Source organism: Pelecanus crispus, chromosome 1 (assembly GCF_030463565.1).
Source record: "Pelecanus crispus isolate bPelCri1 chromosome 1, bPelCri1.pri, whole genome shotgun sequence".
Classification (NCBI taxonomy): domain Eukaryota; kingdom Metazoa; phylum Chordata; class Aves; order Pelecaniformes; family Pelecanidae; genus Pelecanus; species Pelecanus crispus.
This window is the reverse complement of record NC_134643.1, coordinates 85,599,940-85,672,028: the sequence shown is the minus strand read 5'-3', so window position 1 is coordinate 85,672,028 and position 72,089 is coordinate 85,599,940. Positions and strand designations below refer to the sequence as shown.

The 72,089-nt window shown below is 44.3% G+C and overlaps 2 protein-coding genes across 2 annotated transcripts; one reads left to right on the top strand and one right to left on the bottom strand.

Annotated features, from left to right (window-relative positions):
* Positions 1-14,551: 14,551 nt before the first annotated feature.
* Positions 14,552-15,932, top strand: SYCE3 (synaptonemal complex central element protein 3). Its single transcript, XM_009481604.1, has 2 exons — positions 14,552-14,660; positions 15,763-15,932. Exons 1-2 carry the CDS (start codon positions 14,552-14,554, stop codon positions 15,930-15,932), a joined length of 279 nt encoding a protein of 92 aa, XP_009479879.1.
* A 9,080-nt stretch (positions 15,933-25,012) lies between these two features.
* On the bottom strand, positions 25,013-50,139 carry YBX3 (Y-box binding protein 3). The gene is made up of 9 exons (XM_075725340.1): positions 49,884-50,139; positions 45,940-46,003; positions 44,186-44,219; positions 39,116-39,205; positions 38,338-38,460; positions 31,776-31,867; positions 26,311-26,482; positions 25,577-25,677; positions 25,013-25,130 (listed from the first exon to the last, which is right to left on the bottom strand). Exons 1-8 carry the CDS (start codon positions 50,137-50,139, stop codon positions 25,612-25,614), a joined length of 897 nt encoding a protein of 298 aa, XP_075581455.1. The 3' UTR covers positions 25,013-25,130; positions 25,577-25,611.
* Positions 50,140-72,089: the final 21,950 nt, after the last annotated feature.

Below are 72,089 nucleotides of genomic sequence, written 5' to 3'. Positions count from 1 at the left end.
TCTGCAAAACGTTCGACACAGTCCCCCACAACATCCTTCTCTCTAAATTGGAGAGATATGGGTTTGATGGGTGGACTGTTCGATGGATAAGGAATTGGCTGGATGGTCGCATCCAAAGGGTCGTGGTCAATGGCTCGATGTCCACATGGAGACTGGTGACAAGTGGGGTCCCTCAGGGGTCCGTACTGGGACCGGTGCTATTTAACATCTTCATCAATGACACAGACAGTGGGATCGAATGCACCCTCAGCAAGTTTGCAGATGACACCAAGCTGAGTGGTGCGGTTGACATGCCAGGAGGATGAGATGTCATCCAAAGGGACCTGGACAAGCTGGAGAGGTGGGCCTGTGTGAACCTCATGAGGTTCAACAAGGCCAAGTGCAAGGTCCTGCGCCTGGGACAGGGCAACCCCCGGTATCAATACAGGTTGGGGGATGAAGAGATTGAGAGCAGCCCTGCGGAGAAGGATTTGGGGGTAGTGGTAGATGAAAAGCTGGACATGAGCCGGCAATGTGCGCTTGCAGCACAGAAAGCCAACCAAATACTGGGCTGCATCAAAAGAAGTGTGGCCAGCAGGTCGAGGGAGGTGATTCTGTCCCTCTACTCTGCTCCGGTAAGACCTCATCTGGAGTACTGCGTCCAGCTCTGGGGCCCTCAGCACAAGAAGGACATGGACCTGCTGGAGTGGGTCCAGAAGAGGGCCACCAAAATGATCTGAGGGCTGGAACACCTCTCCTATGAGGCCAGGCTGAGAGAGTTGGGATTGTTCAGCCTGGAGAAGAGAAGGCTGCAGGGAGACCTTATTGTGGCCTTTCAGTACTTAAAGGGGGCCTACAGGAAAGATGGAGAGAATCTTTTTAACAAGGCCTGTTGTGACAGGACAAGGAATAACGGATTTAAACTAAAAAAGAATAGATTTAGACTGGATATAAGGAAGAAATTTTTTACAATGAGGCTGGTGAAGCACTGGAACAGGTTGCCCAGAGAGGTGGTAGGTGCCCCATCCCTGGAAACATTCAAGGTCAGGTTGGATGGGGCTCTGAACAACCTGATCTAGTTAAAGCTGTCCCTGCTCACTGCAGGGGGGTTGGGTTAGATGACCTCTAAAGGTCCCTTCCAACCCAAAGCATTCTATGATTCTATGATTCTATGTTGTACCAAGACCAGTGCTGTCTACATCATGAGCACAGGAGAACATATCCTGTATTACTTCAATTTAGAATTTCCATTGGACAATTTGTGCAGTCACAAGTAAATGTCAGCTTAGTTATTCCACTGGTTTTTTTACTACTCTTTTACGTGCACTGAAATGCACTTGCTATAATTAATTTCTCTTTATTGTTTACTTTCAGAAACATATTTGCTTCCTGAAATCCACTCACTGGATCATTTCTCTTTATTGTTTACTTTCAAAACCATATTTGCTTCAACAGCCTTCTCTCCTTGCCTGGGCCTACCTAATCTTTCAGGTTATTCTGATTTCCTCCTCCTTCAGTTGAAACTCATTATTTTTGTTGTTTACACAAAACATGGAACTTTCCTTTTTCTCTTGGACATGCATCTTTTTTCATGAGGTTCTCTATTGTGCAGCATATCAATGTGATTTAACACCTTATTTAAGAAAACTAGTTGGCAGTGCAATACAAAAATCAAACACAACAGGTACCGACCACAGTACTAGGCCACTCTTCCTTCAGAACACGAAGGCTGTAAGGGTGGTATGTTACCACTCAGTTTCAGACTCCAAAGAAAGTCTGAAAGACACCCTCCCTTTTATAAGAGTGACCAGAAAGCAAATGAGCTTTCCTAGAACAAAGCATCTCAACACAAGCGACTGAACAGGAGCAACAAGGGGCTGTGAAGGTCTCTGTAAATGAGTTTTGAAAAGGTACTTGTTCCCCTGACCAGAGCTCAGAGGGAGAGAACAGGGTTTCCACTAAACAGATTTGGAGAGATGTGGGAGCTTTTGCTGTGGCAGAGTGAAATGAATATGAATCAACGGAGATACAGTGGCCTAGAGGACAATGCTCAATGTATTATTAACAATGTTCACATACTACACAGTTCCAAGCAGACTGCAACAACAATGGCAGTCAAGCCTTTCTTTGACTAATACCTGAATCCAAAGCCCCATGTCCAAGCTATATATGCAATGAAGATCGTGGTATCTAGAAATAGCAGAAGGGGCTGTCCTTAGACAATGAGAGATACATAGCAAAACCTTAGCAGAAGCTAACCTACAGTCAACAGCATTTGCAGACTGCTACTAGCAGATTATTTGGCGAACTGCGCAAGGTGCAGCAGTTTCACAACCTGGTGACAGTGCCACGTTAATTAGTCCCCATATCTGCCCTACATGGACACTTACTGCTCCTCTGTGCGTGTCTGCCAACAGGATGAACACTGAGCAAAAAGGTGGTGTTTTGTTTTCAGCCATGGTTGTCTGCCAAGTTGATCTGCTGCCCTGGCAATTTAGACAAAGCACAGAGGGCAACAAAGGGACAGGAGTAAGTAGGTAAAAGATGGCAGACATGGGGGCTGCTTAAACAAGTTCAGGAAGCCCCAATACTGAATGTGAATATAGTTTTGTGAATGCAGCCAAGATTAATTAAGTGCTGAACAATGAGCTGATTAAATTAATTAAATATGATAAAAATAAAGGCTAAGATTCATTTTGATCTTCATTAGACCTTTTAAACTGTGCTATGAGCTGATACGGAAGTTAATGTAGTTATTTCTCCAGATTTCCTGGCCTGCATTAACTGCACACCACTTTATTATAAAAATATTCTCACAGGTGTTTTTCATGAAGTAATTGTGAGGACCAACTGTAATATGACTACAGGCACGTAAAGAACAGCTGAGTAACTCACTTCAGCATACTGCCTGACTGATAAAAGCAAAACAAATCCTTTAACCATGACACCTTCTATTTAATTTCTTACAGTGACAGAACCATACTCTCAAGCTTTTCCAGTCACCGTTTCTGTACTGCTTTTATTATTTTCCTCCTCTTTTATATGACCTTTGAACATGGCCACCAGTCAAGGCATAGGCAGCCATTACGCACAAGCACGCTGCCCTGGCCGTGCAGCTGAAAGGGAAGGGGGCTTTGGGGATCCACCTGGGTGCATACCGCCCTGGCTAGCAGGAGATCCATTTTCCCTGTTCCTACTTCTGGATGTGTGCTCCTGCCACTTCCTCGAGACTGCACTGGCACTTGTTGAATTGCTTGGTGGACTAATACCACTCACTAAAATGGCAGGAAATTACCACAGCAAAAGAAAAGTGAATTTTTCCTGCTGGCTTAGTGGTTTGAATCAGGGAATTGCAGGAACCAAAATGGCAGTGAAACTACAATGTGTGGGCTCAGGACAGCCAAACAGTTGTGGACATTGAATGTGAGAGAAGAGGGAGAAGAAAAGCACCACGGAAAAGCAAACAGCGAAAGAGAGAGTTCTTCCCCTGTAATGTCCACCATTTTACTAAAAGCAGCATCCAAAACAAATAAAAAACAGGTCCCACAGGTTTCAAGCCTAACAAATTGATGCCATAAGAACATATTTCTGCAAAAAGCTCTGTATTTGTTAGACTACATATCCTGTCTCTTCTGCCTTCAGAAGACCTTAGTGACTATTTCCAACACCCTGGCAGATCATGACATCTTTGCAAGGTTTCCCTGGCCCCATCGAGTCATCTCACCTCTCACCATAAGGCACCCATGGGCTACCAAGCAGCATCTCCAACTGTGCAGAATGGGAAATTCTGACCGGTCAACCAAGGTTATAACATACCAGAGTTACCTCACTTCTGTCCTGAACAAGGATTACTGATAATATCCTGCAGCTTGCTATACTGGCTGTAATAATGTCTCAGCTATAAAGATTTGGTACTCTCACTTTTGCAACAGCTGGTAACTGTAACACCCTACTAAGAAAACAGTGTTTCAAAAAATCACGTACAGTGACTCAAGTTTTTCTCTTGGTCCACAATTAGAAGCAGTACCTGAACATCAAACCTAGGCTAGCTGCTACTGAAGCATATTAAAGGAGTGAAAGAAAGTTAGGCTGAACACTTCTAAAGAGCTAGACCATGGAGAAAACAGCAAATAATGAGGTCCATGCTGCTATTTGAGCAGGTGAATTACTTAGGGCAAACTTGGGTCCTTTTCAAGGGAGCAGAAAAAATAGGCAAAATCAGCAGTCACTACTGCATTGAGAAATGAGAGTCAGAAGGACTCTGCACTGCTGTGCTTTTATGCTAACAAGGTTAGTCCAAACTGGCACCATATCAGTGGAGATACGCAAGTTCGCATGGTGCTAAGTTTCACTTAAACTTAGACCATCTCACAAAACCTAATTTATTTGTGCAGTGTGATGAAATCTGAGTACAGAAGTGTGACACAGTACAGAAACTGAATGGTGATTAAGACAAAAGCATTTTTTTCTAATGCAGACTATATTTCAGAAACTATAGTTTCTGAAAAATCAACACATATCTTGATCACACTCCCCCTGAATTAAGGCCACAAAAAATTATTCCTCACGGGTAATCTGCAAAATAGAAGTTAAAATATTAAGAAAAAAGTGAGGAATACATTGACCTGAAGCACTTGGTGAGCAGGCTGTTTAGAATACGAAAAGTCTAGAGTCCAAACTTTCAACAGCACACTCTTACCTATGACTTCCTTTTGTGTAGTCAAAATCACACAGTTTTTAAAAATGCCCACCATTCTGTCTCTGTCTTACTGACTGAACTCTGATTTTGGTGGTAGCTGCCAGTACTAAGCCTGTATCAAACCCTAGCACAAACTCAATACAGATATTCTGAAAAAACGTGACAGCAAAAGTTGTGACAGGACATAAGAAGAATGAAGGAGTTTTTCAAAGGACCATGCATACATGTAGTTCTTGTTGGAAAAAACACTGTGTGATAAGAATACTGCATGATATTACTTTTCTGCGTAATGGCTTAAGAAATGGAACACTAATCTGCTTTCATAAACGCACAGCCACAAGGAAACTGAGCTGAAGCTGTGTACACAACTTTAGCTTCACAATTTCCCAACTTTTGGACGTTTCTTGGTGCATTTAACATACATTTTGTTTATAATTTAATCAGTAGGTCATGCACATACACACACAGAGATACATGCAAACACGTAAAGACATAGAAAAATCTAGGTATCTGCACGACGTTGCATTAGAGTTAGCTTCCTGCATTGTTTCAGTAAACTGAGACTAATTTTATACAAAACTTATTTCCTTTGTTATTTTCTCCCTGTTTAAAATGTACCTAGAAGTTATTTTGTTTAAATCAACCTGTGTGTACATGACATCTTTTTTTTTCCTCAAATCCCAATACCATTATGATCACAGGAATTTGTTACTATAACTAACTTCAATACAAGCATGCACAGATGCACATACATACATACACAGACGTATAGACTTTATGGTACAGCTGTATCCTACTTCAGGTCACATTTACGTTAATAAAAGTCTTTTTAAAAAATTAAACATTCATTAGCTAATCTTCCAGCAGTGTTTTCTCTCGCTTACCTGAATTACACCACTTCTCTTGCCCTGTGGTAGTCTTTTCCTGAAGCTCGCCTGCTGCTGGTTCCCAGTTTCTCTGAGGTCACTACTGATAACGCTAACAACCTTGTGTGGTTGTAATTCTTATGACTAAGTTCCTCCTCACTGATTTTCCTACCCCAGACCTGCCCAGCTTCAATTTTTTACTCTCCAAGGTCTTCTCAGCTGTCTCCCCAGGGAGATCGCGTGAGTGTACGTCCAACACGCGAGCTGACAGGTAGGCACACACTTGTAAAACGGGTCTGCCTGGCTTCCACGCACCAGCTGCTCGCCCGCGGATGACAGAGACAGGCAAAGCAGAGTCCTCGGGCGGGGACCTGGAGCGTAATTTGAAAGGCAGGCAAACACAGATCAAGAGGGATAGGCTAATGTAGCAAACAGAAATCATATACTTCAGATTACAGGTTCACGTTTAGAAAAAATGGGTTCTTGGAACAGAAAATCTGTACAAAACCCCTAAAACTCCAGACACTGAAAGCACTTTCTCTCAGGAACACAATGTGCAAATGCAGAAAGAGAGAGAAGATTAGTAACACCAAAACATGCTACAACAGACAGCAGCAATGCAGGCTTTTTTCATGTTCTGCATTGCTCATTCCTATCCCTCCTGCTCGGCCTGTCCATGCATTCTGTCAGCATTTTCCAGCCCTACTGTCAGCTCTCTCCTGCCCTTTCCTCCCAGCAGTCCAGTCCAGAGCTCCCACACAGCCCTGGCAATGACCCTCACTTACAAACCCCCTTGAAAATCCATCCTGAGCTCCCCAACCAGACCGGATAATACTCTTGAACTTCCCTGTGATCTTTTCCTGTTATGATGCCCTTGGGGTCACTGTTGCACCCTGCTGGTGCCCTCAGTCCTCATCAGCTGTGCTGTGTGATCTTCATTGCACCTCATTTCCTCAGCATTTTAGCTCTGGGGACTTTCCTTCCACCCAACCCGTGCCTGTGAGTCCCAGCTGCTGGCCTGCAGGCTCCCTCCATTAGCTCAAAGATTGCCCTCTCCTATCACTGAAAAATCTTGTATTAAGAGTTTCAGATTCCTGACTCCTGGTTATATAAGTCTGTACAAGATTATTTGCTTACCTACTTCATATGTGTAAGAGGCAGTTGTATTACAAGAGGAAACAACATGAGACCTATCGCTGAGAGACAAAGTTCATTTCACAGTCAACAACATGACGCAGGTGGTTTTGGGAAGATGTAGAAGATGATATGATCTCTGCCAACTGTTTGAGTAAAACTTACCTACTCCTGTTAACACTTTGGTGCTGCATATATTATTTTTTTGTGGGAAAATTTTAGTTGTGGTACAGGCAATAGCTTTAGATACCGACACACAATAGTTAATTTATCCATAAGAGAGACTGCATATCAATATATTTGTACACCCGTACATCCTAAACTTCCCTCTGGGATTATTCTTCAGCTGGCATTTACTGTCAATGTGTGCAAAATGGTGAAAACCAGGAGTGGTTTTCTTCATTGCTTGATCTCTCTACAGAGACTGGCAGAAGTGGGCAAAATAGTTATTAGTGAAATAGCTCTGTGATGTGGACTTTCATCCCCTGAGAAACCAGGAGATGCACCTTCTAGACTGAAAATCTTCTTGAGTTAGAAAGTTCACTACAGCTGCAGAGTGTAGGCTCAGACTCTGGTTTCAGCTTTCCTCTTACTCTGGTACTAAGTTGTATTGACTCTGCAGTATTTTCTCCATGAAGGAGCAGGGGATCTGTCCTATACCCCATTCCCCATTAAAAAGTGGCTAAAATCCAAAGGACAGTTCCTCATTTAAATGAGTTCTTTACTGAAATGTGTTACTTTCCACAGGCACCTTCCCTAATGGCAGCTGGGGAAACCTATTCAGACTCCTGTTTAAAAATATGATAATTGACAATCTTCTTCATTTTGCACCTTCTTTCACAGTTTCTACAGCCCCCAACTGTAGAAGAAAAAGTGGGAAAGGCAAAGGGTTAATATTCAATTTATGCATATGCAAAACAGCAACCTCTGCTGCTTTTAGTTTCCCCAGTCAATCTTTCTGCTGTGCTCCCAGTCGGACTGGAGAAGGTATTTCAATGTTTCAGGCCTCAGAGTGTATAATCTTCCTCACTGACCCACAAGCCCCTCTCCCTGTTCAGTTAAGGGACAGCAGTCATTTAGTGTCACGTTTTGTCCTGTGAAAAACAAACTTCTGCTATAAGTCTTGTATTGTGTGCACATCCACAAAGAAAACACTGCCTGTTTAAATGCTGCTGACCTTCTTTCTGTTTTTTCCTTAAGCAAGTATGATTACGCACACTGAAAGGCAGCAGACCAGCAGCCTTATTAACAAAAACGTCCCCTTTATCTCCAAGACAGCTACAGCACACCTAGTAACCATCCAAACCACACAGCAGCTGCTCAGTGGCCTCAAGGTGTGTTTCTGGAACTAAGCAGCAGTTCAACCACAAACCATTCAGTCTTTGTCCTATGTGCTGAGACTGTTAATAAGCATGCTAATTTTGCAATTCAACTTCCAGAAGGTAAGCATACTCCAAGTTACTGCTGCTGGACCAGAAAAAGCAAGCTTCAGTTGAAAGGATCCCCTTAATGTCGCTGTGATATTCACTTCTTCTGCAGTAATTTAGAGGCTGTAAGGTCTCTGACTTACTTTCATATCTCCATGTAAGATTTAAAACTGTGGCTTGTGACTGATCTTTTGGTCAGCCTAAGGCCACAGAGGTTGAAAGGGTCAGTACCTGTTCTTTAGTTTCTGTAAGCCAGCCATTCATCCCTGAATGGAGTAAGAATCAGTACAGATGATCTAGAAGTGAAAGAAAAATTCCCATCATTATCCCAAGTCTCTGTTCTGCCTCATGAGCTTTGCCTCTCAAGATCGCAGGTCTTCTGACTTGAGAACAATTCATTTGCCTATTTAATATTTAGATTTTTCTTGAAAAAGGTAGTTCTAGTGCGATTCTCAGTTCATCCCTGCAGTTTTTGTTATTAAAAATTTCCAAAGGAACAATGACTAGGAGGAGGTAGCATTATATGAAAAGAAATAAAGAAAAAAAAGAACTTCTCCTTACAGAAATGAAATGACTGAAGGATTATGCATCAATCTTCTTCAGCCAGTTGAAGGTCCAGTATTTGCTAACACTTCCTCTATTCAGGGTTAGGCACATCTAATTTTCCCCCCACTTTTTCCCCCACTTTCCTGCCAAATTCCCAACTCTCTTCTTAAATCTAAATGGAAATTTCATTTGCACAGTTTCATGCAGTCATTGGCCTGGTCAGCCCTCCCTTCTCAAACCAGATGCTCAGGAAAGATCCTGAAGGCTGGTTAGATGTTGTCAGTAGGCTACAGTACAGTTTTCCCCTTTGGTTTCTTTGGCAGATTTTCCAGGCCCAGAAGCTGGGATTCATTCAACACAGCTGAAAAACTAAGTTAAGGGCATATTTGCACTAGGTTCTCTGTATGGTTAATACAAGGTCATAAGAACTTCCGTAAAGCAATTCAAGTAGATGTCACAGGTACAAAGGGTAACTGAGCTCCTGATTTACACGTCTTGGTCAAATGTCAGAAGTCAGATGCCATACATTTGGGCTAAATACCCTTGTCGTCCTCTCCTTCAAAGAAATAACTTCCCTGAGCAGGAGCTCTTTGGGCTCCCAAAATCAGTACTCATCCACAGTACAACTCGGTAGCTTGGCCATAGCCTCTCCCAGAACTCCAGGTCTGACAGATGAACTGTTAGACTGTAAGTTAGGTGCAGCATGTATCACATGCATTCAGTTCTGCTCTGTCTAGTTCCTAAGTGCTTTTGTCCTGAGCAACCAACATTCTGAGCACAGTATGTATGCATATTCTTCTGTTACTGTTACCTTTTCTCTTTCAGTTTCTTATGTTCTTTTTGTTAAATATATAAATTTTCCTTTTAAGTTCCTGCTCTTTGCCACCACATTTTTACACTGTTCACATTTTCCAGTGAGAACCCAACAGCTCCTCTTGGCAAAACCTGGAAGTTGGTGAACAGACCTGTAGTAACCTAAACACCCAGTCTCAGGATGGAATAACTTGCAGTGCTTCACACATAAAGAAGCAGAGGAGCCAGCTATCCCCTGGAAAGGATGCCCACAGAGACCTCAGAAGAACTAGAAAGTATCACCAAGAGCTGTAACATTGTTACATAAAAATGCATTTAAGAACTATTCCATTTAATAATATAATTTTTACATCTGTAATTCACCCTCTAACACATTGCTGTGTCCTAATTATAGTAGAGAAGAATCACAAATAAACCAAGATATGTTGAAACAAGATATGCTCCTGTCTGCCAGTGTCACTGGAAGTGGATTCTAGCACATTTATTATTATGCAGTGGCTGCTAAGCTATTGGAATTACATGCATAAACACACAGTATTTGCTGCCCAGGTTTTCATAGAGCAATGAAGCAGTATTAAAAAGAGACACAAGCAGACCAAAAATCAGCCTCCTAACCACATACACACACATGTACAGCAGGAGGCAGCATCTGGGAGACAGCTTAAAGGAACAGAATTTAGGAGCTGGGGTTACCTAAGAAATGACTGTGCCACCTCAAACGAAGGGTCCATCAGCCCAGTACTATGGCTCAGACAGCTGGCAGTGAGAGTGCCTAGGGAAACGAAAGACTGTAACAACAGAAAATTATACTTCCTTTAATAATTTCCGCAGCCTCCAGCAGCCTGTGGTTCAAGGATTTATTTAGCCATATATAACTTTTTCTTTCATATGCCTTGAAGGATTTTGCTCAACTGCTTTCGAACCCCTGCAAAACTTAGGCAACACAATGTTCTGTAATAAATTCTGCAGCATTAATGTAACTTGGGTGAATAAATACTTAATTTTGTTTGGTTTGAAGACAGATTTGCCATCGTCAAACCAGCTACTCAGCTGGCAGTGAAATGAGTGGTGATAGCACGAGATAAGTAAGTCTCATGCATGTTGAGAACACTAATATACTCATTCATTTAAAAACAGGACTACGTTTGTGTTTGTGTGGATGAAAAAGGAGAAAAAGAGACAGGCCAAACCATTTGAGGTTTGGATATTGGTCTGGAATGGGACACAGAATCATAGTATCATAGAATCATTTAGGTTGGAAAAGACCTTTAAGATCACCCAGTCCAACCATTAACCTAACACTGCCAAGTTCACCACTAAACCAATTAAGGGTAGAGTAATAACTGATTTTGTGTTTCCTAGCTTGGCTGGATTATTTTTTAATTAAAGTAAAACTAGGAATCATTTAGGTTGGAAAGGACCTCTAAGATCATCAGTCCAACCATCAACCCAACACCACCATGCCTACTAAACCATGTCCCAAAGTGCCATGTCTACATGTTTTTTTGAACCCCTCCAGAGATGGTGACTCCACCACCTCTCTGGGCAGCCTGTTCCAATGCTTGACCACTCTTTCCATGAAGAAATTTTTCCTAATATCCAATCTAAACCTCCCCTGATGCAACTTGAGCCCATTTCCTCTTGTCCTGTTGCTGGTTACTTGGGAGAAGAGACCAACACCCACCTCACTACAACCTCCTTTCAGGTAGTTGTAGAGAGCAATAAGGTCTCCCCTCAGCCTCCTCTTCTCCAGGCTAAACAACCCCAGTTGCCTCAGCTGCTCCTCATAAGACCTATGCTCTAGACCCTTCACCAGCTTCGCTGCCCTTCTCTGAACACACTCCAGCACCTCAATGTCTTTCTTGTACTGAGGGCCCCAAAACTGAACACAATATTTGAGGTGCAGCCTTACCAGTGCCAAGTACAGGGGGACGATCAATTCTCCATACTCCTGCTGGCCACACTATTCCTGATCCAAGCCTGGATGCTGTTGGCCTTCTTGGCCACCTGGGCACACTGCTGGCTCATGTTCAGACAGCTGTCAACCAACACCTCCAGGTCCTTTTCTGCCAGGCAGCTTTCCAGACACTCTTCCCCAAGCCTTTAGCATGGAATGAGGTGGTTGTGACCGAACTGCAGGACCTGGCACTTGGCCTTGTTGAACCTCATACAGTTGGCCACAGCCCATTGATCCAGCCTGTCCAGATGCCTCTGTAGAGCCTTCCTACCCTTGAGCAGATCGACACTCCCACCCAACTTGGATTCATCTGCAAACTTACTGAGGGCGCACTCAATCCCCTCATCCAGATCATTGATAAAGATATTAAACAAGACTGGCCCCAAAACTGAGCCGTGGGGAACACCGCTTGTGACCGGTTGCCAACTGGATTTAACTCCATTCACCACAACTCTCTGGGCTCAGACACCCAGCCAGTTTTTTACCCAGCGAAGAGTACACCTGCCTGAGCCATGAGCCGCTAGCTTCCCTAGGAGAATGCTGTGGGAGACAGAGTCAAAGGCTTTACCAAAGTCCAGGTAGATGACATCCACAGCCTTTCCCTCGTCCACTACGCAGATCACCAGGTCACAGAAGGCGATCATGATTTGGGGCATGAGAAATTCAGAGAAGGTACTTGATACTCACCCTGCTATATACCAGATAATTCCTAGTATCAGCAAACTCTTGACAAACTTTGAGTCTTGTTGCTCAGTCATCAGGGAATTTCTAACCTTTCTTTGCCTACTCCTGCAAACACCTCCTCTGTTTTTTGTTTTTTGTTGTTTTTTTTTTTTTTAATGAAGACAAAGATCATAGAATCACAGCACAGTTTGGACCAGAAGGGACCTTCAAAGATCACCTAGTCCACCCCTGCCATGGGCAGGGACATCTAGCACTAGATCAGGTTGCTCAAACCCCGTCCAGCCTGACCTTGAAAACTTCCAGGGTTGGGGCATCCACAACTTCTCTGGGCAACCTGCTCCAGTGTCTCACCACCCTCATTGTAAAGAATTTCTTCCTTATATCTAATCTAAACCTAGTCTCTTTTAGCTTAATACTGTTGCCCCGTGTCCTGTCGCTACAGGCCCTGGGGCTGAAGTCCCTCTCCATCATGCAGGCAGGGAGATGACCCCACGCAGAAAAGAAGCAGAAGCGCCACCACCCAACTTTCAAACTTTGGGCTCAAGATGTAACTTTCGGGTTACTTCCAGGACAATTCCCGAAACGACGGGCCACTTGGTGCCGGCAGCCGGCCGTGACTTTGGGCGGGCAGAGGAGAGTGAGGGGAGGCCCCGCACCGGGCTAACGTAAGGGGGCCGTTCAGCCCGGGGGGGTTTGGGGGCGGCCAGAGGGGCCGTAGGCAGGGGGGAGGGGGTTACCTCCTCTTGTCCAGCCTCCGGGGAAGGGCAAATACGGCACCGCGGCAGGCAGGGGACGAGGCGCTGCCCAGGAGGCCCGGCCTGCCCCAGAGCCCGGCGGGGTGGTAGTGGGGTGGCCAGGCCGGCTGAGGGGCCCGCCGTGCCCCGGCCCAGGACCCGCTGCGTGTGCGCTGGAAGGAGAGAGGTGGCGGGACACGGAGCCGTTCCACAGCCCGGGCCCGGAGCCGCGGAGCCCCTCCCTGCCGCGGCGCGGGGGGCAAACCCCTGCCTTTCCCCTTCCTGTCCCCCGGCCGCCCAACTCCCCACCCCAGCGCCTGTTTTCGTGAAACACAGAGTTAATCGAGCTCGTGAGCTCGGGGGCAGAGCGCGCGGGAGAGAACGGAGAGGACAGCGCGCCGGGTTTTTTTTGTGTCCCGTTCCCGCCCGCGCTCGGGGGCTGTGGGCGGCGGGAAGGGCCGCGGGGGAGGCGGCGGCCGGCAGACAGCCTGCCTCGGTGGCGGGGCGGCCACGGGAGAAGGCCCTTCCCCGCGGGAGGGAGCGGGCTGAGGGGTTAGCTCGTGAAATTGGGAGGGAGGGGGCTGTGAGGTGAGGGCTGGTTGCGGGTGGGAAACGGCCGCCCTCAGCGGGCGGCTCCTCAAGCGGCCCCAGGGCCCGGCCCGGCCCGGCCCGGCCCAGCCGCCCCGTCCCCCAGCGCTCTGGGCGTAGCGCAGGCCTGGTAGGAAGGTAAAGCGTGCCCGTGGTGGTGCAGCAAGGGCTGTGGGCTAGGGTGTGCCGGCACACAGTTACCTCCTGAAATTGGTTGTGTGAAGAGACCCTCGAACGCCCCGCACCTCGATGAGGCTTGGCATTGCTTGAAAATGCTGTAAAGCCGTTATAAAGTGTTGCGTTCCTTCCACGCTTATCGCCGATACAAAATGGAAAATTGATACTAATTTTTGAGAAATCGTATATAGAAAAAGCTGACAAAAACTATGCCTGCTGCGTGCTGTGTATAGTCGCTACAGTGAAGTTCTGTCTCCTTCACAGTTTCATCTCATCCATTAGTGGTTTTCAGAAGAGGAAATTAAAGGCAAGGCTGTGTTTCACATTTTAGGTTAACATCAAGGTTCTGAAACTTTTAATTGCATAAGTTGGGCCTCTAAATCTGTATTTTTGCCCCAAGCATTTTTACTTCCTGACATTTTACTACCTACAACTTAAGCAGAGGTCAGTAAATTGTAACCACTTAGCTGCTTATATGGTGACAGAACTTAAATGTACGTAGTCACCTAGCTGTAGCATGCAAGTGTGAAATACAGGATGCAAATGGGGATTTTACAACTAACTTTGAAAATTACAAATTGCCCTACATCAGAGTATTTGGGAGAGAAACTTGAAGACAACTGAAGCAGGATAATAGGTAAAATTTTCTAATGAAGTGTTTGACACAGTGATCTTTGTTATTACTGGTACCAAAATCTTTATTTGGCACAAACGCAGCATATTTGAGTATAATTCTTTCTTCTTAAATTAATTTCCAGGTGGATTGAAAATAGTATGCAGCATACAGTAACCTCAACGTCAGATTCTTAATGAATTCACGTGTAAATTCAGTATTTATATACATACTGGTTTTTGTTTTAATTTATTGTAATGTTATTTTCTCTCAACTGTGAAAATCAACTCACTTCTAAGTAAAATGAAGTATGAAATTCCTGGTTTCCTTGTAGATGGCCAAATCAGAACCTTGGGAAGAAAATTATGATACCATGGTAAAGATGGTGCAGCTCCTGAACAGGGACTTGGAAAATCTTCTGGAGGAAGTAGAAAAACTAACAGGTACAGGTCTTTATTAAGAATGATACAGATTTGTCTACTAGAGTGAAGACATTGAAGATTTATTATTTGTATTTATTGCTGTAAACTTCCCTGTGATAGAAATGTAAGTGGAAACAATCACCATCAATTAATGCCCTAATATTCTTAATAGGGAAAAAGCATGCAAATGATGTAGAAGTCTCAGATGGCTCAGAATTGAAAGTTAATAGGTGATGGATGCTCAGTTCAGAGTGGTGGTTGAAAACAGAAATAATATTAAGGTATTTAATGTACAATTATTAAAACATAGTATGTAAAATGAGATTTAATTCTGAAAAATGGTGGGACATAGTACCTCTCAGGTCAGTGCATGATGTGTTTAATTCCTCAGCTAGAATAAAGACTCCTCTGCAAATTTAATCTTAGTCCTGTATGTATGGAGAGGACTGCATATTCCTCTCCATATTCTGCAACAATGCTATCAGAAACTGTATGCAACTAACAAGAACAGATGGAAATTGTTAATTAAACTATTTGTAATTAAACACAATTTATGAGTGCTATTGAGAAAACTACAGTCAATTTATGGTAACACAAAAGGCAAAGCATGAAATAAGTGCTAAAACTATTTGCTCTGCTTTATCAGATACTCGTTATTTCAAAATCAATTTCATTATTTAGGTTGTGCTTAAAATCTTTAATCTCTATGCTGCAGCCTCCTTGATCTTAGTCTTCCTCACCTAACACAAGCCTCCTGACTGTAACTGGTCTGGAGAGAAGATTTTTTTGGCTCATTTATTTTAAAACAGTCTGTTGAACCTTTCTTTTTGGTTACCTGTTTTGTTGTAATTTTTAGGTAAAGTGTCTATCTCCCCTTTGTAATTTACATCAGTATACTTCCATTCTGAAGTATTTTGAGACATTTATAAACAAGTAATACTGAACAGTCTTTTATTTAATCTTGAGTATTACTGTGGGCAATTTCCACTTTATTTTACAGCAAGCCTTCTCTGACATAAGAGCTGAACTGACAGTCATTCATGTCCTTTATTCATTTATTGAGTCAGTCGTTGCTTTTATTTAGCCAAGATTCCTGGCTTAGTAGTATCTGTTGGGTCTGCAGTGCAGGCAACCTGGATGGCATATGACATGGTAGTCATGCGTACCAACCCAGACCTGGCCAACTCCATGAGGCGTTTGGAAGATGCCTTCCTGAGTTGCAAAGAAGAGGTGGAGAAGAAATGGCAAGAGGTGCTAACGGAATCTAAAGGTGAAGAGCAAAAAAAGGAATAAATTGAATTCAGGAATGCTGGCAGAACTACATCCCTTGGAAAATCACTCCAGTCTTTTTGTTTTCCAGCCATGGAGGTTTCACAGACACTGTGGAAAATGGATTGGCTTTCATCTTGCTAAGAACTACTTATGTGTATACATCTATGGAAGTATTTTAATGAGACTACACATATATATATATTTATATTGTTGAAGGTAAAAGGTAACGATGTGTCTATTTTTATTATTCTCATCAGTAATCCTTGTAGTGCGTGTGCATACACAGCTTACATGCCTTCTGTGTCTTTCTTCCTGGAAGATCATACTCACTTCGTCGTCAATATACATGGAATTCCTTGACACCTGAACAAATGGGGGGGTGGAGCGCAGAGGGGTGCCATGGACCATCGCAGTGGTATTGCACCAGCACATACCTTTCAAGAAAAACTGAAGAATTACTTTTTTTTCTAAATGAAAAAGAGGTGAAATTCTAGATTTGCAGATAGATTGAGTTAGTTTGATGTGGGATTGCCAGCTAGGTGTTCTACAGAATTCTATTATTCAGATAGCTCATCTGTAGTTGTTCCATTTTGGTTCCTTGGATTTTTAACCATTTCTTTGGACTGGTTTTCCCAGAAAGATTGTTCTTGTCAAATCCTCTGAAGGTAGGATGTCTCATTTAAGAAAAGATTGTTTACCATTATAGACTGCACTGTGTGTGGTGTAGTCTGTGGGATTGCTGCAGAAACCAAATTAACAATGTTATAAAACATGCTGTTCTCCGTATGTTCCTACTGTGCAATATTAAAAAAGGAAAGAAAAAAAATTACTTTTCTTTTGTAGTCAAGATGTGGATTAAGAGCACCACCTTGTGGCTTGCCGTTAATGCATAAATGAGTATTTTATCTGGGATGGAAGTCAGTGCAAGTTTTGAGAAGGACCTTCCCTTTCATTAAAATCAGTCTCTTTTAACTAGAAGGTAAACACCATGTAGCAAGTGAGAGCATCTCCATCTCCTTTGAAGAGGCATTTAATGATTTAAATCACATCTAAATCATCTGTCAAAAGTTTGCAATTTTTAGACTATGTATTCTCTTGAGACTGGTTGATCTTGATTCAGACAGAATGTTTATCCCACTGAAGTGAAAAATATGTAATTTCACTTTTTTTTTTTTCAATGCTACCAAGTGTTTCTAGAGGTACTAATGGTAAAGAACATAAACTTTGAACTCTACTTTTGACTTTCCAGTGGGTAGGTCTTCATTCCAGCCAAGGTAGGGAAAAAGGGCAGAGAAGCATGAGGAAAATAACACAGATTAACCTCTGAAGGATTTTTTAATGGCATGGTGTCTCTTTAGTACCTTTGACTACATTGTCTTCACTCTTTAATTTGGTATTAAAACCAAAATTCTTTGAAGAGGCACTGTCCTAGCTTGTGTAGGAATGTACCGAACTTTGTGATTTTGTGTGACCTTTTGGCCGTGAAGTGCTAAGTATAGATTGACTGTAGCTTTTCCAGAAAGCTCAGTTGTCATTTAGATATTTAAACCAAGTGGCCAGTATTAAAAAAAAAAAAAAAAATTTTTTTTTTTAATCCAGGAGTCCCACGGAGAATAGAGAATACTGCTCAAAACCAACACTTCTAAAAAATATGTGTTTTAATTAATTAAATGTGACATTCAGTGAAGTTGTATCTTTTATGTGAAGTTAAATCCTATTTCCTGTGATTGGAAGGCTACAATAAGAGTCTGTCAGAATACTGTTTCTCCAGAGCAAAGGGCCACGATCAGCGAGTGTAGCTGTAAGGAGAGGAGGCATCTGGTAACCTTTTTTTCAGTCCTCAAGTGTCATCACTTCAGAACTTTTCCTTTCTGGATTTTGGAAAATGGATTTTGTTTTTCTGTGTAACCACTGAGGCAGAAGGCATTACAGCACCAGCAACAGATGGCATTAAGAGCAGCTTAATTCTCTTCTCACCAAAAAGCAGACAAATGATAGGCTATTAACAATCGGGCACCAATTTACTCTCAAGGACAGGTGCTTACACTGAGGTACCAGGTCACCCGCACTGTGAAGGAACAGAATGAGTTTGCAGGAGGGGCATTTGGGGTACCTGTGAGCATTTTTTGTCTCTGCCACCCTTTTTCTTGCTCCTGAAAGTTCTCACTCATGTGACCACCAACACCTAACGGTGATGAGCAGTAGGGACAGAAGTTGGGAAGAGAGAATCAAAGGTTGCGGCTGAGAGCACAGTATGTACTCTGCCTGGGGAATATGGCTGGATCTGCTTCTTTCTCCCAGCTGTATGATGATAACCGGAGAGAGTTAGGGATATGCACCAGTGTAGGAACAGTGCATATTCCTTGAAAAACCATACAGCAAGATGATTATACTTTTCCTTTACTACTAAAATAATTTGTGTTTATTTTAGGTTGGTTTTCTTCTGTTACATGAGAATCTGCTTGTGGGGATTGTGAGTTTTGTTTCATAGATCTCACCATCTACCACATTTCAGCCCAGCTAGATGCTTTAGGTTTGCAGCAGAAACCAGATAGCCCACATTGAAACAGCTTGATTTCCTGTCACAGGGGTGTGTCATCTAAATTTTCAGTAAAAAGTATGTGCAGCAACAGCCCCATCTAGTGCTCAAACAAAACTGTAACAGTAATCCAGATTGCTGGGTTGACATCTCTTATTCACCTATCACCAAAGATTTCTGTAATGAAAAGTGTCAGCAGCCATTTAGCTTTATGTTCACTTTCAGTGAACTCCAATTCTGTGATCTGAGCCTGTGCAGCAGTTACTCACAGGTGCTTCCTGTACTGTATTTAAGGCAAAGCATGCTTCTGCAAAACAGCTACAGAAGCAAGAGAAGCTGGCACCAATGCACTGCCAGTCTGTATGCCCAAATACAACAGTAAGGAATTCTGTTTCCTTAGTTATTCACTCCTTAGCCTCTATCAAGTAACACCTAATAAGCATGTCACAAATCAGTTGAAACTTTTTTTTAGTTCCCTTGTTATGCAGACACCTGGACAGGTACTGGAATCTGTATTCACCCTGGCTCATTTTGTGTGAGTAGATAGGCCAAGTCTTATTTGCACCATTGGATGTCAACTTTAATTAAGAAGTGTGTGAAGCTTAGTGAAGAGGTTATGGACTTGACCTTAAAAACCTATTAAGGGTAGTAGATGCTCTGGTGTTTAACACTGTAATGCTTTTACTGTCCTTGTCACAACAAAATCTAGTGATCTTAGTTATGTACTTAAGCCGTCCGCTAGACGCGAGTTGGATACCTAAGAGCAAACTATCTAAGAGCCATCAAACTGAGCCATACATTGTCTGGCCCAAACAGCCTGCAATGGCATAGCTCAAACCACATGCCTCTTCTGAATGTAAACAGCTATCTTTCCTATAAAACAGAAGTGTGCAAGGTGTCCTGCTGCTCCTTTTGTCTAGCAGCTCAGGCGCTACTGCACTCACCAGAGCTGTCTGGATTCTCAACACTGTTTAGAGTTTCCATTAACAGTTTCTTACCAAAAAAAACCCAGGTAAGACTTAGCTAAAAGGCCAGTATGCAGCCTCCTGGGAAATTCTGATGTTGAAACTGTGCCCTTCTCTCCAGTGTAAAACAACTGAGAAGGGGGCTGTGGACATTTCACATGTCCACTTAAGCATCTAGATCCTTGTCAGAGTGTGGCCTAGAGCTCTGTTTAGAGTATTTATTTCATTTAGTACTACTGCTTTCCAGTTTTCGATTATTACATCTCAGAAAGGCTCAAGAAGAGAATCCATACTAGCTATTCTACTTGTTAGCATAAATTGTTTCAAAATTTCAGTCCAAATCCTTGCAGCAATTTTTCCCGAAATGTCTATGGAGAGATTATTGAATCTGTAACAGCCCTATTTATACATACTAATATTAAAATGATGTTCTTTTTGCTGGCATTCTTAGCAGAGAAGCAAATAGCTTATTGATAACAAAGGCAGTGAACAACATTCCTTCTAAGTCATTTCCTCCAGGGCAAGGACTGTATCACCTAGGCACTATGAGCACGAAAGGGGCAGTGCCTTTTCTGTGTACATTCCATTAATACTGATTTGTTTTTTATAGCGCTGCCTCCTCCCTGCTTCTACACCACTGTAAAATGCATTTACATTTTTTCAACAAAAACATGTTGTGATATTTTCTCATTTTTCTGTTGTCTACTTGCCTTATTTTCTGTAGGTGCTATGGGTTTGGATCGTTGAAGTACACACATAGGCAGTTAAGATTACAAGGTTTGAGGTGACATGTAGTTTTATACATGGATTGAGTTCTGTTGGTAATGAGAAAATTCTCTGTGACTCTTCAGGAAGTCAAATAGTGAATAAAGAAGACACATAGCATCTTCCCATTTAAAGAAGGCCAGGCTAAAGGCAGGCATTGTAGAGATACTAGTTAGAGCATGTTAATTTAGTGACCATTTAAGCTCTTGTGCCACATTTCGGATACCATCCTGAGGTTGTGAAATTGCTGGTATTTTACATGCAGCTTGTTATATATACCAGCACTACATTATGCAGAATATTTTAAAAGGAAGAAGAGCAAGATTTAGAGGCTATTAAAGATGTTAAGAGCACTATCCAAGTCATGGACAAAAGTTGAGTATTGTGTAATGAACATTAAGTGAAAACAATTGGCTAGACCAACACACTGAACAGTAACCACAAAACACAGACCTTCTACTAAGCCTCTGGAAACAAAACAGGACTATCACAGGTACACTGTACGGAGCATATTTTGACTCTCACCACCTAACTGATGTTACCCAATATGTTAAAACAGCAGAAGTTTAACTTGAGGTGCAGCTAAAGTTGAGTTCTAGGCTGACACTAACACAAGCCGCATATCTGAGCTAAGACTGTGGATCTTCACACATGTAACCCACACTCCAATTTTTTTGAGAACAGATCTCTTTCTGTACTATAGACATAGACTTTATGGTCAGTCACCCCTAGAATTCCTGACTAATTCTAAGGACCTATGTGGTCCTACGAAAGTCACATTTTACAAGTCAAAACTCCAGATTGATAGCAAGCATTGAATAATGATGCATTTTGACAATAGTCAGGAAATAAAATGAAGCTCTGAACTCAGTGACAACTTTCTGTAGGTCTTTCCTATCATATTTTAAAACCTTAAGATATTAGAAGTAATTATTCATCTCATCAGCTGGTAGTACATCAGGATCAGTTTTCTGCTCAGTACATCCTTGTCTAGCTCTAAGACTCAAAATCAAATCACAGCTGCATTGCTCTGCTATTCTCAACAGCACAAAATGAAGAGTTCAAGCTGCCACTTGTTTGACATGCCCTCCAAAACTTTTTCATCTCCTTTACACTTGACCAAGGGTCTCACTGCCGCTTGGCTCATGCGGCTGTTTTTCCCCCAGGTACGTCTGAATATCTCAGAGCAGATTCTTTCTTTCTACAGAATGATAGTGATGCTGAAGGCTAGCTGGTTCTGCAAAAAGCCAAACCAACACAAAGGCTAATAGTGTCTAAGGCTGTGGCTTTGAACTTGGGATCTACAAATAGACTTTCTAAAAAGCCACAACAAATAACTGCCAGACTTGCATAGTTTTCCATCTTCAATTGAAATTTCTATGGATCTATGAATTGAAGAGTTTGAAAACCACTGTTCTAGAGCTATTAGGGTCTTTACAACTCTTGCTATCCAGACCACATGCAAATTCATTCTAGTGTTCTATGGGGAAGTCTCAAGCATGTGCCCCTGCTATGAAATAAGTATGCACATAGCTTGCCGTAAGGGCTGTGAAATCAAGTTCTATGTAGCACAGACTTTATTTCCAAAGTTTTTCCAACTGCAGCAGGAAGTGTTTCACTTCCAAGGCATTTGTTGCACCTGTGTACAGTCCTCCCATGGAAGTAGGTGGGAAGGGCTGCATACGGATATAATATTGCTCAATGCAGAAGTTTACAGGATACATATTTCTTGGAATCAGTATCTTGTCATTGCAAGACTATTATGTTTAAATGAAACAGGGCACAGAGAAAGGCCTACGAACTTTCTTCTTCCCTTCTTTATCCTCCTCAAAAGATCACAAACTACAGGGAATATTTTTGTGGCTCAGTAACAGTAAACAACAGCCTTCACAAGCAAAAAGCCTGGTTACAGTTAGGCAGGCAGAGTATTATGAAAACACTGTGAAATGATTACACTATAAAAGTGTAATCCACTCCAAGTGCAAGCCATTATAAGTGCCCATGAAAGGGAAGAATGCTGGGATGAGAGAATGAACACAGCACAAAAACAATGGCTCCAAATAGGTATAAAAGCATGCTAACTACTCTGCAAATTCAAAATCCTTGTAGATGCAAGTCTTTAAAAAAAAAAAAAGACCCACACAACACTAAACTAAAACTAAGCACTCATCCAAAGTTCTGCTTGAGGCAAATAATCCATAGCCTTATTTACAGGTACACAAGCACCACATCTGCTAAATGACCCTCAGTATTGAGCACATTTTGTATTTCTTCAGCCAAAGTTCAGCTAACAAGAGAACAAGTGGCCTAGTAAGGGAACAACTTATGCCCAGCCTGAGGTATCTAAAAAGTGATTTTAGTAAGTGCTTTAGACTTGCTAGAGTTGAGCCTATATTTTCATGAGCAGGAATTCAGGGATTAAGGTGGTTCTTAGTCCTGAGTTTCCATTTTATGCAGATTCCTCTTACCTGAAAAAACAAACAAAAAAAATAGACACTAGGACACACCTTGCATATCTCCCTGAATTTCTCCTTTCATAAGATAAAGATAACTAGTTAGGTGCTTTTGTTAAACTGATTCAAGTCTGACCTACATTTTTGTAGAGATTAAGAACATTCTACTTGGCCTGTCAAACCTCACTAGGAAAAAACACTTGCTTTTGAACAACTGAAAGCAGTTCAAGTAGTTTTTATGAAAAATTCTACAGTAATGTTTCAATATTTATGAATATCTTACATCTGTTCATATTACAATCAAACTACCAACCTTGCCCCAATCTACCTAAAATTGATTTAGTTCTGAACAAAACTGAAGCCTGCTAAGGATTATCCTGCTTAAGAATTTTTAGAAGGTGCATTACTTATGTTTTCCTCATCTTATTAAATTTTCTTGTGTCAAAACTGTCATGTTCTTCAACTTCCACAGAAGGACATTAGAATACCACTGTGTCCATCTCAACATCTTTCTCAGTCTTCAGCTTCCCAGATTTGGTGCAGAAACTCAGTCTCACAGCAATCCTTGTATCAATGCACTTTCAAAACTGCTGGGTAAGCAATCCAGTGCTGCAAGAGCAAGTTACACTTACATGAGCTTGCAGTGAATGCAGCAGTGTATATACTCAAGGGAGCCAGAAGCATTCTCCTTCCTGAACCAAGCCTGTAGCATTCACCTCATAACTCATTAGAAGTTCCTAATTCATTGCAAAAGCAAGCAGGAAATCCCCAATGCAGTCAGCTATGGGCAGTGCAACTCGCACATCACTAAACCTTCCCCTACCCCTGCAAGGCAAAGGCAGCAGGGTGCAAGGGCCATTCCTCACCTTCCCAGAAGCTAGAAGCAAAGTGCTTTGAAGCACAATTATCCACTATGCTCCCCCTACTTCTCACCTCCTGAGTAACATGAGAAAGTATGTCTCCAGAGAACCTCATATAACTTTTAATTATTAATAGTGTGCAAGAACAGGGAAACTAGGAGACAAGGACAGAAAGTACCTGCCAAGAATCTCTCTACTCTCATTTAGTCCTACATGTGTACAGTTACAGTGTTGCCCCAGACTAAAGGGTTTTACATTCAGTAAAGCCTGGGTAAAGACTGCATAGCTAAGAACAGAAGGAGTATTATTTGTTTCCTTAGAACAGCTATCTAAGGTTTGGGTAACAGCAACTGCTAAACAGGAACGTGAGAAACATTGGACTAGAGAATGAAGGACACAACAAGATAGCTGAAGAAAGACACCATTTTCAACAGTGGGAAGTAGACTGACAACACTTGCAAGGCAAAAGTTTTAGGGAGGAACATTAGAAAAACACACACATTAGTAAGACAGTTAAGTACTCTGCTCATTAACACAAGATGGAACAGGTGCAGAGATTTTACTGGTTTACAGTACAGAGGCTAAGAAAATGTACTACCATTATGTGAAACAGAAACTTGAATCAAGTGGCAGTTACTAAGCCCAGTTTGTCTTTTTGAGCAGAAGTCTCAAAGCTTGGATTCTACTGTTTACAGAAAACAAAAGCCTAGCAAACAGATGGGGAAAATAATATCCCAGTAATCCACTCCAAATCCCCCAAACTCATGCTACAGGATGGTAACAGAACCCAACCATTAACACCATTTGAGCCAGAAGAGCAGAAAGGACAGTGTCAATTATAGCTCTGTTGTATAATTTCTTTGCAGAAGTTGTTTCGGATTGAAGTAGATCCACCTAACCTAGCCACATACACCTAACCTTGCAAATGCATCATCCAGCACAGTTTTAGACAAGATAATTGTCTAAAAGACAACACATATTGAAGAGGCAGCTCTCATTTTCACATATAAATGCTGAAGCAGCAAGATTAAAATCCTGAATTATTTTAAAGGTAAATGTGAACAAACACACTAAAACAGGGTTTTTTTTGGTAGTTGAAATCACTTTTATTTTTAAGGAACGTCACCCATGCTGCAGTTTCAAATAGATCTTACCAAGGAAAGCAGAATTTTCTCCTCCCCGTGTCCTGCAGTGAACAGGACTGGCACAGAAAAAAAAAACTCACCACACCTGGGAGGTTTAGCACCAGCATCCAATAAAAAAAAAAGCATTTGATTCAATTTCAGTTCTTTGGTTGGGTTTTTTTTCCCTTTTCAGTTTCATACCAAAAGAAAAGTTGAAAAATTCATTACTAGCAAAACAGTGAAATTCTAAAAAAAAATCCCCACAGTTGCTGTTGAAACTGGGGAGGTTGCTCTTTCTGAATCTCACTCTCTTTTTCTCTCTTCATGCATCTATCTTGCAGGCGTTCCCTGGATCTCAGCTGCTGGTAAGTTGTTTTTGTGGGGTTTTTTTTTGTTTTTTTTTTTTTTTTTTTTAAGTTCCCATGTTTCAAATCTTTGCTTTCATCATCGCTGTTGACAATTTATTGCTTGAGTGTTTCTTTGGTGTTATTCTTGAGTTGTATTTCAGGACACCTGTTGAAGAGCCAAATTTCAAAAAAGAAGGCAGTTTAAGTTTCATTTTCCTGTTGAAGAGGTGGGATGTCAGGCAGAGAGGGAGTTACCATAGTAAGAGACAGGATAAGCATGACTGGCTTATGCTATCTGTAAGCTGAGAGTTCAGTACCTTCCTAAAGCAAAACATTACTAACTCATCAACAGATGCTATTGCTATATAGACCAGACATCTTCCTGAAAAATCAGACTGATAAAGCAAAAATGACTTTGTGACAAATATAGACACAGAGACAGAAGAGAGAAAGAAGAGAAAGCAGCAAACAGTTCCTTGGTTTGCCTATACAGCACTAAGAAGTTATCACAAATATCTAGCCATACATAAGGGCATGTGGCCAGAGTCCAAGTCCTAGAAGTATACACAATGCTGCTTCAGCTGGAGAACAGGAACAATCTATATTCCTTACCTGAGGGATGGTAAAGGTGCCTGGGGAGCCGGACATTACTCAGCACCACTCTGCTCAGTCACTGGAGCAGGATTTTCAGCAGGTGTTTCAGTCACCTTTGTCTGAGACACAATAAGCCTTTATTATAAGCAAAGACTCACCTCCAGACCCTTCCTCTTGTTCAGTGGTAGGGCCAGCATAACCCAGGTTTTAAAATAATCAAGGTAGATGAATGCTCAGAAAATATTAACTATAGGAAATACACTGAAGTTTAAGTGTTACGCAGCAGATTCTGTCAGGGGACCACCTTAAGTAGATACGGAAAGTCTTTCCTCATTAAGGTAAATTCTATGTTTGCAAACAGTTCCGTGAAATTGTCTGGTTCAAGCAGTTCAGGAAATGGATCTGGAGCTTTCAAATCCATCTCTTATACTACATACAGACTGAAGGTTTGAGGAAGCTGGAAAACACAACTGCTTCTCTCCAAAAAATATTTGTTACAGTCTGACCCCAATTAAGAACTTACACAGAAGCAACCCCTATCCCACTGCTGGTTCCATTTAAGCTAAACTGCTCATTCTCAAATAAGTCCACAAGGAACAGGCAATGAAACCAGCCAGCACTTTGGACTTGGCCGTCAGACTCCTCCAGCACACCAACAATACACTTATTAAAACTCCCACAGGACAGAAGGTCTTGAGCACTCATCCCATCAAAACTCTGCCTCTGCCACATTTTGCCAGGAGCATGCTTACCTCTTTTCCATCCTGAGCTGGAGCATTGGGTGGACGAGGTCGACGCCGGTAGTTGTATGGGCGCCTATACCCACGGCGAAGTGGCTGCTGACTCATAGCATTGGCCTCATGATGGTTCTCTTTGTTTTCAGCCTCTCCAGCCACTGGGGCAGGGCGTGGACGCGGGGGCCCTCTGAAGAGGGGGAGAAATATGTGTTAAGTATGACAGAAGCCTGAGAAGGTTAAACTACCATAATTTTAGCCCATCAAAAACCTCTCTGATCAAGTACCATCTGTAACAATTTTGAATGCTAGTAAATCATCCCTTTGGAGTTCAGCTGGCATATAGTTGGAAGGGAAAGACGCATTTCATTGGGTTAGACAAGCAACCTGGGCATCTCTTCACTCCTGAAGCTACATCAGCATATTCTGCTGTCTGGCCTACAATAAAGAGGTAGTTAGCCCACTTTGAATAGCTGGCTAGGAGAAGAAACAAGGCAGTAATGACCACACAGGCTGACTCTGCCAAGTTAGCCTTGGACTAGCTATATCCCAGTCCAGCCCTATTCATAATTAATGCTGCAATCCCTGGGAACAGCAATTCCACCTAAACCATTCCTGGATCTTCCTTCTTTGCCTTACGTTGCCCCTCTTGACCATATAAGAGTGTAGCATGTATCTCAGTTAGGCAAGCTGGACCTCATTAACACTAACATGTTAATGACATAAGGAGATCTCTGGGATTGGTTATTCAAAAGACGACAGGCTTTTGGTTTGGAGCTACAATGTGTGGATACATACTACAATCTAAAACTATGGTCTACAACTTCCTCAAGGGGGACAATGGAGAGGGAGGTACTGATCCCATCCCTCTGGTGACCAGCAACAGGACGCAAGGAAATGGAACGAAGCTGCATCAGGGGAAGTTCAGTTTGGACACTAGGGAAAGGTTCTTCACTGAGAAAGTGGTTGGTCACTGAAACAGGGTGCCCAGGGAAGTGGTCACAGTACCAAGCCTGTCAGAGTTCAAGGAGCATCTAGATGATGCTCTTAGTCATATGGTTTAGTTTTAGGTAGTCCTGTGAGGAGCAGGGAGTTGGACTCAATCTTTACGAGTCCCTTCCAATTCAAAATGCTCTATGATTCTGTAAGCTGTCCGTGTTCCTGACGTATGCAAGAGTATTTCATCCTATTTCCAGTATAAACAAAGTATGTTTATAAGTTGTCAAAACACAGCTGAGAGTGATGGCAAAGTCATCACCTACTATCTAGTTCCCATTAGCTGGCTTAGCTACTCCACAGCTATCCCATCGCAAAAAACAATTTCCCTTTTCCAAAGGAATCTAACATAAAAAGCACAAGTGTCACTGATTTAGTGCATGTAAATGCAAGCAATATTTATCTGTTAACTCAGATTCTGCACTCATATTGGATACAGTAAGCCATCATACCTCTTACAGAGAAAAATGCATCAGAAATGCATACATCCCCATTAGCCATGGACAAATTATCCTCACCCATATGACATGCAAAAGCTCAGGTGCCTCATTGTACCTGGTGTGGTGCTATTCCTGACTGCCCAATGCTATTGAAGACTTTCAGGAATAAAATTTATTCTGCTCAGATCCCTACAAGCAGCAGCATCAGTATTACCCCAATTCCCACAAATCCTACATAAGAGATCCAACTTTAACACAGACATTCACAGATAGAAAAGCTCAGAGTAGAGGTGAAAGGCTTATGGTTCTAGATCCAGCATCCAGAAGGATGGATCCATTTTGCATGGAACAGGTAGTCACTGGAATTAAGGACAATCTTCAGCTTCTTGTTGCTCTTGCACTGTTACTGACCTCTTGCTGTTTTTGAACAAACATGCATACAAAAAAAAAATGGGGATTACATCCATTTCATAGTTCATCTAAATTCAATGTTGGAACTTGTCCTCTTCAGCTAGTTGATAGAAAAACAAGGACAAGATAAAGAGAAGCAAGTGAGTGAATGGCAGACTAATACAAATCAGCTCCTTGAAAGCAGAATCATAGAACAGTTTGGGTTGGAAGGGACCTTTAAAAGGTCATCTAGTCCAAACCCCCTGCAATAAGCAGGGACATCTTCAACTAGATCAGGTTGCTCAGAGCCCCATCCAACCTGACCTTGAATGTTTCTAGGGATGGGGCACCTACCACCTCTCTGGGCAACCAATTCCAACATTTCACCACCCTCATCACAAAAAATTTCTTCCTTATATCTAATCTAAATCTACCATCTTTGAGTTTAAAACCATTACTCCTTGTCCTATCCCAACAGGCTCTGCTAAAAAATTTGTCCCCATCTTTCTTATAAGCCCCCTTTAAGTACTGAAAGGCCACAATAAGGTCTCCCTGCAGCCTTCTCTTCTCCAGGCTGAACAACCCCAACTCTCTCAGCCTGGCCTCGTAGGAGAGGTGCTCCAGCCCTCAGATCATTTTTGTGGCCCTCCTCTGGACCTGCTCCAACAGGTCCATGTCCTTCTTGCGCTGAGGGCTCCAGAGCTGGACGCAGTACTCCAGGTGGGGTCTCACCAGAGCAGAGTAGAGGGGCAGAACCACCTTCCTCAACCTGCTGGCCATGCTTCTTTTGATGCAGCCCAGTATTCGGTTGGCTTTCTGGGCTGCAAGCGCACATTGTTGGCTCATGTCCAGCTTTTCATCCACCACTACCCCCAAGTCCTTCTCCACAGGGCTGCTCTCAATCCCTTCATGCCCCAGCCTGTATTGATATCAGGGGTTGCCCTGACCCTGGTGTAGGACCTTGCACTTGGCCTTGTTGAACCTCATGAGGTTCACATGGGCCCATTTCTCAAGCTTGTCCAGGTCCCTCTGGATGGCATCTCATCCCTCAGGCATGTCAACTGCACTACTCAGCTTGGTGTCATCTGCAAACTTGCTGAGGGTGCATTTGATCCCACTGTCTGTGTGTCTGATGAAGATATCAGACAGCACTGGTCCCACTATGGACTCCTGAGACACACCACTTGTCACTGGTCTCCATTTGGACATTGAGGCGTTGACCACTACCCTCTAGATGCAACCATCCGACCAATTCCTTATCCACCAAACAGTCCACCCATCAAATCCATATCTCTCCAACTTACAGAAAAGGATGTTATGGAGGACGATACCACAATACTTTATGAAGAACACCAGAGAAAGTAATCCAGTGTTTTATTTAACTTGTCATTTGTTCTCCAATATAAAACTTGTGGAAGCCAAGAATCTGAATGAGCTCTTCCATTTAAAGGAATTGAATAAAAGAAAAAGAGTGAGGCAACATCTCAAAAGGTATGACAGTCAGAGGCTGACTATTTCACACTGATATTTTTAACTACACCAAATTCCTCAGCTATGGAATTGTTCCCTCAGTGTCGAGTCTGGAAGCTGGAGTGATCACGTCAGAACTAAGGCTGGAAAAATGAAGAAAACAATCCTATACTTGCCAGTTTAAGATATGACTAACACAGATGACTCAGCAACTTAATCTGCCTATCCCACTGGAAAGCATCAGTGTTCATGTGAACTCCAAGGGATCTTTACTAAGAACCTAAGAATTGCCTATTGGGTCTTTGAGTGTCCATTTATCCCAGTTCTATGGATCCCTAGGGAAAAATAAGGACAAGGAAACCTACTTCCCAAAGAGCCTCGCAGCCTCCAATTGTTTTCCACCCTGCGGGTTTCCTGAGCCAGAGAGTTTGCCTATTTAGAGATATCACAATATCTTCTAGCTATTTGACAGTCTTCCCCAAGCTCATTCAAGCTTTTAACATCTCCGATATCCCATGGCAAAAAGCTCCAGCAATCTGCTGTATGCATAACATGAGTCAGCAGTGCATCACTGCAGCAAAAATGGCAAACGGATCCCGGGCTGCATCCACAGAGGCATTAGTAGCAGAGACATGTGAACATCCCACTCAGCACTTATCAGGCTGCACCTGGAGTACTGTATCCAGTTCTGGTGCCCACAATTAAGAAAGGAGGCAGACAGACTGGATACAGTCCAAAGGAGGGCCATTATGATCAAAGGGCTAGAGAAACTGACTTATGGAGGAGAGACTGAGGAAGTTAGGTCTTTTCCCCCTGGAGAAGGGAAGGCTTAGGAGGGAACTCAGTACTCCTATACTTAAAGGGCAGCTACAAAGAGGACAGGGGCTCTCTCTTCACAAGGAGCCACACTGAGAAGACAAGGGGCAACTGGTACAAGTTGCACTGGGAGAGGTTTCATCTTGATATAAGATAGATTTACAGTCAGGGCAATCATTTACTGGCATAGCCTCCCTAGAAATGTGGTAGAGTCCCCATCACTGAAGGTTTTCAAGATGTGATTGGACAGGGTGCTAGATAATCTCATCTAGGTTCCCTTTCCCACAAAAGGTTCAGTCAGATAATTTTTTTTTGAGGTCCCTTCCAACCTGAGCTGTTATTCTATGAACCTCCCTTTGTTTTTCAGCATGTCTCCCACTCCCTTCATTGTGTTATTTTATCAGAAGAAAAAGCAAAAACAATTTCATCCATCCTTTCCATGCCACTAATTATTCTGAGGACCTCTATAATCTATCTTTGTCTCTTCTCCCAGCCTCAGAGCCCTCAGTCACTTTCGCTCTTCACACACTGCCCAGCGCCCCCCCCCCCCCCGCCCATCATTTTGATGAGTTTTATCTTGTTATTCTGGAAGCTCTGCAGTCTCTTTAGTACCCCCTTTCTCCAGAAGTTCTACCAAGAGTAACTCTAATAATCCTATTTTGTTATCTTCTACTTTAGCAGCCCTCAAGGAACCTAAACTTTAAATCTTGACTGACTGCAATAACCTCCTCTAGCACAGGATACTACAAAGTAACTATAATGCCACCATATAGTCTAATGGCCTTTAAGAGATAGGACACACCTTCAGTTTTTACTGAACAGGAGGCTTTCTTCTGTATCTACAAGTAGCACCAGTGCATAAAACCAAGCCTGCGTGACAGGTAGGACTGAGGTGGATGTGCATAAGCTACTAGTCCAGTGATGAACTGCAAACTGCTATGTGCAGTCCACAAGAAGTTACAAAGTGCACCCTGCCCCTGCAGATGGTGGACCTACCTGTCCCAGATCAAGTGGGATTTAGAATCATTAGTTGTCCAGGAAAGTGTAAGAGTTCAGCTGGGAAGACACAGACCCTGCAACTCGCTTCAATATGTTGCTCAGTTGTGAGAAGTAACAGGTTACAAAGAATTCTTCGCCCTTTCTTGACCTGTTCCTGGCTCTGAGCAATATATTAAGTACATTAAACAAATTCTACAGTTGTTTCCTTACTCCTGTGGCTCACCTTTCTCCTAATAATTAAAATGCTTCTCACTGTCCCTACCATTTGCATGCACATTAAAGCCAGGGAATACAGCTTCCTGCTCCTAATGAAGCCTGTATAGATCACAAAAGCATCCAAATATAATGATGAGTAAAGGAAGTAGCACAAACCTGCGATAGCGGGGACGATAGGTAGGATTCCTGTGAACTTGTTGAAGTTGTCCTCCTTCTGTGACCCCATCCTTGATTTCTCCCTCACCACCCTACAAACAAAAGAAAACAGAAGACAGAGACAAAGATGAAGTGTTAGCTTATTTCATGGGCAGTGTATTAACTATGAAGCCCAATGATCTGAACACAAGTTCAAAACCAGTATATCAGTACAGAAACACCAGCATACCAGGTAAAAAGAAGCAGATACTCAAAAGGCTTTAATGCAGGCAGAGATAAGAGGACAGAACAAGAGCCAATAATGCTGCCCTTGTTCCTCATAGTAACAGGCTAAGAAAGGCAGAGAACCTGATAGTTCTCTGATGCATATGAAAGTGCATTTCAAGACATGACACTGCATTGTAAGGGGTAAACGTGTTATGGAGAGGCAGCTATTAATCAGGACACTTCCGAATTTGGAAAGCTAACTGAAAGGCATCATGCTGAAACTTGCCAGAGACCAATTCTGGCTTCATTCTACACAAAGCCCCGTTCCACGGAGAACTCCCACAAAAACATGAAGAATTTTAAAGATAGAAAAAAAACCTGTATTACATCATGTCAAATACTCTTCTACACACTCAACATTTTCAACCTTTCAGAGATGCAGTAGTTACCTTTCCCCTTTAGTTGTTAACTGATAAAGCTGTATTTCAGTTTGGGCTTTTTTTTCCTACTTTGTTGGGGTTTTTTTTGTAATTTTTTAAAATGCCAGCCATCGGTAATGTCTGTTTTATACGTTACCTGATTTACAGTTCCCATTGTACTATTCTTCCCTTTCAAAGAAGGAATTTAACAAGAGATCTGGAAACAGAAGTGCATCTTTTGCATCTGATGCAGTAGGAAACAAAAGCTATTGCTTCCTGACAGCCTTCAGTAGTCTACATTAAGTTTGACAGGTCTCCTTCCAATTTGACATAGCTATTTTAACTACTACCATCCTATTTTGCTCTATTTTAACCGGCAATCTCAGGTAACTGTTTGGGTAGTGAGCTTTTCTTTAGCCAAGACAACACAATGATAAACATTTAGAAAGGCTGCAGCATTGTAACAAGAGCTGGAGGTTGTAACAAGAAATCTTGGGGCATTAAATGAACCTCAGGGACCGACCTGAACAATCTTCTCTTCTCACCACAGTAAAATACCCTCCAAATGCATTAATAATTCAAGCACTCTTTGTAGCTTTCCAAGTTTCCAAAAAGCACAGAGACATGGCTTGAAGGCAACTGGAATATTTCACATGCTGTACCTAGAAGAGCTATACCGGCTACTCTTAACAATATGACAGGGTCAGCTGCTGGGGTGAGTAGAGAGAAATCGGAATTCAATTAAAAAACCCATCATAAACAACATCCATTATGTTCTGTCATGTATAAAACTGATCAGGATAACTAAGTATCCACAGGAACTCCCACTAAGTAGGTAGTAATAATAGGTAGCATCTGATAGCAGTAGAGAAGTAAGAGAGACTTGGAACTCAAAAGGAAAATTACACTTCTGAGTTTACGACAGTATTATACTAATATCTACTTTGCAATACCAATCTACCCAGTTTGTATCAAGATGCTTTGTACTACATAACTTTACAGTTTAATAGACCTGTGATGGTGGTCAGAAGCGTCTCAGACAGTAAGGCGAGAAATAACACTGCCAGTATTGTATGTGGCAACAGTGATTTGGAGGTCTTGGGATTTGCCTTTTGTGAAGCAAGGGCTTAATGCTGCTCCTGCTCTCACTCTTTCTCACGAGGACTGGCAAAGCACAGAAACAGGAGAGAGCAGAAGATGTGCAGGGAAGAGAGGACATAAAACTAAAACAATCCTGAACATGTTCCAGCATAATCACCATTTCTCTTCTCCAGGATTTCTGAGCAAGCACACGCTAAATCAGCGCTCGGTTCTAGCACTGCAATGCCGGAAATACAGAACCACAAAGGCCTAGTAGGTCTTGTCTGAGGAACAATGTGCCAGAAGCTAACAAAGCATCAACCAGCCTAATTGTAGGGAGGGGCACACAACAACTTTTTTTTTTTTCCTTTAATCAGCCAGAGCTCTCCTATAGCACTTGACAGTCAGGATCACATTCACAGCTCTTTAAAAGGCAGTATTGAATTTTTACATGATTTTAATGGCACAGCCCAAGTCTACTCCTCCCCACAGAGGGCTGCACTGGAATCTCAGATAAAAGACTCCATCTCCAGTAGGGACAGAAAGAACAACTAAACCTGATGAAGCATTACTTGAAAACAATGCAAACATTTTCTTATTCATCTTGAACTTAGTGTTGCTCTGTCAGTATTTTAAGTGGGTTTGGCTTAAATAATCAGTTGAAAACAGATTAGCAAATCAACTGAATTGCTTAGCCCTTGTGATACTTCTAAAATTCAGTTAAACATATTAGTATCACTGTCAATTGATCTAGGTCTATTGGCCAGAAGTGAAGTATGGCTCCAGAATAAAATAATTATGCTGTCAGAAGTCACTGAAACAGATGCAATTTTACCAGAAAACAGAACCTGAGCTTTGAGGTCTTGTTTTACTATACTAAGTAAGTCTATTAGATTAATTTATTAGGAAAGCTTCATTTGTATTCTTAAAAGCACCACACCATGTCTAGTACACACATGGTCCTGTTCACTCAGTCTCTTCCACAGGAACCTTCTAACTCAGTGTTATACGTTCTAACAAAAAATTAGCTCGTCCTAAGGGACAAATGCATGAAGCTGGCCTGCTGCACTCTACATTTTCCTCTGAAGAAGACCAAGATAGCAGGCAGGCTGTGATTCCCCATGAAGATCTCGCACAGATTTCTCTAACCCTACAAAGGTACAAAATTTTATTGCTGTCCCCCAAAGAAGTTTTGTAAGGATTAACTATAACTGCAATAAGTTTTTTTTACCCACCTGCTTCCCCTATTTTCTTCTTCATTTGTTCTTACATCTCTAGATCAGTCTCTAGCTTTTGTGTACTACTATTCATCTTTTCAGGTCTCCTCTCTACAAGAAATAGTGTCAGCCTATAAAACAGCTCTCAAACTATTCCACTTGTTTTCCAACTCACTGGTCTAGAGGCTTCTTCTATTAGTAATGCACACAGTATGTACATGAGGACATCACTGGTTCTCAAGGTTATTCCATGATTCATTGTCTGTTCTAACATTCTGACTACAGCTCCACACCATGTCTATGGTGTCACAATTTAGTGACAAGCACAGCTTCTTTTCTGTAGTAGGTACAATTAAGAAACTTCTGATATGAACAAGTACTTTCCACAGAACTCTCCATGCAATCCAGATGCAGGTCCACTGGAGCTGGTTAAATACCTCAGATTCCTCAAGGTTCTCCTCGCTGCTGACAAATTCACACAATGTGTTCAAAAACAGACCCAGTAAGTTACATGCAGAGTACAGGAACATTTGAGCTAGCATGGCAAACAGAGGATAGCATCTTTAGTTAGCTTAAAGCATCTTTAGTTAGCTTAAAGCCATGCCAGTAAGCAAGGATAAATCCATTCTTGCTGCACTGCAAGGTTGGACTGGAGTTGCTAACAGACATCAATAAAGAGTTCTAAGTTTCAAGAAGGCCACCATGTCAAAAGTCACCTCAACAAATTAAAGAATTCCGCCCCCCCACCCCCCAGTAAATACAGGATTGATGATGTTGCCAGCTAAGGTCTGGGAAAACCTTTCACCTCTGCAGCCTAGTATATCTTTAAACATAGTGGGCCTGGGTAATACTAAAACCTTTTCCTTGAGGTGTGCAGCAAGTTGCCTGCAGCTGAGTAAATATCCTTTCAGCAAACACAACCCAAGAGTTACCATCAGCAACTCAAACTTGTCTCAGAAATATCCTACAGGACAGTTAGCCAAAAACACTTGCTCAAGTAGAGAGGCACAACCTTTAATGCACCTTTTAATGGGACCATACAGAATAGTGTACACATACTGCTGTGGCTCACGGACCACCTTTCTTCCCCATTTACAGGCATGGGAATGGAAGGGGAAAGAGCAGGCCTTGTTAAAGAAAAAGGGTATTAGGAAGAAGCATCTTTCTAGATGGAGTAGACATACATCAGTTAACACATTCTTCACATTGAAACTGAAAGTGAAAAATCTCCAAAAAGGAAGAAATGATGGCTTCAGATAAGGATTCACTCTACTCTCAACTGATCTATCAAAGCAAGCACACGGGATGACAAAAATACCTGGAAAAGTTTGAGTGGTTTCACTGACCTACACTAGCATAACTTCAGGGACAGTCCCTGCACAGCCCTTTGCAGTCCCTGCAAAGACTTCCTTAAAGTGGAGCTTTGACTTGTTCAAGCAACTATTATGTGAGTGGGTAAGGAGGCCCAACAGAACTGGTTGCACCTCGGAACACAAGAAGGGTCCACTGCAACATGCAGAAAGTTGAGCAGGCATAGCAGAACATCAACTTTGGCTGCACAAGGAACTTCTGACTGAGCTCAAACATGAAAAGGAAGTTTCACTTAATCAAGTCTTACACATACAAAACTATGAGACTACACAGGATACATTCCAGAGTGCTGAAGGAGCTGGCCAGTGTCACTGCCTGGCCAATATCATCTCTGAAAGGTCACAGCAATGAAACAGAATTTACTCTTAATTTTAACACGATACCAAATCCAGAGGAGCATTCAATGCATTGATGGGAAGGCCTGACATTCAGAGGCTACTCAGCAAGCTGAAAAGAAGGACCAACAAACCTCATGAACAATGGGAAACAATGAACACCCAGGTTAATGTCCTATTGTAAATTATCATTTGCAAGTTTTGAAGGCTGCAATTCTTACAGAGTCAATGATCCCAGAGAAAGAGCAGTATGTTTTAGGTTATGAAATAAGAGATGACTTCATAAGACATCAGGCACCAATAACACAACAGCTAAGGTGTGGTACCCACACCAAATCAGTCTGGGGACTCAGATATAAGTAAGCCAAGGGAAGACAGTGTAATACCACAATTTGTTCCCCTTGCGTACATCTTCAAGCACCAGGATCCAAGTGTGATATAGTGTCACATGCAAACCGGATTTTTAGCTGCATGAGTTTGCATCAGACATCCAAGAGAACATGTCCAAACATGAGTACCCTGAGACTGAGCGTTCCCTATGTCCAAGCTGGGTCTCACATTATCACTCTTCAAGCAGAAACAGCTGCTTTCCATACTCAGCAGTACACAGGGTTGTCCAAGCCTTAATATGTCTGCTCATTTAAAATCTGAAGCAGCTCCAAGACAACACCAATACCACCAACTAAAGCATCACTTCCAATAGAGACAGTTGAGGGAGATTTTAATCTCAGGGAGCAAAAGGAAACAGAATCAATACTGGAATGTAGCTAGTTGATGAGCTAGCAGGTAAGACCAGACACAAAGAGTGCTGAACAAAACCAAGTATCCTAGTTCTTTGTCACTTGGCCTGAAAGCTGAAGCTGCCAACTGTATCGCCACAAAAACAAAGATGTACTCAGTAATAAGCCATCAGTTACCCACACCAACTTCTAGCCGTCTCCAAGGGACTCAAAGAACACCTTTCACATTTAAGGCTCAGTGGCATCCAGCAGGATTAAAGAAAAGACCTCATGATAGCTAGTATAAACAGCTAGGCTTTAAGGAAGGATTTGACAACATTTATTCTGTTTGCCCCCCATGCTGGCAACTCTGTAGAACAAAATGAGAAGAGAGTTATGTTGTTTGGGCAGAGACTTCCACCAGGGCTCTCATATTGGATCACTCACACATTTCTGCAAGCAATGATCACAGACTCAACTATTAAAGCTAATAAAGCCTGGAGTATATTCCAGTTTGTTGGATTGTTCCAGACACCAATTTAGCACAAGCACCATGTGGATAGGAGTAGCAACTGCTAGAACTACAGCCATGTACTTCATACTTACTCCTCCCTCTGCAAAAACTTGCAGGGAAGCTGCTTAGGAAGGCTTGCAGATGTTATGCACAGTGGTGCATAGCTAGTTTAAAGAAAAAATACATTATCTTTACACTGAACTGCTGTAGGCAGAAGCCTATTAAGGGATAATACATGGAGGTTTCAACTAGTTGGTCAAAGTAGTACAACACCATGCAAAAGCAACAAACTTCTAAACAAATCCTGTTTTCCAAGTAACCCTTCCAAGTTAGGGTTATGCTACTTAGAGTAATAAATCCTTCCCCTTGCTTCAGGTAAAGGGCATGGTGAACCACTTAGGTGTCTCACTCCTTTGTGTGTACTCTTCGAACAGATACCTTAAAACTCAGAGATGCTTTTAATGCATGCTAGAAAGACATGCCAAGGAAGGGCCTACAGGACACCCAGTAATAGAAGGTATGAGTATCAACATCAATGATGTGCTGGAGGAACCCAGAGTATTACTGAAGAACACTCACAACTTAGTTAAGCATTGACAGTTTACTATATGCCAGTGCTGAACCTGTCATTCCCTCTCATGAGGGGATCAGAAGACTGCTGAGGAGGTAGGATAACCACCACTAAAGAAATTAAACTTACACTTCGAGGTGGTCCACGGCGTCGGCCAAAATAGCCACGTCGATAGCGGCGCCGGTCTGCAGCGTAGCGGCTGCCTTCTACAGGGACTCCATCTGGACCAGTGACATTAGCTGCTTCTGCACCCTAAAAGGCCAAAAGAAAGTAAACCAGGGTGGTATGAGAAGAGAACAACCAGCTACAGGGAGAAGATGAAACAGGAAAGAGGCTTTTTTGCATCAGTTCCAAGCTACAGAGATTCCTTCCTCCCACATAGTGCAAAAGCAAGTTTGTTATTGTCAACCCCATAACCAAGAGTTATGATCGTGAGTTAAGACCCTATTGGCCAGACTGAGTTCAGAGGAAAAAGCAAGGAGTAACTGATTAAAGACCAAAAGAAAAGACCTCAGAAAACTCAAAAAAGTTTGTGAAAGTAGAAGCACAAAGAACTTCTTACAGTTATTAAGCTACCAGACTCCAAGACAATACATACTTCAGGGCAATACATACTCAGTTAATGATGGCAGGCTACAAGCTCCAAATTCTCTATGAAGTAAAAGTTACAGATTCTGGAAGCACTAGGAATCTAGTTAGAGTTCTGATACGTATCTAGAAACACTTCTTAATGAAGCCTTTAAAAAAACATATCTTCCACAGGAAAGCTGTATGAATGCCACCCACCCCAAGGATTAACACATTAGACAAAAAACCACCAGATACACAGCTAAGGTTCTGTGTTACTCCCCACTAGAGTGATGTTAACTCTGTTGGACCACGCCCTTAAGTCTCCATAATCTCTTACCTTCTCTCCCTCGACCACATCAAATTCTACAGTCTCTCCATCACCAACACTGCGCAGATATTTCCGTGGGTTGTTTTTCTTTATTGCCGTCTTTAAAGAAAGAAGATACAGAAAAAATACCTTAGACATTCATGCCTGTAGATGAGGGAAGGACAGTATTCTCCTGCTACAATCCCAACTCTACACACCAGATCAGCTGTCACACTGAGACATTTCAAATACATTGATGTCTCTCTTATTCCACAGGCCCTCCAATACTCAGTTCAAGGTTTACTTCTTTCTCAATACCATGAGTTTACAAATCAGCTGTTGCCCCAGGATCCCCTCTGTCAAGCCTACTAAATATTTCTGTATGAACAGAGTTCACACTGAGTGGTTGATCTCTTGCAAGCTGTACCAAGGCAGCTCCAGCAGCAAATGTCACCCATGCCTTCACAGTCATCAGGAGACCTGTAGACCACCTACAGAGAACTTAAGGCCAGGAGCACTTTTGTAGAAGATGACATTAACTATAAGGTATCACGGCAACTCCTAGTAACTAGAGAAGACTTACTATCTGGTGTAACATAAATAAGCATTTTACCTAAGCACTGTAACGGAGACCCCCAAAAATTAGGTGAGTCCCTAAAGAACACAGAAATAGTACCAGAACAATCACAGTCTTAGTCATCTCCTGGACGGAAATCCGAAAATACTATTAACAACATGGCTTTGGATCAAAACCGGCTGAAAATGTCCTCAGACTCACAGGAACAACTCAAACCTCCCAAAGCAAGTTTCAGCCTGTCAATTATGGATGCCTTTCACTCTGTGGAGTATTTCTAGGATTCCACAAAAGGCAGTTAGCAAGACAAGCCTACTATCTATTCACTAGGTACAGGTTCACAAACTGAAGAGGCTGGGGGAGAAAAAACCCAACCAAAACCAAAACACACATATTGTACAAGCCAATCTAGTAGCCAGCTTTTTACCTCAGTTCTTAGATTATTAAAGAACAATTCACTTTAAGTTTCCCCGATATGAGCATGTTTTGTTAGCGTGAAAGAGGCAGGTGCAGTTCCAGTAGACAGAAGCACACATGGAAATACAGGGCACAAATCTGGCTTAAGAAATGGGATGTAGGGCAGAAACAGTTGTCATATCTATCTGCAGTTCAAGAAAAACAGGCAAAATGAAGATAGTTGAGTTGTTGCCTGTGTGTGGCAACTACGTTCATTCAGTCAACAATAGCCCAAAAATACTTCCCACTGAAGGAAAAGCTCTAATCAGTTTAAAGTTGAGCTTGACCAGTTTAGGAAAAGTATTCTTATTGTTGCTGAACACAGTCCCCTTTGTGTTTCAGGCAATAGGCCAACAAGTCTTTTTATCCCTACATCTAGCCACACCTTTCCCTGTACCCTGCAGTGTCCCTGAACAGCTTAAGGAAGAATGCAAGAGTGTACATATTATTGCTACCAAAGCAAAAACAACCCAAGAGGTTGTTTTTCTTTTTTTTTTTTTTTTTTTTAATACAGGAAGAGAACGAGCTGCTTAAGTGAATTCTTTTGGGAATTACTTTACAAAGCAAACTCCCACCATCAGCTGAGACAACTTTGTTTGCTTTTTGCCAACCTATTAGCATAACTGCACCATTTCTAAAATCAGCTGAAGTGCTAGCTTTTCTGTAAATGCTATATATCAATACTAAAATCATTATCTTCACTGCAGATTAAGGGTTTAATTCTTTCACCACCACTTGTACCAAGACAACTGACTCGAACTCATTAAGACTTGTGCTCTGCATATGACGGAGATGTCAACAAGCTGTGTTTCAGACTCCTCCCCCTTCCTTTTAAGTGCAGAGGAAGAAAGGACTACCAGATTTCTTTTCAGCAGAAGGTGTACTTAAGATTAATCAAGCTCCTGAAACATCCTCCAAGAAGGGTAATGGAAGATAAATTCAACAGGATTACACATGTTCTGCTCCAGCTTTACGGACAGAAACTTCAAAATTCAGATTTGCAATTGAATAACCTGCCAATAGGAGACAGAGGCTGCCATACAGTAGGCTGATATTTGTTTTATAAAGGCAACAAGGAACAATTTTAACTAAGTCCTAGAATTCAGAGCAGAAGCTATAAGGCTTTACTGCTTACTAACTCAGCTGCAGGTAAACGTTACTGAAATAAGGTTCTAACAAGCCTAAGCTCTAAGCTTGATGAAAAGACTTTTACTCTGTATATCCAGAGGGGAGAGAGCACTATTGTCCCTGTTACTGTTCACCAGCATCCTGCAGGCTCCAGCTTCTTTTGAATTAAAGACAGATGTTTTGTCTTAACAAAGACAGCACTCAACAATTAAGACAGAGCCTTTCCTTTCCCAGGGGGACACTGATGAACAGACAGCTTCAAGAGTCTTCAGAGCTAGTTCCGTATTTTGTTTGGAAGAGTTCTTTCTATATCCTTGTGATGTCTCCACATCATGAGCACATCCAGCACTGTCACATCAGTAGCCAAAATTTGTTACACCAGTTACTGGTGCACATACACCAGGCTGTACACAATGAATACAATCCAACAAAGTGACGAAAAAGAAAGACCTGCACAGAAGAAGAGATTGACTCCTCCTCACTGCTTACGATTCAAACTATGCCTGATTAAATTGAACTTCTCTGGCTACTGACACTTTCAATGGTGTTAAATTGCAAGACCTTCCACACCCCAGACACACTCCACCCCACAAGGCAGATGGATCCCTATTGCTCGAACAGACACAGTGCCCTAGATAGCACCTTTCATGAACCACACGGACAAGGATGCAAGCAAGATGAAGCAGGTGAAGAATTGCCCTTCCCTAAAACACTGCTTGGGTCCCCTGCAAGACAAAGGGTTAATTCAAAGCAAGCCATGCATGCCCTAAAGAGAAAAGCATTTTAATCTGTACTGGGTTTATAAATAGCATCCAATAACCAGGCACTGAGCATTAACCCCCATTCCAATCATGAGATCGGCCTGTTCCCTCCCCACTGTGGATGCGTGCTGGGGAGGCAGGGAGGAGGCTGTATCTATTCAACTAGGTCAGCCTTATTCTGAAGGGATCAGGCATGTAATCCAGCCCCTCCCGGGACAGGCGGGGAGGAGGGGCACAAGCGGCACTCGCCATAGTGGAGAGTGAGCTCGCAGCAGGATGTTTGCTTACGCGTTGGATTTGCCTCCCTCGCCGGGCGGGCCCGTCCTCTGGCTCTGCCGAGCCAAGCACTCAGGCAGGAGCTCCAGCCAGAAAGCCCCAGGCTCTGGTAGCGAGCACGTTCATGTACAGGAACAGCTCGAGATGGAAGAGCTGGGGAACACCCGACTGCAGCCAACCCGGGCCAGAGTGGGAAGCATCTGCTTTGCCACGCACAGCCCACCAACAGGGTTAGCCAGATGCAAGCTTGCACATGATGTGGCATTTCTGAAACATCAAGCCAGTTTTGCTCAGTGCTCACTACAAGAGGATTTCAGCCACAGGAGAGAAGTTACACACACATTCCCCCCCTCCCCCCCCAGTTTATATTTATGTGAATAATCTCCACAGGTGAAGGAGACAAAACAGCTCAGACAATACTAGCTTGCTGTGGGCCTTCACCATTTGGGTCTCCACAAACACCCTTCCCACGCAGCACAACTGATCCATGTGACTTCTGTCATCAGCACAACAACCATTTTCCAGGATATCTTGTCACGGGTCTCAGGGAGACCCCATTTGTCTTCAAGGTAGTTTTACACTGCTGCCTATCCCGAACATGTTTCTGCTACTAGAACTCTTCCCACCTTCCCCCGGACACATTCCCATGGGGCTGCAGATGCAGCATCTGTGTCAGTGTTCACATGGCACGCAGTCATTAAGGAAGGAAGGTGACCATTAGAAATTGGTACATGCATTGAGAGCTCTTGCTCCCAGTCCACCAACTGAACTGGGAACGTGTACTGCACACACTTCCTGACATCTTCACTCATTACAGGTACTAGGCCTTGCTCCCTCCCAGCTTCATCTGTTTTAGGGATAACAGGTCTACACCCCTTGACCCAGACAAAGTTATCACAGGCTATTCAGTCATGAAGCCACAAAAACTAAACTAACCTTTGATGTTGACCAGCAAGTTTAACACAACTACATCCACACATATCCTTGTCTCGGAGTGTAAGTTTCCTGGTTACATTTGATGGAAATACTGCCACTTATGCCATAGAGAAAGCTCATGCTTTCAAGAATCACATGGGCCTGTGGACATTTCATATGGGACAAGCTCCAGGGGCAATATTTCATCGTCTGGTGAAGTAAAAGACTCAGATGATGCAAAACCAGATCCAAGCCAACTAATCAGCTTATATCAGTATGGAGACAGCATCCTCTGTCTTCCCATTAGTTGCCTGTGACCCTAGAGTCAGAGTATAAACTTAGAACAGCCTACTGACAGTTCAAGGAAAGTTAGCCAATGACAAGCCGCTGGGCAACCTCTCTCTGCTTGGGCACACTTGGCACACAGCCTTCCTCCTCTTTTTCCTAAGAGCAGCTGCCTCATGCAGCAACAGCTGATGGCAACCCAGGCTGGTCAAGAGCCAGACTAGATCACTTTCTCTCCAATACCAGGGAGGGCAGACACAGAACAGCCCTGCGAATGAAGAGAGTACAAAGAAACAGAAGACACAAGGAGAAATGGGGGGGGGGCGGGGGGGGGGTGGGGGGGACGACAGACAACAAGCAGCAAGGTATTTACAAAACAGAGGAGTCATCTCCCCAGGGAAGGGACAACAGAACAAAACAAAACCACACCAAAAAACACCAAACCCAAAACCCTTTAGTGTTCAAATCAGAGCAGTCAAAAGAAAGTATGAAGGGTTGTAATACCTACTCCTTCAGTTATAACTCCAGAGAGAAGGAAAACATACCCTAATATTCCTCCCTGAAAATGTCAACATACATGTCCATTCAAGGTATTTGTGGTAATTATTCCAAGAAGCCAGGACAAGGTTGGATGGCTGTTTCAGGAAGTTGCATTAGAAACCTATCACAGTGCACATCTCTTAAGTACAATTACTGCTGTCTTACCTGATGAACAAACACATCTTCTTTGGTATCATTTCTGTGAAAAGAAAGTGAGAAGTCGTAAGAGTTTAGACTTAAATAGAAACCCCTGACTTCACAAGTGAAACCCTCCTTCCCCCAGCCTGTAGTACATCCCCTGGATTCCATACATTCTGTGTAAGTCTATGCTACCAAGACCCTGCTCTGAATTTCCAGGGTCATATGCTTGACAGCAGAAAGGACTCCCCACCCTTCAGAAGGGTAAGGGGACAAGGGGAGGTTCTCTAATCTTCTGGCAAACATTCAATATTTTGTTTTGACACGGGGCAGAGTTAACAACAGGACTTGCTTGCCTTTCACTATTCTACCCTCCCCAAAAAAAATTCCACAGGGGCTGCAACCTGAGCTCTTATCCCAGAGGTCAAACAAGACTATCAACAGGACTGGCCACAGCTGTTAACAGAGCTCTCCTTTCAGTGAAACTCAAAGCAACCATGCACAAGAGGTGTTAGGCGAATCCATTGGAGGGGAACCCAGACATGAACATTAGGTTGTCTGGATTAGGCCAGCCAGCCTAGGCTTCCACACGCAAAACATGGAGACAGGGCTGAGACCTTGACTCCATGTTCCCATACAACAGAAAGAGCCTAGACCCTGCTGTCTGTTCACTCCACTCCTCCTCTGCAGAGGGAACAGACGGGTCAAAGAGTTTGTGAAGATAATGCATAATCCAAAACTTGTTGCACTGGACTGAACTAATAGTAGACTTCAGCTTAGGAAGAAAGCTAACAAGTTATTACACAATATCCAGCTGAAGGCTCTCACCTCAGCTGCTATGAAAGACTTTAGAGTACTTCCTAATTCAAGCTTCTTCTAAAGCTTACATAACACTGGATAGTAGTCTCCAGAGATGGGGATTAACACTGTACCAGAACTGGCTTCAGATCCATGGAACAGGGCTCTTCTACCCCTTTCTACAGGGTCCAACTTACCCAAATCTACCTGCTATGTAACAGTTCAAGGACTTCCAGGACAAAATAACTTGACAGGTACGTCTTTTGCAAGACAAGCGTTCACCACGCAGGAGCTTCATTTTTCATGAAGCACACAAGACATTTAAGCCCCTCAACCCCACAGATATTCCAGCCTTAAAGCCAGAGTTTTTTCCAGTAACTTGGAAGCGTGGGTCTTGTGCACCTACGGTTGGAGTGTGATCAGCATCACTTACAGCTATTTGGATTATCAATGCCATTCAGAGGTTTGTTCATGTTAGAGGAGAAGAAAAACAAGATACAAAGAGAGAATTTCTGTGAACCCAGGCCTAGATATCTTCAGTTAGATGACATCAGAGATTCTCAGTGTATTTAGAGTAGGTACTTTGATCAATCAGTTAACACTTGAATTTTTATCCAAAAGTATTTCCCCTCATCCTCCAACCTTACTTGCACCTTTAAAAAAAGCCAGGCAGTCATGAAAGAAAATACAGTTCATTACAGGTGTAGTACAAGTAAACAGGAGAAACAAGTAACAGACTAAATTTGTAATGAGTTTGACCCTTTCTGTTTTCTTCCCATACGCACAACCTTCAATGGGGGGTGGGAAGAGTCCCCTGAGATGATATCCAAGTTTGCTGGATACCTGGCCAAATCTGGCTGAAAACTGCATGAACCTGTAGTCAGGTCCTTGGGTCTCTGCTGCAGTTACTAACGCATGGCATACTATCTGTACCATGAGTCTTAGTACAGTATATAAATACGACTATCATAATTTAAACATACCTGTTGATAAAGCCATATCCATTTCTGACATTGAACCACTTGACTGTGCCAAGAACTTTGGTGGCTGGAAAGAAAAAGTTGAAGAAGTTACTCTAAACCATAATGAAGTAAAAGAATGTTACAAAAATACTGGCATACCTGCACATGAAGTCACAACCAGACCTATTCTGCTCCCTTCACACTCAAAGCGTACCTTCATCTCCTACTTCAGTTTATACTAACACAGTAGCAGGAAGCGGTGCTTTCACTTGCTGCTCTTCAGCCAGGAGTTTACCACACAGCACCTAGAATGAAGCCTGGCTCTATTTTCAGAATTGGCCATCCATCCCTTCTCTTTTTTATTTCTTATCCAGAAATGGGCAGTAAAGCTGAAAATCCCACTGCCATTCATCAGCTCTCTTTAGCTTAGTAGCTAGACACAAAACATAGCTGAAGAAAGTTGTTTAAAAGTTTGCTCTTTCACTCAAGAGTTAACCCTTCCTTTCTTCCTTGGAAGCCAGAACTGGCCAAAGAAGCAGTATCAAGCACCATGCAACTCTCTCAAGCGGAGAGGCAGCAAGCACATCCTTATTTTGGACAAGCTCTTTCTTGCACTGTCAAGATCACTCTAACCACATGAGACCCCACAAGATGTTTGGTTGTGGTGGTTTTTTTTTTTTTTTAAATATTCCTACTTCTAGAGATCTTCTGTGATTTACCAGTTACAAACTGAACAACTGTATGTTCCAAAGCTTCCAAGATCAAGACAAACTCCTGTCTCAACACCAAAACAGCATTTTACTTAAAAGCCATACTGCAGTGTCTTATAGGATCTGGCGAAACCTGTTCCTCCCACATATAGGTACGTGTGGGAGGAACTCAACAGCAATGGAGGTAGTTCAACCTCTCCTTCCCTCTCAGCAACAGGGTGGAGACCATAAACTTGTGCTTTTCCAACCTGTAGGAAAGGGAGAATTTGGGGCTCTAGACTTTAATAGATGTTACTTATTACATAGCATGACCACAACAATCTAAATCTACATCATACTTATTTGATAAGGGTCTAGTCACCTGGAGATGACTGCTTGTTAAAAACCTTACATATGTTTGGTGGGTGGGAGGAACTCAAGAGACAATTAAAAGGAAAACAGTCTAGAGAGAATCTCCAGTTCAGAAGGCCAACCCATTCTGCTAGAGACAAGAACACGCCGCAAATTGCTACTTTCATCTGCTCTACACCTGCATTCTTCCCTAAACATCCCCTAGGAGATGACAGAGCTAGACAGACCTTTGGTCTCATGCAGTCTTGCCATTCTTATATACCCCTCCGACAGACAAGAAGAGCAACCTCTTCCTCCTCCCCTAAATACAGGGTTAAAGTAGGAATGTTTGCTGATAGCAGTCCTTTGTAATACTGTTGCTGTTATTGAAAGTAGTAACGGGCCGTTTCTCATTGCACTTTTAGAAATTAAGGTTTTGCTCTTCTTTAAATATGCAGATTTTCTGCTAAAAAAATTGTATTAGAATAAGCAAAACCATGTTAAGACTGAGACAGTTATTAGAGAAAAGGGCTCTACCTAGTACAGTATCCATTCCCAAGACTTCTCATTTACAGAGATAAAACCCTAAAGTTTCACTGGCTAGCACCGATTCTGTAACAATAACAGTCTTCAGCAACATTTATAGTTGTGCTTTTAGGTTTATTTTCATGGAGACATCCCTAGGTACAGACACTTATTTCTACCACAGAGGCACTGGCTACATGCAAGAGCTCACTGCACTAAGACAAGTCAACAGGGGAAGAAGAGAGGGAAGGAAAAAAAGGCCCAGAAACAGGTACCAATGGCACATGCAGGTTTTAGCCTGCTTTAAGAAACAAGGCTAATACCACCGATTCCTCCACCACCATCCTTTCCCTCCCCCACAAAGCAGCTATCAAATCTGTTGGCCTATTTCAGTCAGATTAGGTAGAGGGTGAGAAATCTAGGAAGCCTGACAAACTCTCAGACGAGCTGGAAAGCTGGTGGAAGGAGAGGTAGTCAAAACTCACTCTACATGGCCAGCTGGCTGCTGATAAATGGAAGTCCACACACACAGCTTCAGAGCAACATTGCTCCTTTTGCACAAGCTGCCAGAGACCGGGGCGAGTCTCTAATACATTCCCTAGAACAGCGTACTGGGGAAATACCATTCCCTACCCACACTAGTCTTACAGTCTCCCCTAAGCGTTACTGTGGGGGCACAATCGTGATGCAATAGCATGACATTGAACATCCACATGGCCACGGTGCAGCCACTGCCAAGCCTGAGCTCTCACAGTGGGGAAAATCAGGCGAGGAGGAGGACAAGCCCAGAGGAAACCATAACCAGTTTTACTGACTAGTCAGAGAAGGCAGTTGATGTGATGACACCTATCCCACCAGCAAGTGAAAGCCCACGTATTTCTACAAGATGTTTCCCTCTGATAGCGTCAGAGTACAGCAATCATCAGCCACTCCTACCCACGCCAAAATAGCCTTTTCATTAGTTTTAGCAAGGAAAGCCAAAGTTTCCTGTGACCAAAGTTGACTAACCTTTATCCTTATTCCTAGAAGTCAGACATTGGGATGCCCTGGGCAAGCATCAGACCTTGTTTCTAATGGGATCTTTGTAAGAGGAGACTTAAGTGAACATAATTACAAGCCCATTAACAGGGACATTTGAGGTGGACTTGAACAAAAGTCCATTTTCAATTAGCATTATCAATGATCCTTCTCCTTACAACTCCTGCTAAAAAGTTTGCCTAGCAATAGGGACAGTGTGCAAAACCATCACCATGGTGGGTTTTTTTCCTGCTAGACCAGGAAAGGCACTTGTGCCTTGACTTCCCCCTCCAACCCCCTTCTCCAAGCAGTAACAATAGGTGAGCAAGATAAACACATTACCAAGAATTAAACAAGCCACATTAAGGCAAGAAGCAGCCAGACACACCAACAGATATGGATGTGCCTTGACTGATTAGTGACAAATCGGATAACAGAACGGGGGCGGGGGGAAATCACACAAACCATACATCCAATTTCCATTTTGCTAGAATCCTTCCTTCCTACCTCAGCTACAGAGAAATCTTTTACCTGGCTCCCCTATCTGCTGCAGTAAGACCTCACTCTTTCCTCTCAGAAGGGAAGATGCAGTCTTTCCTTACTGAACTTCAGGACTCCACACTAGCGGTCAGCCTCAGCTTTGCCTTACTAACCTCTTAAAGTTACGCAGTTTATAATAAAGAGCAGATCCCTATTTCCGCTGCAGAGTGAAGCCTCGTCCTTTTCAACAGGTTGATCCTGTTTAAGTCAGGATGACAAGAAAACACGCTAACTGCGCAGTGGGCTTGAGCACCGAGACAGCAACTTGGCAGCTCGCTTGCCTCTGTATTAAGTTAGAGGCTAAAAATGAATAAATAAATAAATAAATAAATAAAACCCCCACCACAAACCACTAATCCTACAGGCATTATTAAAGCAGTGTTCTTCAGAGACTTAAGAGTTGTGCAAAGACCTGAAGATCCAAGGGGGACACACGTGGTTTACCAGCAACCCCCTTCCAAGGGGATATGCCCCTGCAGGGCACGGTGCCGGCGGCAGGTGCCGGGAAACCCCTCAACATGGCTGCGCTTCGTTCCCTAACCCCGCCCGGTCCCGGAGAAGCGCCCGGGGCCGCGGTTCGCGGCCCCGGGCGCTTCTCCGGGACCGGGCGGGGCAGTGGCCGCCGCTGCGCACAGGTGCTCCCGCCCAACTCCGAGCTGGCGTCCCGGCCTGAGGAGGAGGAGGAGGCGGCACGGCCGCCTCCCCCCCAGCGCAGCCTGACTCACAGCCGCGGGGGGGGGGGGGGGGGGGGGGGGGAGAACGGGGCTGGGCCCCGGCCATGTGCTCCCCCCGCCACCCTCCGCAGGTGCCCCGGGAAGTTGGGAAGGGGGGCCCGGTGCTCACCCAGCACTTTCTTCTCCGTCTCGGCCGCGGCGGTTTTGGTGGTGGTGGCGGCGGCGGCGGCTGCAGCAGCGGCGGCGGCGCCGGGGGCCGCCTCACCAACAGCCGCACCCGGCGCGGCGGCGCTGACGGGGCTCTTGGGCTTGGCGTCCGGGGCGGCGGGCGACGGCGGCGCGGGGGGTCCTGCCGGGGCAGCGGCGGTCGTGGTGGTCGTGGCGGTGGTGGCGGGCGCCGGGCTGGTCTCCGCCGCTTCGCTCATGGTGCCTGGCGGGAGGGAGGGCGGTGGGTGGCGGGCGGGTGCGCGGCGCTCGGCGGCGGCTGTCCCTGGCGCCCGCGCTGGGTCTTACTGCCCCCAAAATGGCCCCGCCGAAGTTTTAACACAGTCAGCGGGGGCCGGCGCCGGGGCTCGCACCGCCTCTTTAGCCTTTAAAGGGGCCGCGCCGACATGCAGAGGGCGGCGCGGCGTGGGGAGCGGCTCCGGCACGGCCCGGCATGGGCCCGGCACGGCAGGCGGGTGGGTGGATGCGCTCCGGCCGCTCTGTGCGCGCGCGCGTGCGTCTGTGCGGGTACATGCGTGGCCTACGCGTGTCTTTATGGCAGCGTGTGTACGTGCGTGGGGCGCTGCGCGTGGGCGCGCGGGGCTGAGCGCCGCCCGTGCACGCGGCTGTAGGCAGGGGCGTACCCCCGCGCAAGGGGCGCGTGGCTTGCGGGGACGTACAGGTACATAGCGCGCGTGCAGGCGCGGCGGGTGCGTGGGTGGCCGGAGGGGCCGATCTGCGTGTGCGTCGGCAGCCGCGCGTGCGGGCGCGGCACGCGCGGTGCTTTGCGCGCCCGCACCCGCGTGGGCGGCTGGGGCGGGCGGGCGGGCGGGTGTGTGGGGGTGCGGGGGCGCCTGGGAGGGGAGCCTGCGTGGTTTTGGGGCGCGGGCGCGTGCGTGTTGCGGGAGACATCGGCGTGCTGGTGGGTGCGGGGAGGCTGTTGCGGCACGGCCGTGTTGGTGAGCGTGGGTGCGTACGCGTTGGCGTTGTCACTCTTTTTTCTTTCCGTGTCACCTTTTCCCCGTCGGCACTTTGTCTCCCGTGGCGTCCTCCAGTTTGCATCCCCGCCGTGACGTCTGCTTTCACCCCTGCTGTCCCGCTGCTGCCTCATTTCCCTGCCACTGCCCTGACACCTCCCTCCCTACCCCTTTTTTCCCCGTCCTCCCGCCAGTTTTTGTACAGCCTCCCTCAGCGTCGTTTTGGTGATGTTTCTACTGTCTTTTGGAGTTCGCACGCTAGCACCCCGTCCTTGCGCCACACTCCGCCCACATCACTTTTCTTCATGGCCTCTGCCTTGTGTCCATCCTTCCCTGCCAGATGGATGCCTGAACTGAAGCTTCGTGCACCTGGCCGCCTCTGTCTTAAAGATGCTTCTCTGTATACCTGAACACTCAAAGAGCATTGCATCCTGATTCTTTTTCGCCTTATACCCCCTCCTGAGCTCCACTTCTGAACAATTCCTTGATAGTTCTCACGACAAATACGAAGGTCTTTGAAGGGTACACCCCTCAGGTAGCAATACCAACATCAGCTCCAAAGCAGTCTCAGATGAAGTGTTCACCGGGAAGGCACGCCTTGGCATGTGCTTTAAACTGCACGAGGTCTCCCCTACCAAAACTCCTTAGGAACCTTGAACCTGGGTTCGACAGATGTCAGAGCCAAAAGAAAAAGATGCCACAACACTGCGATGCAGACCCTACCCCAACTGCAAACCGGTTAAGGCTTAGCTGCTTGACAGACTGACAATGAACTAGTAAGCTGTTTTGAAATTCAAAACGCTTTTGGAGGATTCAGAGGTATTTCCACCCACACAGGCATCACTGCTCCTAGTTCAATTACTTACACCATTTTCTAAATCCTAGATGGAAATTATTACAGTTCTACTCATTGCACCCCACTGTACACGTAAGAAACAGAAAAAATAATTTTTTGTCCGCAGTTTTTAATCCTCCACTCTATGTTAAATTTATTATTTTAAGATTATGTCACTTTGTGTCCTTTTACATTTTCAGGGTATGTGGAAATTTCTATGAGGATGCTCAATTGAATGAATTTTGAGAGGAAGGCTTATTATGCTAAGTCAAATGCGTTATCAAAATTCAGACACTGACATGCACTTGAGACATCGAATTTATTTTCAGTGAAGTTGTTAATTAATTTTTCTTCCTCAAGGTAATTTTAGGGTTTTATTGAAAAGCCCATTCAATAAAAAACTACAGTATACAAGCTGTGGAAATGTATTGCGCTTTATTCCATTCCTTTGTAGAAAATTGGCAATGTTTTCCTGTATTGTTTTCAATTATTTTAGTAATGAGAAAATGTAAGAAATATAGAGTAGTCTCATTTTTCCTTTTCTTGCTGACAATTGGTAATACATCTCCTTTGCTTCAATATCCAATCTCTTTTCAAAAATTATGTTGGAAGAAATTAATCCGTCAACTTGGGTAATAAAAAATAACTGTTGCAGGTGGAGACTAATTCTGCATCTCTACAGTTTCTGAATACATCCTATCAACTAGTTGTAAATAACTATTTTACAAAGTTTAGAACAGGACAGCATCACAGAATGGTTGAGGTTGGAAGGGGCCTCTGGAAGTCATCTGGTCCAAACCCCCTGCTCAAGCAGGGCCACCTAGAGCAGATTGCCCAGGACCATGTCCTGACAGCTTCTGCGTATCTCCAAGGAGGGAGACTCACAAGCTCTCCCTCTTTACTGTCAGTCAGCCCCACCATAAAAAAGTGTTTCCTGATGTTCAGAGGGAGCTTTCTGTGTTTCAGTTGGTGCCCACTGCCTCTGGTCCTGTCACTGGGCACCACTGAAAAGAGCCTGGCTCCGTCTTCTTTGCACCGTCCCTTCAGCTATTTATACACATTTATAAGATCCTCCTGAGCCTTCTCTTCTCAACAGTCCCAGCTCTCTCAGCCTTTCCTCCTAGGAGAGATGCTCCAGTCCCTTCATCATCTTCGTGACCGTTCATTGCACCTGTCCTGGTTTTGGCTAAACCATGACAGCACCTTCTCCAGTATGTCCGTGTCTCTCTTGTACTGCGGAGCCCAGCACTGAACACCGTACTCCAGGTATGGCCTCACCAGTGCGGAGGAGTTACCTGCTGGCAGCATTGCTCCTAATGCAGCCCAAGATACCATTAGTCTTCTTTGCAGCAAGGGCACGCTATTAGCTCATGTTCACCTTGATGTCCACCAGGACCCTCAAGTCCTTTTTTGCAAAGCTGCTTTCCAGATGGGTGGCCCCCAGCATGTACTGGCGTGTCTGAGGGTAGTGTCTGAGGTTGTTCCTCCCCACGTGCAGGACTTTCTTCTTATTGAACTTCATGAGGTTCCAGTCATGCCGTTTCTCCAGCCTGTTGAGGTCCCTCTGGATGGCAGCACAATGCTCTGGCATATCAGCCACTCCTCCCAGTTTTGCATCATCAGCAAACTTGCTGAGGGTACACTCTGCCCTATCATCCAGATCATTAATGATGATGTTGGACAGGATTGGACCCAGTATTGACCTCTGAGGTAGAGCACTAGTTACTGCCCTCCAACCACACTTTGGGCCACTGATCACCACCCTCTGGGTCCAGCCATTCAGCCAGTTTTCAATCCATCTCACTGTCTGGTCATCCAGCCCACATCCAGCCCAGTTCTCTGTGAGGATCTTATGGGAGACAGTGTTGAAAGCCTTACTGAAGGCCAGGTAGACAATATCCACCGTTTTGCCCTTGTCTACCAAGCTAGTCATTTCATCATAGAAGTTTATCAGGTTGGTTGAGCATGATTTCCCCTTGGTGAATCCATGCTGGCTACTCCCAATCACCTTCTTGTATTTCATGTGTCTGGAAATGGTTTCCAGTATTAGTTGCTCCATCACTTTCCCATGGATCAAGGTCAGGCTGACCGGCCTGTAATTCCCTGGATCCTCCTTCCTGCCCTTATTGAAGACAAAAGTCACATTTGCTTTCCTCTAAGTCCTCAGGCACTTCTCCCAGTCACCATGATCAATCAAAGAGTATCGAGAGTTGCCATGCAATGACATCTGCCCGCTCTCTCAGCACTTGTGGGTGCATCCCATCAGGGCCCATGGACTTATGCGTGTCCAGTTTGCCTAAGTATTCCCTGACCTGATCCTCTTCCACCAAGGGTACATCTTCCTTGCTCCAGCCTTTCCCTCTGGTCTCTGGGACCTGGGATTCCTGAAGGCTGGTCTTGCTAGTAAAGACTGAGGCAAAGGTGGATTCAGTACCTCAGCCTTTTCCATGTCCCTTGTCACCAAGTTCCCTATCTCATTCAGCAGTGGGCCCACATTTTCCCTAATCTTCCTTTTGTCACCCATGTATTTGTAGAAGTCCTCCTTGTTGCCTTTGACACCCCTCACCAGACACAATTCCTTTTGGCCTTTGGCTCCCCTAACATCACCCCTGCACGCTTGGACAGTGGTTTTGTATTCCTTCCAAGTTACGCATCCTTGCCTCCACCCTCTGTATGCTTCCCTTTTAAGTTTGAGTGGGCTCTCCTTTTTGTGGGCCAGGAGCCCCTAGTTCATCCACGCATTTTTGCCTGACTTCCTGCTCGTCGGGATGGACAACTCTTGAGCTTGGAGGAGGTGATTGCTGAATATCAGCCAGCTTCCTCGGGCTCATCTTCCCTCCAGAGCCTTGTCCCATGGGACTCTTCTGAGCAAATCTTTGAAGAGGCCAAAGTCTGGTCTCTCACCAGGTTGTGAGCTTGCATTTTGCCCTGCTCCCTCCTCTCAGGATCTCCACCATCTCAGGGTCACTGCAGCAAAGGCTGCCTTCAACCTTCACATCCCCTTGTCCATGAGTATGCATCCGGCAGAGCATCTGTCCTTATTGGCTCCTCTGTCACTTGGGTCAGGAAGTTGTCATTGGTGCTCTCCAGGACTGAAGTCCTCCATGAGGACAGGGCCTGGGAATTCAAGGCTGCTCCTGTTTGTCTGTACAGGGCTTCATCTGCTTGTTCTTCCTGGTCAGGTAACCTGTAGCAGACACCCATTACAATGTCACCCATACTGGTCTACTCTTTAATCCTTGTGTTGCTCGCATCCTTGTGTTGGCTCATCATCCATCCTCAGGTGGAGCTCCAGGAACTCCAGCTGCTCTCTCACATAAAGGGCAACTCCTGGTCTTCCCAGCCTGTCCTTCCTAAAGCGCCTGTATTCCTCCATTGCAATGCTTCAGTCATGGGAGCCATCCCAACACACCTCTGTGATGGCTGTGAGACTGTAGCCCTGCAATGGCACACACATCTCTAACTCATCAGGTTTATTCCCCATGGAATATACACCAGTACAGGCACTTCAGAGAGGCACCCCGGCGTACTCATTTCCCCGAAAAGGGTCTGGGGTTTTATTCCATAATGCTGCCTTGTCAGCACTTTCTTGCTTACATGCAAATGCTTGAGTTTGGCTTAAGCCTCGATTTGTTCATTTTGTGTTCCCTTTTGTTCACATCTCCCCAGCCCCTTTGCTCGTCAGCCCTGTGCATCACTCCCTCACAGGGCTGCTGGTGATTCTCCCTCCTGCATCGTTCCTAGTTTAAAGCCCTTCTTACCATGTCAGCCATCCTGCTGGCAAGGTTGCCTTTGTCCTGCTTAGTGAGGTGGATCCCATCTCTCTCAAGCAGATGTTGACCCTCAAACAAGGGTCATAGAAACCAAAACCCTGTTGCTGACACCAGCTCCTCAGACAGTTGTTGACACACAGTCTTCTCCTCCTCCTTAACACCATTTCCCCTCACCTGCAGGGTTGAGGAGAACACCACCTGGACCCCCACAACCCAACTATCACCCCCAGAATGAAAAGTTTGCAGAAGATGCATTTTGTTTTGAAGTGGCTTAGTCGTTTCTAAAAATTGTGTTCATGCCTCTCTTTCTTAATGAATTGGTCCACAGCACATCAACAACATCCTTCTGACATTGCAGGTGGTGGAAATACCAATCTAACACACTGTTTAAGTTGCTCATAACTTGGCCAAACTGTGATATCTTGGACTGAAATTTATACTTCTTCTTCAAAATGTTCAGCAAAAGATACTCAGTCCTGACAAGGAGATGAGAGAAAAATACTTTGTTTTCCATCATTTGAATTTGTTTTAGGACTTGCCTTTGTAACTTACAGTGACTGTGCTTTTGAATGGGAAGTTGAAATTTAGCTGTGATAGAGGTATGTTTTACAGTTCCTATTTGGGAGGAGAACAAAAAGCACATGTCAAAACTACTAGCAATCAAATTTCACCAAGTAATGAACTTATGAAAAAATACTGTTAGTACATGGTCAGTGGAGAAGTGATCTGAAGGTGCTGTCTGGAGGTGCACCGAGCATGCTCCAGCTTTTGCCTGCTGTTGGAATCCTGTGTCTGTCATCCCTGCACAAGCACCACAGGACAGTCCAGCTGGGAACAGCTGAGAAGGTCACCCTTGCCATTGCAGTTCTTCTGGGTCACTGTGGCACCAGTCACCTGTGTTTGGAGAGAGAAGACTATCCCGTCGGTGCTCTTCCATGTGCCTTCAGCTGCCCAAGTCATAACAAAAGCAGGAAGCAGAGGATGGCTGCAGAGCATGGGCTTCACCGAATGCAAGACCAGGGACTGAAACATCCAGGGTGAAGACACTTGTCAGAAAGGGATGAAACACTGGGGACAGAAACCAAGAGAAAACAGTGGCTGAGAGAGAGCAGAAAGACCTGGCGATGAGTCTTTCATACCCCTCTGATTCGTACTCCATGTGCTTCGCCTGCTGCTGCTCCGGCTCCCCAAGTGGAAGGTGTCTGAGCTGAAGCTCTGGAGAGCCAGGCCTGCTTCTCACTCAGGTTAGTCAGAGTGGTTCTGTGGGAGAAAAGCACTATTCCCCAGTCTGGGGTTTACTGCTGTTTAACTTTTGGAAGGGAACTGAAACCTGTTCAATAAAAGACAGTAAAGCTGCAAAGTTGAGCAAGGAAAAGTTAAGAAATACTAAGAATGAGGTTACTTGTAAGCTTGAAGTTCAGCCTCCTTAAGCGTAGGAATAATTATACGTTTCTTAATTAGATGATCACATATTCCTTTTCCCACAGGATCATGCCTTTTTTCAGCAAATGTGCAGCTCAAGCTATTATTTAATGTGTATTATATAACCCTTAGAGTAGATGCGGAATTATTCATTCCCTTCTTTCTTTGGGATCCTATGGGGCTTTTACCATTATGTACCCATGGATCAAAATTGTTAATGAATGTGTTCTGTCCAGCATCATGTGCAAACAGCTGGGATCTTCATCCTGGGGATGGGGAACAGAGGCCAGAAGAGATTAATGCTACTGTTTTAGAGTATCTGCTGATTCTGGGTAGCTGCCTTGAACGTACGTGCGTTTCTTTTCCAGGGAACTTACTGTTTTTACAAGTTGAGTGGGGCTTGAGACACCTGCGTGAGGCTGGGACATGTGGCATAGGAGCATGGGAGCTATTTTATGGAGCTCTTTGATGCCCCTGGCTTCAGGGGAGGTTGCTCCTGCAGATCCCGAGTGAGAGGGAGATGCCTCGCTGCAGCACCAGGTCGGCAGCCTGGCTGCCTTGGAGGGGTTGGGTTTGAACGCCACCTCTTAACCTCGCTGTTTCCCACATGAGCATACGTTGTCGTTCATTGTGTCCTGTGAATTTCTCTCCTTCGGTGACTAATCCCTCCCATGCTCTGTATGGGCATCCCAGGCACCCAGCTCCATCTTCTGAATCCACCAGGAACCTGCATGAGGTTGCACAGCTCTTAAAGATCAAATACATTGTGATTTTTATAACAAGTATCACCTTTATTCACGGGGCTGTCTTTTACAATCCTAGCCTCTGGAGTCCTGTGATAACCTGAAAATCTGTGCTTTCATTTCTTTGTGCAGAACCTGCTTACTCCATGCTGGCTGCAGACGAGGTCTTGAAATGTACTGTTTAAGGCTTAGATACCAAAAGACAGATCAGAAGAGCTAAAATTCATCATTGTTCTAAAAGTTTCGTGATTTTAAATGAACCGCAGTGAATTTGGAGTGCTGGGAATTGGCAAGAGTATGCCATGAGTTCTAGATTAGATAGGTAGAGTGTATTTGATGATTTGTGGATCTGAGTAACATTTTCTACTTATAAAGTAGCTCTTTAGGGGCCTTGGGCTCTACTGAGAAATCTGAGGGGAAAACAGGAATTCTGAAGATTTTACAGAGGGGATGATGTGCAAGGTGGCTGCATTCACCTATCTGTAACGGGACATACTGATGCAATAGGCTAGTTCAAAGAGGAAATTGAGCTAACAGGTTTTGTAATTAGAAAATGTGGTGTTCACCAAAGCAGAAGCATTTTGCAGATACAAATCAAGTTCTGTAATTCTATTTTTTTGAAAAAATCAAGATAACACCTTTCAATAAAGTGGAAAGGTTCTGTTTCAACAATTGCAGAAACTAACATTTCAATGCAGCATTTCAAAATTATTTCATGTACTGAAATTATTGTATGTAATACAAAAATAATGTTGAAATGTGGGGGTTTTTAACAGTAAACAGTATTTTTCTGGGGATATATTTTATAAAATACAGACATCTAGAAATACTCCTTTTTCTTCAAGTTTTAGAAAGACATTTAAAGCTGCAGAATTTCCTTTAAAATGGAAAACTCCGGTCTTCCCAGGCCAAGCTGGACAAGTAAGAGACTTATTTGGCCTTAACTCTGAATTTAAACTATAAATTCTTCAAATAATAAACGGTTCTTCAGTGTGCTTTTATACACAGCCTGGCATAATTGGGACCTTATCTTCACTGCAGCCTGTGCCTGTGTTGACATTGCCATAAAATTGATAATACAATGATCTACCTACCACAGGCAGGTCATTTAAACTCTCTACTTACCTTCCTTATTGAAAAATTAAAGTTAAAACATTTATTTACAAAAGCAAGTTTAAAAAGTCAGAAAATCATAAACTAAAAAAATGCACCACTTGATCCACCAAGTCAGTGGAAAAATGGGCTTGGAATTCAGCCCTAAGTGTATGGTTGGATCAAAACTGTAGAGGATTGACTGATCTTAATTACTTTTACATTGCATTTTATATTGTCAACAGCTACTTCTCAATAGCATCTTTAATATTGGATTGAAGGCAGTTTTACAAAATCCAGCAAGTTGTTTGGGTTTTTTTTTGGAAGGCTTTCATTAAGAAAAAACAACTTACACTGACTTTTATGGAAAGCATTGATAGTCTTATAAATCCTTTAATCTAGAAGGAATCAAAATGGTTTATAGATTAAATATCTGCAGGGTACAGCAGTCAAACGCAAAATGCTGCTCCAGCAACCTGTTTCCAGAAACTTGAGAGTAATGACATAAGAGGGAAGTAAAGAATATCTTTCCCATTAAAGCTGTGGAAGGTTATCTTGGAAAATACAAAAAAGTTACTGTGGTAGGGAAGTAACAAAGGCTCCAGAAGTCATTGTCCCTTGATCTTCATGTTGTCCTGCAAGCATCTTCCAGCCCACTCTGAGAAACATGATTTTGAACCTGGGAAAAAAATTTTCCAGTGTACAATTTATGAGATAATGCTGTGAATTGAGATCACATTCATTAATAATTGTAGGCAAAATAAAATTAACAAAACACTTCAAATTTGTCAACGAATCTATTTGAATATGTTAAATGAGTATGTAGGTAGTCAGTACACCTGCTTCAGCATGCCAAATGAAGAACAATCCATCCCCAAATAACCTGTAGCTTGGCACTATCCTGGGAAGTGTGGGATCGAATTCACTCTTAGGGCTGCTGTGTTCTACCACATAGAGGATGTGTTTCCAATTTGGTTGAAGTACCTGAGAATTATTGTTTATAAGCAATTCTGGATCATTCCAGATGGAAGGACTTAAAAGGACTGTCAGTGATTTCCATCAGGATTTGTGTGTTGTAGAATACCGAAAAACTTATGAGCAAAATAATTTTTATTATCTGGCTATCTGTGAGATATGAGGAACCTGATTCCAGGCCAGAGCTGAAAGACATGAACTTGAGAAAAAGCCGCCACTGAAGAATGACAATTTCTTTGCCTAGAGGTGAAGGTCCTGACCAGCAGACAGTGAAGGAAAAAATTTGTGTTGATGGATTGACATCTACAAAGTTTTGATCAGATCCCGAGTGTGTCAAAAACTGGGTAGCTGACTAGGCTTAAATATATTACTGTTCTACCATGCAAATACGACTTCTAATGAAGAAACTGAGAACAGAGTTTAGCATGTGCTTGCTAGAGCCATTCTTGGTCTTGCTCGGTGGCTGGGGAACCTCTGCCAACTCACTGCCCTGGCTCAGCGTCCTGCTGCATGTTATCCTGCAGAAGTGGGGTCAGTCCTCTCCATTCCTGTTCTCTGGATGCTCCCTTGTATCGCTGACCCAGCCAAGGCTTCTTGCGGTGTCTTAGGGGTTAAGGAGACATAAGACAAATGCACAATAGGCGGTGTTATTCCAGTGGAGTATAAAGTGTATCTGGAAGGACCTTATCAAGATAAGGAATTAGCTCACTAGAGCACTGAATTTTGTAGGGACAGTCACACCGGCTTCCTTCCGGATCTGTATTTGTTTACCGTTTTAAAATGCCTGGATGACAGCCAGCTGTTGGCTCTGTGACACGGCAAAGGAACAAGATGTCTACATCGGCGAAGGACTTTGCAAGTTGTAATTTGTGTTACAGTGACAAACAAGTATAGAACACAGTACCTAAATTTCAACTCAGAAAACCATTCCGCAGCCACATACACACACCACAAACCGCACATTCACAAATTCAACTGCACGTACAACACAGAGACCACACACGGAGAGAACTATACCCAGCACATCCTCTCTTAGGTCACAGGCAAACATGCGTTTGCCTGCACTACAAAACAAAAACTCAGATTGGCAGAACCCCTCATCACTCCCCCCCGCTTGGTCAAGGAAGACAAGGGTGAACTGAGAGTAGCCACCAGAGATCTATGGGGAGCCTTGATTGTACTAAGGTGGGAAGCTGCAGATTAAACCCCAGGCAGAGGCTCGGTGTGAGCAGCTCAGCTCAGTACAGCAGTGAGAAGGGTCGAAGTGAGAAAGTAAGAGCTGCAGAACATGCTGCCCTCCCTAGAGGACATGAGAACAATCTTCTTGTGTCCTCCAGCATCTCTCTTGGAAAAGGTCTTTCCCTTGCATTTCATGGTTATTTCTGAAGTCATAAGTGTTGACTGCCTTTGTAATCTTTTCTGAAGTGATAGTCTTCATATCACTATGCAAAATACAACAGCAATAAGGATCAGGGCACTATGGGTGGAAAAGTGTAACAGGAACGTAAACTGACCTCTGACATCAAGTAAATAACACACTTCTCTAGCCAGTAGTATCCTCTACCCATGCACTTTGTAGGAAGTGCATTATACATAAGTGCTATACCAAGATGAAGAACGCTGTGAAATCTGCCTAGGGCACTGGATTCTCCTTTTGCCTCTTGTGGTGACCGAAGACTGCAGAATTAATAATCAGCTTTTTTTCTTTCTCGTCTTTGGGGAGTTTCGTGGAGGAAGTATGTGTCAAAGCAGACTTGGACACTGTGATTCAATTTTTAAGTCTGGGGCCTGCTCTTCTGAAACAAGCTTTCTCCTTTTTCTCTGGCCTGGTCCCAATAACTGTAATGTAGCATATGACGGCACATGCCTACAGGGAAAATGGGTTGGGAGATACATTGAACATCGTCAACTCAAGGTTTTACGGAAAGTTATTAAAGATTTTTTAGAGGTTAAAAGTGGAAAGTAAAGAGGGGAAATGTCTAAGCCAGTGCAAAAGGTTTAGGAAAGAAAGCACTGGAATAAAGAAAAATTATCCTAGCCTGCGGGGCAGGTATCAGCAGGCAGATCACAGAAGGAGACATGCTGATAGCTAAGTGGTTCGATACTTCATTCAAAAAAGCAAGTGTCAGAGTCTGTGGGGGTGGCAAAAACCCCATTTAATTTAAACCTAAGTTGCATTAAAACAAACCAGAGCTCCAAAGAATAGATTGTAGAGAGGAATCCAGCTCTGTCAAGTAAGAAGAGACGTGTCTAAGGTGTGAGCTAATACAGTGCCTTTTCACTAGGCATTTATAGGACCCTGTGAAATGCGTATGCTCCAGGAGTACCTCCTGTCTAGGTTGCAACATAAGCTAAATGTTGTTGGACTAACAATAGCTCCCAGTGGCCTGACAGCCCAAGATAGCAAGGCTGCTTTTCTGAGAGGTTGTGTTGCACCAACATGGAAGAGGCTGGATTTGGAGCCTGCTGTCCTGTTCTGTTCTGACACTGGGAGCACTGGTGGATTCAGGCAGGCTTACCTAAATGGTTGCATGTTAGAGGGGAGAAGAAATCCATCAGGGGCCAACCATAATAAAAATCCATCCAATCTTGCCTCATCAACAGCAAAAATCAAAGCATTGACCTTTTCTGAATGATTTCTGCCTGACTTAATGCCTATCTGATCATTTACAAGACACTAATTAAAGAGTTAACAACATTACCTGCAGCCAATTTCCTGGAGCAATGAAACCAGCCATACGCGAATGATGTCGTTGCCTGCCAGCACATTCATAAAAAGAGGCACACCGCAGCATGCTGTTGTCCAAGGACACAGTTGCTTTCCTTCACCTGAGAGCTTCGAGGTGCTTCCTGGAGCCGTTTTGCTAGTCCTGGCTGCAGGTTAAGCCACAAAACTGTAAAGCTCTGAGATTTACTCTCAGGATGCATTTTGGCCTCTTTTATAAAGCCCTGTTTTAAAGTAAACTTTGGGAGCATTGTGGGGTTTTTCAACCAAAAGCTTTGCTTCAAAATAAAAAAATCAAGATTCTTTGTTTTCAAAATGCTGAAATGCAATAATTGGCTTTTCTGGATTGTTTTCTCCTTTCTTTGGCCATGACTTGTCCCCAAATATGGCCTGAGTTTGCCATTACACAAGCACTGTGTTTCTCAGTTAAACCATTCCAAAAGCCCTCTTTGAGGGTCCCTTGTCAGTGCGCTGCTGTTCCACGCAGTATGAAGTGCTGTGTGTCACACAAGGGACCCTGCTGACAGAAGCAATTCCGCTTTCCTGCCCTAGCCTCTGAGGAGATGATTACAAAATTTTGGGTGTGAATTCCAGCCATCCTCATGAACACGAGAGGGACATTCCCCTTCACTCCACCCCACCACCACAAGAAGATGCGAGGTGGTGATAGAATTTACCTTCCTCTGAAAACGTGACGTATTCAGCATTGTCTGAGGTAATAAAAAGCAAGCCGGTTCCTGTTAAAGCAAATCCCATTCCCCTGCTCTACACAGCCAGCTCTTTTCCTTACTCCTTCCCAGGAATTTCTGAACTCATGCAGGAATCCTGTGAGGAGAGTCGTCACATGCAAAAGGCTGCTACACTGCCTGCACCTCCTCTTTCCTTGTGAGCTAAAAAAGCCTTTTTTTTTTTTTTTTCACCAGTAACTCAATATGATATATTTGTGCTGAAAAGCTAACAGGGAATCAGAGAGATTTAAAACGGAAAGGAAGACAAACTGTCTAAGGTCAGCAGAAACAATGTTTTTATCAAAACTTGTAGTTCTTAAATAAATAGAGTAAAACAGAAACAGGTTTATTTAAGGTCCTGCGATGAGTCTATTCAGTGATAGCCAGTAGATGGCAGTAAAAGATGGGGAATAATGAAGATTAAACCTGTAATTGGGAAACAACAGGAGGGTTCGCATTTCGGTGCAGGGACTTCACTAACCTGGGGCAATACTCTATTAGCACTAAGATTAGAAAGGCATGGTTTCTTGGAGAGCCATTTTTTACTTACGCTTCGTGCCCTTCCCCTTAGGTTCTTTGGACGCGCAAGAAATGCCAACATATCTGTACAGTAAATTTCTGTTTTCACAATTTCACAAATAAGATTCCCTAAAGAAGTCTTGCAAGCACAATGCCCAATTCATGGTAGGATCATGCATAAGCTGCTGAAAGTCAGCTCCCCCTCACTGAAGGGCCAGTAACTGGTGGGTATGATCCAGCAACTGAATAGCAGCTCATGGAGAAAGGGAATCATAGAATCATAGAATCGTTTAGGTTGGAAAAGACCTTTAAGATCATCCAGTCCAACCATTAACCTAACATTACCAACTCCACCACTAAACCAATTAAGGGTAGAGTAGCAACCCCACGCCTCCTGGCTTGGTGGCTGGATCATTTATAACGAAAGTAAAAACTAGGAATCGTTAAGATTGGAAAGGACCTCTAAGATCATCATTCCAATCATCAACCCAACACCACCATGCCTACCAAACCATGTCACAAAGTGCCACGTCTACCCGTTTTTTGAACTCTTCCAGGGATGGTGACTCCACCACCTCTCTGGAAGGCTACAGCCAGCTGACATACAGATAGCCAGCTGACGTAACCCAGAGCCTGTTTGTCCACAGTAACGTCTGGTCAGCATTTGGATTAGCAAATTGAACATGGCAAAGAAAAACCATCCTGGGACCTTAAGCCAGTGTAGTGTTCAAAGCCCAAGCTGTGCACTTTAATACAAAGCAAAACCTTGTGCAGCAGGATGCTGTGTACGCCTACGTTTTGTGAGCTGAATGAAATGCTCGGCGTTGTGGTTTGTGTTAGTTGGGAGGCCACTCTGCAACAACTGAGTGCTTCCATCCTGGGCAGTAAGGAACATGACTCTCATCTGTCATGCCGAGAGAGATGAAACATGGGAGCATAAGTCTGGAGGGAGTCCTGGGACCCTGACTTTGCATGCATCATCACCACATTATATCTTTAGGAAATTTATTAAGCTCCACCCCAAAACTAGTTTGTTCTCCTCCACTTCCCATCCCCATAAATGCCCTCTGATTATTACCTGTAGTATCCCATAGGCTGCACTCTGCTCCAGCTACAACATATACCATAATTCTATAAACCACAATGAACATAAAGACAATTATTATTATATAATATATAAAATACAGAATGAATATAATTAGTGCAATTAAAATACATTAAAAAGTCTAAATATAAACAATAAAATGCCCAGTTCACATTGGAAGCAGGTTGACATTTTTCACAGAAAATGGCTTCCGACAAGTGAAAAATAAATTCAAAGTTCTTCAAAATCTAAAACTTTTTCAGCAGGTAAAACTTTTCAAAGAAACTTTTTCAATGAAAATAGAAGCATTAATTCCACTGAAAAGTTGTCTCAGGGGAAAGCCACTTAATCACAAGCTATATGTAACACCTAGAGGAAATAGCATCCTTAGCTGAGTCACCAGCAACCACAAAGACTCCTGGATTTTATATTCTGGTCCTGTCCCTGCTGAGAGTGAGAGATCCCTCATGTCACAGCCCTAGGAGGGTTTAAATTAAACCAACCTCACACACATTGTGCGAGGCTGAACTTAATTCAATGGCCTCTGCCTGATACCCTAGAGGGATATGTGTTCTGTGAAGACACTTCAACAAGACCCTTTGGTAAGTCCCAATTTGTTTGAATTTATCCTTGAAATGTACTATTGTTCCTTTTCCTCTCCTTTTCACAACCGTCACCATTTTAGAATCACAGAAAAAAATTGTGTAGGAAGAAGGTCATCTAGTCCTGCTCCTTGCTTAGAGCAGGGCTAACTTCAAAGTTTGGTAAAGTCGCCTAGATTTTCTTGTAGAGCTGAGAAATCTAATAAAATCCTGTAACTAGGACAACCGAAAAGCTCATTGGATGGCAAGGAAACTCTTTGTCATGGCATCTCTTTAAGCCAGAGCCGAAGGCTGACACACCGTTATTAACAGAGAGTTAAGTGGCCCTGCTACAGCCTCTGTAAAGAACTAGTATCAACTGCACATGTGATTCCTGTTCCTGTTTTGTATAAAGTATGACTATGACTTTGCATCATGCTTATATAAAATACAAGTTGCAGTGTATAAACCAGTAGTGCACTGAGATGCCCAGACAGGTATTTACTGCCAGTAGTGACTTGTCTACTGTTTAATGCCATGCTGGCTGTTACCAGGTTCTGCTGACTGTCTGGTGCAGAGGTGGCTTTACCTTGCCAGGTGCTTTCTGAAGTTAACTTCAGGGATCAGCAGTCCTCTGGAAGAGTATTAAAAGTGAATATCAGATTAAGGTATGAATCATGGGGAAACCCTTGTGGGATTGGGCTACAAGGTTTGCACTTGAATAGGATCTGCCTGGGTATAACTTGACAGTACTGTGAAAGCAATACCTGGGACAAGGATTTTGACTGAGTGGTAAATCCTAGCCTTAAGGTTCTGTAAGTGGCTGGACAGCTGCAGGAAACAGGTATCGAAACCTCCTGGTTTTGGTCTACATTTATGTGTAAACTGAGTAAACATACTTCTTCAATTTCTGTACACACAGAACCATTCAAGTCTTCTGAGCTCTGCAGGCAAAGTCAGTTTTGTTTCCCACAATAAGCTGCAAGACCCAGACTGTTCCTGACTTGGGAAGCGGAATGGGGAGGGGAAGGAGCAGAGCTGGAATGGAAAGGTGGGGGAGGGAGCCCAGCAGGGCTGTACTTCCTCGTCCTGCTGTTCCTTGGGGAGGATGGCATCTGCTTTCCACTGGCACAATCCTCCAGCAAGCAGCTCCCAAGCCCACCCTCAAATACAGCAGCAGCAAGCCTGGTGTTCCCGTGCTGCAGCAGGGGCAAGGGCCTTGGCTATTGCCGCTCCTGTGCACACAGTAAATGTGTTGTCACCATCTGAATGTGGTAAATGCTTCATTTCCTTATTTTCACTTTAGTGCTTGTCTGCAGTAAAGTATTTATTTTGAGAGTGGCTGGTGAGCAGCAAGGCATTGTATTCCTATGGGTGAGGGAATCTACACAGGGGTGCAGGACCATCTCCCCAGCATGCAGCCTTCCAAGTGCAAGATTCATGGGTAGGCAAGGCTGTTCCTCCAGTGAGCTCCAGCAAGCAGGGTGGGAGCTGGTGAAATAGGATGTTGGGAGCCTCTAATTTTAGCCAGATGTTCCTTGGCTCTCCCTCTGAGAGCACAAATCACAAGGACCTCTAGGAAGGTTGTTGCTCCCCTGGGGGTGCAGTTCTCTATATGAATTTATTACATCATGATATTTTCATCAAGATTTAGGCTTTCACTTAGAAATATAGAATCATAGAATCATTTAGGTTGGAAAAGACCTTTAAGATCATCCAGTCCAACCATTAACCTAACACTACCAAGTCCACCACTAAACCAGTTAAGGATAGAGTAGCAATTTCATGTTTCCTGGCTTGGTGGCGGGATTATTTTTAATGAGAGTAAAACCTAGGAATCATTAAGGTTGGAAAGGATCTCTAAGATCATCAGTCCAACCATCAACCCAACACCACTATGCCTACTAAACCATGTCCCAAAGTGCCATGTCTACACGTTTTTTGAACACTTCCAGGCATGGTGGCTCCACCACCTCTCTGGGCAGCCTGTTCCAATGCTTGACCACTCCTTCCGTGAAGAAATTTTTCCTAATATCCATCTAAACCTCCCCTGGTGCAGCTTGAGGCCATTTCCCCTCATCCTATCGCTAACTGCTTGGGAGAAGAGACCAACACCCACCTCACTACAACCTCCTTTCAGGTAGTTGTAGAGAGCCATAAGGTCTCCCCTCAGCTTCCTCTTCTCCAGGCTAAATAACCCCAGTTCCTTCAGCCGCTCCTCATAAGGCCTGTGCTCCAGACCCTTCACCAGCTTTTGTTGCCCTTCTCTGGACACGCTCCAGCACCTCAATGTCTTTCTTGTAGTGAGGGGCCCAAAACTGGACACTGTATTCCAGGTGCGGCCTCAGCAGTGCCGAGTACAGGGGGACAATCACCTCCCTGCTCCTGCTGGCCACACTATTCCTGACACAAGCCAGGATGCTGTTGGCCTTCTTGGCCACCTGGGCACACTGCTGGCTCATGTTCAGCCGGCTGTGAAACAGCACCCACAGATCCTTCTCGGCCAGGCAGCTTTCCAGCCACTCTTCCCAAGCCTGTAGTGCTGAATGGGGTTGTTGTGACCGAACTGCAGGACCAAGCACTTAGCCTTGCTGAACCTCATACAATTGGCCTCGGCCCATCAATCCATCCCCTCCAGGTCCTTCTGCAGGGCCTTCCTACCCTCAAGCAGATCTATGCTCCCACCCAACTTGGTGTCATCTGCAAATTTACTGAGGGTGCACTCAATCCCCTCATCCAGATCATTGATAAAGATATTAAACAAGACTGGCCTCAAAACAGAGCCCCGGGGAACACCGCTCGTCACTGGCCGCCAACTGGACTTAACTCCATTCACCACAACTCTCTGGGCTTGGCCACCCAGCCAGTTTTTGACCCAGTGAAGAGTACACCTGTCTAAGCCATGAGCCACCAGCTTCTCTAGGAGAATGCTGTGGGAGATAGTGTCAAAGGCTTTACTGAAGTCAAGGTAGATGACATCCACAGCCTTTCCCTCGTCCACTAGGTGGGTCACCAGGTCATAGAAGATCAGGCTGGTCAAGCAGGACCTGCTTTTCATGAACCCATGCTGGCTGGGCCCAGTCCCCTGGTTGACCTGCACATGCCTGTTGAGCGCACTCAAGATGAACTGCTCCATAATCTTCACCGGCACCGAGGTCAGGCTGACAGGCCTGTAGTTCCCTGGATCCTCTTTCCGGCCCTTCTTGTAGATGGGCATCACACTGCCAAGCCTCCAGTCATAAGGGACCTCCCCTGTTAACCAGGACTGCTGATAGATGATCGAGAGTGGCTTGGCAAGCTCCTCTGCCAGCTCCCTCAGTACTCTCGGGTGGATCCCATCTGGCCCCATAGACTTGTGAGTGTCCAGGTAGCATAGCAGGTGTCCTGGTTTCAGCTGGGATAGAGTTAATTTTCTTCCTAGTAGCAGGCATAGTGCTGTATTTTGGATTTAGTAGGAGAAGAATGTTGATAACACACTGATGTTTTAGCTGTTGCGAAGTACTGCTTATGCCAGTCAAGGACTTTTCAGCTTCCCATGCTCTGCCAGGTGCACAAGAAACTGGGAGGGGGCACAGCCAGAATAGTTGATCCAAACTGCCCCAAGGGCTATTCCATACCATATGACGTCATGCTCAGTATATAAACTGGGGGAGTTGCCTGGGGAGCAGCGATCACTGCTCGGGAACTGTCTTGGTCGGCGGGTGGTGAGCAATTGCATTGTGCATCACTTGCTTTGTCTATTATTATTATTATCATCATTATAATATTGTTATTATTATCATTACTATTTTACTCTATTTCAATTGTTAAACTGTTCTTATCTCAACCCAGGAGTGTTTCCCACTCTTACTCCTCCAATTCTCTCCCCCATCGCATCGGGGTAGGGGGAGTGAGCGAGCGGCTGCGTGGTGCTTAGTTGCTGGCTGGGGCTAAACCATGACAGCAGGTCATTAAGTGCTTCCTCCTGGATTATGGGGGCTTCATTCTCCTCCCCGTCCCTGTCTTCCAGCTCAGGGGGCTGAAAACCCTGGGGATAACTGGTCTGGCTATTAAATACTGAGGCAAAGAAGGCATTAAGTATTTCAGCATTTTCCTCATCCTTGGTGGCAATGTTCCGCCCTGCATCCAATAAAGGATGGAGATTCTCCTTGGCTCTCTTTTCGTTGTTGATGTATTCGTAGAAACATTTTTTATTATCTCTTACAACAGTAGCCAGATTGAGTTCTAGCTGGGCTTTTGCCTTTCTAATTTCCTCTCTGCATGACCTGCTGAGATCCCTGTACTCTTCCTGAGTTGCCTGCCCCTTCTTTCAAAGTTGGTAAACTCTCCTTTTTTCCCTGAATCCCAGCAAAAGCTCCCTGGTCAGCCAGGCCAGTTGTCTTTTCTGCCAGTTTGTCTTATGGCACATGGGGACAGCCTGCTCCTGCGCCTTTAAGACTTCCTTCTTGAAGAACACCCAGCCTTCCTGGACCCCTTTGCCCTTCAGGACTGCCTCCCATGGGACTTTCCCAAACAGTGTCCTGAACAGGCCAAAGTCTGCCCTCCGGAAGTCCATGGTAGTGGTTTTGCTGGCCCTCCTCCTTACATCACCAAGAATCAAAAACTCTATCATATCATGATCATTGAGCCCAAGAGGGCCTCCGACCATGACATCTCCCACGAGTCCTTCTCTGTTTGTAAACAGCAGGACAAGCGAGGCACCTCCCCTGGTAGGCTCACTTACCAGCTGCATCAGGAAGTTATCCTCCACACACTCTAGGAACCTCCTAGACTGTTGCCTCTCTGCTGTGTTGTATTTCCAGCAGATGTCCGGCAAGTTGAAGTCCCCCATGAGAACAAGGGCTAGCGATTGCGAGACTTCTCCCAGCCGCTTATAGAATGCTTCATCTACCTCTTCGTCCTGGTTGGGTGGTCTATAGCAGAATCCCAACAGGACATCTGCCTTGTTGGCCTTCCCCCTCATCCTTACCCATAAGCACTCGACCTTATCATCACCACTGTCGAGCTCTATACAGTCAAAACACTCCCTAACATACGGAGCCACCCCACCACCTCTCCTTCCTTGCCTGACCCTTCTGAAGAGCTTATAGCCATCCATTGCAGCACTCCAGCATGAGAGTCATCCCACCATGTTTCTGTGATGGTGACTAAGTCACAGCTATCCAGCTGCACAATGGCTTCCAGCTCCTCCTGTTTGTTGCCCATGCTGTGTGCATTGGCGTAGGTGCACTTGAGCTGGGCTATCAATTTCACCCCCAGCGTTGCCATGCCACCCTTGGGCTCCTCTCTAGCGAGCCTGGTTATATCCCCTTCCCCCTTTGAACCTAGTTTAAAGCCCTCGATGAGCAAGAATCCTTTCCCCCTTGGAGGCAGCTGAACTCCATCTGTCACCAGCAGGCCCAGTGCTGTGTAAACCTCCCCATGATCGAAAGAAACAGAATTCCACTGATGGCACCAGCCTCTGAGCCACACGTTAATCAGCTGAGCTTTCCAGTTCCTTTCAATAGTCTTCTGGGCCACTGACAGGATAGAGGAAAACACTACCTGTGCTCCCGCTCCTTCAACCAGTTGTCCCAGTGCCCTGAAATCCTTTTTGATCGCTTTTGGACTTCTCTCCACAACCTCATCACTGCCAACCTGCATAACCAACAGCGGGTAATGATCAGAGGGCCATACCAGATCAGGGAGTTTCTTAGTAATGTCTCTAACCCAGGCCCCAGGGCAGCAGCAGACTTCCCTACGGGACAGATCTGGACAGCATATTGGGCCCTCTGTTCCCCACGGAAGGGAATCACCTATGACAATTACCCTCCTTTTTTTCTTAACAGGGGTAGTCGTAATCCGTGGGGTTGACTGACTCGCCGTTGGCAACCCCCTGGCTGGACCTTCACCTTCACCTTCACCTTCACCTACCTCCTCACGTGCCTGGCCATCAAGTTCCAGAGCCCCGTATCTGTTGTGTAAGGGCAACTGGGAAGGTGAGGGAGGCCGGGAGGGGATTCGCCTGCCGCCCCAAGCAGGGACCTGTTTCCATTCCCCCCCATCTCTTAGGTCCCCTCCTTCTGCTTGCCGGTCAGAGGGCAGGGGATCCTCTGCTCCTTGTGGGGCTTCCGCCTGCTGCCCTGGCCCCAGGGACGGCAGGGTGCGGCCCCACCAGTCTGTCTCCCTCTCGCACTCCCTGACACTCCTTGGCCTTTCCACCTCCTCCTTCAGCTCTGCCACCAGGCCGAGCAGATCGTTCACCTGGTCACACCAAAGACAGCTGCCGTCTCCGCTTCCCTCTGGTACGAGTGATGGGCTCGGGCACTCCCTGCAGCCGGAGACCTGGGCGGCTGCATGCTTGTGCGGGAGCTCCCTCTGGCTCACCACACTCCTTCTGGCCATGGCTTTCGGGAGAGTGGAAACCACAGCTGCCAGGTCCTCTCCTGGGAGGGCGATGACCACTAGCTGAGTTTCCCTTTAGCGCCCTGTTCGCCGCGCTCCCTGGGGGCTGCTCTTGTACTGAGGGGGTTCGGCCGCCATTGCTCCTGTCCCCGGCCACGCTGAGTCAGAGCTGCCGCTCGTCAGGAGCTCGCTCCCGGCTCAGAGTAGCAGGGGGGCTGGGGTACCCTGTCTCTCCCTGTGCTTTTGCCTCTGCACTTTTGCCACTGATTTGCCACTTTAGGGAGGCTCCCCTGTTGCAAACCTCTGCTCTGGAGCCCTTCGCCTTGCTGGCTT

Bases quoted from the DNA above. Each gene is read 5' to 3' on its own strand.
- YBX3 (XM_075725340.1), bottom strand. From the start codon at position 50,139: ATGAGCGAAGCGGCGGAGACCAGCCCGGCGCCCGCCACCACCGCCACG. The intron at 39,206-44,185 runs GTAAGACAGCAG...CTTTCTTTAAAG, and splicing joins AAGATGTGTTTGTTCATCAG to ACGGCAATAAAGAAAAACAA. The intron at 26,483-31,775 runs GTTTGTGCTACT...CCCCCTCTTCAG, and splicing joins TATCGTCCCCGCTATCGCAG to AGGGCCCCCGCGTCCACGCC.
- SYCE3 (XM_009481604.1), top strand. From the start codon at position 14,552: ATGGCCAAATCAGAACCTTGGGAAGAAAATTATGATACCATGGTAAAG. The intron at 14,661-15,762 runs GTACAGGTCTTT...TTGGGTCTGCAG, and splicing joins GGAAGTAGAAAAACTAACAG to TGCAGGCAACCTGGATGGCA.